We start from the raw sequence: 70,254 nt of genomic DNA, 5'->3' as shown, positions 1-70,254 counted from the left end.
AACATTAATGTCTCTACATCTCGTACAAATAGTGACATGATCAACAGAAGATGTAGAGGGTTTGCAAGCATTTAATTCATCAATCTTAGCATGTAGTATAGCATTCTCATCTCTAAGATTGGAAATAGAATCATTGCAAACATTTAAATCTTTATCCTTAGAAGTTAATTTATCATTCTCAATTTTAAGGCTAGAAAGAGAGGCATTCAATTTATCAATCTTAGCAATCAAACTATCATTTTCATTTCTAAGACTGATAATTGAATCATTACAAGCACTTAAATTTTCAACCTTAGCAATTAAACTAGCATTCTCATTTCTAAGGTTGGAAACAGTGTCATGGCATATGCTAAGCTCATAGTCAATTTTTCACATTTTTCTACTTTCTGAGCATAAGCATTCTTCACCTTAACATGCTTTTTATTTTCCTTAATAAGGAATTCCTCTTGGCTATCCAATAGTTCATCCTTCTCATGAATGGCACCTATCAGTTCATTCAATTTTTCTTTTTGTTGCATGTTAAGGTTGGCAAAAAGGGTAAGCAAATCATCTTCATCATCACTAGAGCTAGCCTCATCACTAGATGTTGTATAGTGGAGGCTCTAGATTTTACCTTCTTCTTTTTGTCGTCATTTGCCATGAAGCACTTGTGGCCGACGTTGGGAAAGAGGAGGCCCTTGTTGACGGCGATGTTGGCGGCGTCCTCATCGGAGGAGGAGTCAGTGGAGCTCTCATCGGAGTCCCATTCCTGACACACATGGGCATCGCCGCCCTTCTTCTTGTAGTATCTCTTCTTTTCCTTCCTCTTTCCCTTCTTGTCGTCGCCCCTGTCACTATCACTAGATAATGGACATTTAGCAATGAAGTGACCGGGCTTACCACATTTGTAGCACACCCTTTTGGAACGTGGTTTGTAATCCTTCGTCTTCCTTTGCTTGAGGATTTGGTGAAAGCTTTTGATGATAAGCGACATTTCCTTGTTGTCAAGCTTGGAAGCGTCGATTGGAATCCTACTAGGTGTAGATTCCCTCTTTTCTTCCTCCGTCGCCTTGAATGCGACGGGTTGCACCTCGGGTGTGGAGGTGCCGCCTTGCTCTAAGTTGATGATTTGTTTGGAGCCTTTGATCATCAACTCAAAGCTCACAAACTTTCCTATCACTTCCTCGGGAGACATTAGCTTATATCTAGGATCACCACGAATTAATTGAACTTGTGTAGGATTACTAAAAACAAGTGATCTTAGAATAACCTTGACCATCTCATGGTCATCCCATTTGGTGCTCCCAAGGTTGCGCACTTGGTTGATCAAGGTCTTGAGCTGGTTGTACATTGCTTGTGGCTCCTCTCCTTGATTGAGGATGAATCGACCGAGCTCCCCCTCGATCGTCTCTCGCTTGGTGATCTTTGTCACCTCATCCCCTTCGTGCGCGGTCTTGAGCACGTCCCAAATTTCTTTGGCACTCTTCAACCCTTGCACCTTATTATACTCCTCTTGACTTAGAGAGGCGAGGAGTATATTAGTGGCTTGGGAGTTGAAGTGCCGGATTTGGGCGACCTCATCCGAGTCATAGCCTTCATCCCCACGGATGGTACATGCGCTCCAAATTCAACAATGTCCCAAATGCTAGCGTGGAGTGAGGTTAGATGATGCCTCATTTTATCACTCCACATACAATAGTCTTCACCATCAAAAACGGGTGGTTTGCCTAATGGGACGGAAAGTAAAGGAGTGTGTTTGGAAATGCGAGGGTAGCGTAGGGGGATCTTACTAAACTTCTTACGCTCATGGCGCTTAGAAGTGATGGACGGCGTGTTGGAGCCGGATGTAGAAGGTGATGAAGAATCGGTCTCGTAGTAAACAACCTTCTTCATTTTCTTTTTCTTCTCGCCGCTCCGATGCGACTTGACGTGAGAAGGTGATCCCTTTTTCTTGTTGCCGGACTCACCCAATGGAGCCTTCCTGTGGCTTGTAGGCTTATCACCGCCGGTCATGATCTCCTTCTTGGCGTGATCTCCCGACATCACTTCGAGCGGTTAGGCTCTAATGAAGTACCGGGCTTTGATACCAATTGAAAGTCGCCTAGAGGGGGGTGAATAGGCGGAATTTGAAAATTATAAACTTTAAGCACAACTACAAGCCGGGGTTAGCGTTAGAATTAAACTCGGGTCCGAAAGAGAGGGCAAAAACAAATCAAAGGCAAATGAGGCGAATGACACGATGGTTTGTTTTACCGAGGTTCGGTTCTTGCAAACCTACTCCCCGTTGAGGTGGTCACAAAGACCGGATCTCTTTCAACCCTTTCCCTCTCTCAAACGGTCACCTAGACCGAGTGAGCTTTCTCCTTAATCAAACGGGCCACTTAGACCCCACAAGGACCACCACACAATTGGTGTCTCTTGCTTTGATTACAAGTCACTTAGGGAACAAGAATGAGGAAGAAAAAAAGCCAACCAAGCAACAAGAGCAACAAGAAAATACAAGCGATCCTCTCACAAGTCCTAGAACACTAGAATTGAGTTTGGGGACTTTGATTGGATCGGAGGCTTTGATTTGTGTCTTGGAGTGTTGCACTTTGCTCTTGTATTGAATGCACTGTTGTGAATGCTTGGATGGTTGGAGTGGTGGTGGTTGTGGGGTATTTATAGCCCCCAACCACGAATTCAACCGTTGGGGAAGGCTGCTGTCGATGGGCGCACCGGACAGTCCGGTGCGCCACCGGACACTGTCCGGTGCACCATTTATGTCACCCAACCGTTAGGGTTCTGACGGTTTTGATTGTTGGAGCTCTGTCTTCATGGGTCACCGGACAGTCCGGTGCCGCACCGGACAGGTACTGTACACTGTTCGGTGTGCCTCTGGCGCCTGCTCTAACTTCTGCCGCGAACTGTAGCTCTGTCAGGACACTATGCAGTCGACCGTTGCGCTTGCTAGTCGTTGCTCCGCTGGCACACCGGACAGTCCGGTGAATTATAGCGGAGCGGCCTCTGAGAAACCCGAAGCTGAGGAGTTTGGAGTGTACGGTCCCTGGTGCACCGGACACTGTCCGGTGCGCCAGACCAAGGCACACTTCGGTTTCATTTGCTCCTTTCTTTTGAACCCTATCTTATATCTTTTATTGGTTTGTGTTGAACCTTTATGCACCTGTAGAATGTATAATCTAGAACAAACTAGTTAGTCCAATTATTTGTGTTGGGCATTCAACCACCAAAATCATTTAGGAAAGAGGTTTGACCCTATTTCCCTTTCAGTGAGCCACGAGCTTTTTTCTAGTCCTAGTTTGAACCAAGTCTCCCTAGTGTTCTAGTGAAGTGGACATCATGTCCCTGGCTCCTTCTAGAGTGTCTTGGGAAAACAAGGCTCTATTAAAGTTGAATATAACTTTGCAAGGACTTTTTGCAAATTTCCACCACTTCTTTAGTAGCTTCTTATCAATGTATTTTTCCTCCAGTTGCAATGATGTGCCTTGCACACATCCTATGTTCTATATTTGGCACTAACTCCCCACAACAACTTTTAGTAATCCCTACAGTTAATACACAAAAATAATATGAACATTCAAGTATGATAAGAAGAACAATTATAGTATGAAATACAATTCAAGTTGTTTTTACCTTTTGTTGGTCAGAGAAGGTAACCCAACCTCCACCTCCATTATTGATATTCAGATCTTTTTGTAGCAAGCCAATAAATCAGTACCAACTATCATATGTTTTAGTAGCTATTGTTATCCAGGCTACTGGGTACATCTGATTATTGGTATCTCTACCCATGGCATACACCAAAATACCATTGTTCCCACCATCGAACCAACAACCATCTAACCACATGACCCTTCTACAACCAGTAATAATGCCCTTCTTACAAGCATCATATCAAACATAAAATCTCTCAAATACGTTATCCTCAAATTCTAAATTCAAGCAAACAACAATTGTGCTTCTAGGGTTACTTCTTAATAGCTCGAGTTGGTAGTCATAAACCCTTGTATACTCTCCTTTCATAGAGTCTAGTGTTGTCTTTAGAACCAAAGACTTAGCTCTCTTGCATTTTGATAGAGATACAACTACTATAATATCTTTCAATGCTGCCTTCTTGACTAGTGACACCTTCAATGTGGGATTATCTCTAATTTCATTGGCATTCCTTGGAGAGGTAACCAATTTTTTATCCCTCTTGGATGGGCAACAATCCTCATCAACAAATGAGACTACCTTAAACCATTCATACCTATTGGTATTGGAATCATAAATCAACCACTTGCACACTGACCAAGAACAAGTTGTTCTTACCCTTTTCTTCCCACCCCTCACAAAAGATAATATGCTTGTAGGTCTTAAGTCCATACTTCACAAGGGCCTTTTGAATTTCCTACTACATCTAAAAGTCTTACCAAGAGCAAATATTGGAACCACACATTTGCTATCATATCTATTCTCCATTGTCTTCCACCTCTCTGATTCTCTGTCATTGTTCTCATCATATGAATAGTCTTCACTGGAATCATAGTGTGGACTACCTCCATTATTGAAGTTGGGTATTTCAAGTTTAGTCACAACTAGAATCATATATTCGATTTGGCTAGAATGAACCTAGCTTTTTGGCTTTGATGTTCCTATTTATGTCATTAGCAAATTTTCTCAATTATAAGGATTCTTCATCCTCTATTGAGTTGTCATCCTCTTCTAGCTAGTACTCTTCATCTAAACTACTATCTTCCTCTCATTTACCATCTAAATCTAATATATGTTTAGATACAAACTCCTCATCACTGGTACCATCATCACATATCGCTTTCTCACCACCACCCCAAACCACTCTTCTTGATCTTCTTCTTGTTTATCTCCAAATGTCATGTTTATCTTTGAATCCTTAGATGGAGACCTGTAGAACTCAATGAATGAATGTTAGTCTTTATCCTCTTTCGAAGGAGTTCTATGACTAGTTAATTCATTGATTTGTAAAGTATTATCCTCCATATACACTTCTGATACACCACCATCGGTTGTGTGGTCACTCATTGTTTGACAAGACACATCATCAGTTCACAAAACAAGGCCATTGGATAACTACATCTTAGGCTTCAACCAGTACAACAGTAGTAGACCAATAACGCTCATGTGGCCCCTTAAGTAACCCTTGATCTCAGTCAAACATGTCTTGTCTAGGTCGACATAGAACATTGCAATTTTCCTCCCTACATACTTCAACTTCCTGCTATTTGTATGAAAAGAGCCACCATAATGGAACCTAATTGCAAGATGATCCAACCTCACATGCCAAATAATAACTCAGTCAGCATTTTTAGGCACAAAAATAGAATATTTTCTACATAAATAGAGGAAACCCTAGCCATCTTCGATTTCTGACTACTTCAATTATAACACTGATTCAAGCACAATAGATTGGGGGGACCCACCTGTTGGGGGCCTTCGACCACCGAAGGTCCTCAAAAACGTAATTTAACAATGTCTTCCAAGTGTGACTTATGGACAGGTACCTTCGGACTCAGGGTAAAAGCATACACGACGGGAGGAGCATGGTCATGACGAAGGTTGCCGCTGCTCCGAAGCTACGCTCAAGAGAGCTTCACCTTAATCGCAGAAAAAGGAACCGACTTAAAGGGAAAAGGGTTGTTTAGTCCTCATAGATTTATCTATAAGTCAATAATAAATGTAAAGGGCATGACTGTAATTTCTCATAGGCTGTGTCCTGTGCCTATAAATAGATGAACAGTATCCCCGTACTGTTCATGTTGAGTGGTACCTGCTTTTACGTCACACTTGTACACTTTTACCTTCTAACAAGTCGAAGGTACTTTCGTAATTCAATATTGTTCCTATTTCTTCATGATCATATAATAAGAATTAATCAACAACACCATATAATAACTTATGTTGTTTCTTATATGCCATATGTTTCTTCTTCTATTTTAACATATACTGCAATGATGAAGGTATGTCCTTCATGACCTTTGTCAAGATCATTATATCCTAATGGAAATAATGTTTCGATGGACGAAGGGTATTAACATTTAACGTTTTGTGTTGCCTTGTTCTTAACTCATAGTACTTGAGAACAAGTCCCCAACATTGGCGCCCACCTCCGGTGAACCCTTTTTCGACCACCTTCGGCAAGCACTGACCTTCGTCATGCCGTCGAAGAAAGCTTCAGCGCCAGGGGCTGTCGCACTACAGCCACTGGACCCAAATCAGGAGACCCTTCCTCTCCGAGAGGCCCGAAGCCAGAAGTGGAAGGCCACTAGTCCAACACTCCAAGAAGAAGAGTTGGATCAAGAAATCAGAAACATGGAGATAATCCATCAGCAAGTACAAAGGAAGAAGGCAAAGATGGCCTGACTGGCTGATCTTCAAAGGCAGATCGACGAAGCTACTGAATAAGTACGCCATCTTGCTCAAGACGAACAAGATCGAAGACCCCAACACAGGGAGCTTCATCAAGAAGGCTTGTTCAACGAGAATGGATGGTATGATGATTTTAATCATGATACCTTTACCTTTGATGATGCTTCTCCCTTGGCAGCAGAACTGCAGGCTATCTCATGGCCCCCATCATACAAGCCACCTCAACTCCCCATGTATGATGGGCATTCAGATCCGAAGCAGTTTTTGATGAGTTATGAAGCAACTATATTTTCATATGGAGGCAATGCAGCCGTCATGGCCAAGTCCTTCGTCATGGCAGTTCGAAATGTGTCTCAAACATGGTATTCTTCTCTTTGGCCAGGGACTATTACTTCATGGCAGAAACTCAAGGATATACTAGTGACAAGTTTCCAAGGCTTTCAGACGAAGCCAGTCACAGCTCAGGCCCTGTTTCAGTGCACGCAAGACCATGAGGAGTATCTCCAGGCATATGTCCGAAGGTTCTTGCGTCTGAGAGCACAAGCACCTACAATGACCAATGAAATTGTCATTGAGGCCATGATTAAGGGGCTTCGTCCAGGACCTACTGCCCAGTACTTTGCTAGAAAGCCTCCACAGACTCTGGAGAAGCTGCTTCAAAAGATGGATGAGTACATCAGGGTTGACAATGACTTCTGCCAAAGAAGGGAGGAAGCTTACAGGTTCTCTGAGATGACCAGAGGCTTCGGAGGAAGAATCCACCCGAGGCATGTCAGGTCAATTCACAACTCCACTCAGAGTGATGACAGAGGAAGTCAGCTGCAGAGGCCGCAGTATACTTCACAATCTTCGGGGCAGCAACAAAACTCTTTTCGGCTGCCAGCTCCAAGAGGCAGAGGCGCCAGGGGCTTTGGAGGAAGATATAGGGACCAGCCTAGGAAGATCTACTACCTATTTTGTGGTGAAGACAAGGGCCATACTACAAGAATGTACCAAATCACCATCCAAAAGCAGAAGGAGATCGCAGAAGCCAAAGCCCGGCAAAGCCAACCGAAGTAGGTCCTGCACACTGCTTCGTGTCACTCACCCTACATACCTGAATATGTGGGTAATCATCCTGCAGCTTCTGTTGCTTCGGCTAGTCAGCCACATGCTTCTTGGCCACAACTTCCACCTCCGCCGCCACTACAACCTGTCTATTCACGAGGTCAGCAGCCAGAAGGGAGCCATTAGACTCATCGGCAGCGAGATCTCAGGGAGGAATCCGAAGCTCGCACAGTCAACAATACTGAATCAAAACACATCTATTAAGAGATATCCTACCTCTGAAGCATTTTTACATTTATTGTCATTTTCTTTTTAATAAGGAACAATCAATGAAAATCTAGTTTTCTTGTCATTTTTAATTTCTTGTAATAGCTTCATTCTTGTCATAGTGAAATATATCTTTCCCACAGACTCATGAAGCTCAAAAACTGCTGAAGCTCAAAAGTCGTTCCTAAGGGAATGCAAAGCTAAAAATCGCATTACAAGTTTTACCGAAGCTACAAAAAGTCGTTCCTAAGGAGCGCAGCGTAAGTTTATCGAAGCTACAAAAAGTCGTTCCCAAGGGAGCGTAGTGTAAGTTTTCTGCTCAAAAGTCGTTCCAAAGGGAATGCAGAGCCAAATACCACCGAAATATAAGGCGAAGCGTGAAAAGTCAACGCGAATACCGCCGAAATAGAAGGTAAAGAAGTTCAAAAGACGTTCCTAAGGGGATGCAGAACTTACACCAAAAAATAAGCGGTGAAGCCGAAAAATAAACGACAAAGAGATTTTGATGGTTCCTAAGGGGACACAGAGATTGTGTTTCAGCGTGGGTATGTGTCTTCGACATTAGCATCATTCTTTGCATCATATCATCGCATCATATCGCATAGCATCACATCATACATCATACCACATCAACGACATCAATCGGAAACAAAGCCGATCTTCGGAGAATGCTTTATAAAAAATGAAAAGATGCCAAGGCACAAAGTAAGCTGATAATTACAGCTCCATCGGTTCTAATGTGGAAGAAGGGATCTATCGTTTACGAAGTATTGATGTCTTTACGAAGTGTGAATGATTCTTACGAGGCATAAAAATTCTTCTTTACGAAGCATGAAAAGAAGGGAAGGTGTTTTTTCGCCGAAGGCTCAAAAACGGTACGTACATAAAGTTTCATGCATCGCAAAGAACTGAATTACAAACAATTCACATATTGCATTCAAATTTATAAACACCAAATATTACACACATAGTTCAGCAAATGTTACATTAAATATCCTAGAAATGTTTTTACAATAGCTACTCTTCTTCCTTCAGAACTTCTTCTGCAGCCTCGTTAAGCAGTTTGGTAACAACTTTGTCGACAATAGCTTCAGCCATATTAATGATTTCTATCGCTTTCTTTGTTTCCGGGTCGGCTAGGGGGCCGAACGGCTCCGGTGGAGGAGGCAGCTCAGCTGCGATAGAAAAAATTAATCAGTTCGAAGCCTCGAGAACAAACAATGAAGCTACAAGCCATTAAACAATACCTATCCGTCTCTCGAGTTCTGCAGCTTTCTTCGCTGCTTCTCGAGAGTCGTGGATATCTTTTTCGCTCTTCTTCATTATTTCATGAGCCATTTCTCGGCCGCCATTGTCCCAAATATCAGTGAAAAAATTGCCGCCCAATAAACTTGCTTCGACCGAGGGGTCCTTCGTGTCATCAACAGAGAAGGCAGCTTCGGCCTGGGCCAAGGTTTTAACTTGTTCGCAACCCGCCTTCTCCAGGACGGCTGCAACTCCTCTCGCGCCAGAGAAGGCGCAGACGTCCCCACGATCACTTAAGATCTCCTCAAAAGCTTCGGCTTCACCACTGATCCACTCGATAACGCCCTCAGGGTCGCCTAGTATAAAGTTGTGTTCGTTTGAGTAGGTGCCCACGTTGGCGAAGCTAGTCTTCATCTTTTTTCACGCACCCCACAGATTTTTCAAAACATCTTTACTTCGATGCGTGAAGCTCTGCAACTGTCTTTTCAAAATAATTTTCCAGTATTCGCTGGCATCTCGATCAGCTTCAGCAACAACACATTTTACTTTGGCCTCAGCTAATTGTCTTCGAAGATCTTCAATTTCACTCTTCTGGGCCTCAACTTGAGCTTTGGAACTGGCTTCGTCTTCTTTTATTTTGTTCACCAATGAAATTAATATTTTATCCTTTTCAAGGCCTTCGTTCCTTAGTTCAATTACCTCTGAGCGAAGGTTGTTCAGAGCTATTGTACACCCTTCATCTTCCATATTTTTCTGTGCCCTAAGGGCATTGCTAAGAATCAAGCCATGCAAGAGGAGCATAGTATTAAGTATAAACAAATAATTCATTTTCAAATACAAAAATTGATTTTCATACCTTTATGCTATTATATGCTAAATTGTCAGCTAATTCATCCTTTGACAATATTGAGAGGCCATCTTCTAACTTCGGGAATCCGAAGCTTCTTCCTATCTCCCGGCTGACAAATATCTCTTTGTTATCCAGGAGACAGTACAAAAAATCTTCTTCTCCACTGCCATTAAACACCAGTGCCCCCTTCGGGTATTTCAGTTTTGGGCATAATGGTGAGCTTCTCGTTTTTCTTCCGAAGAAATCATCTTTCCCGAAGCATGGCAGATGATATAATCAATGATCTCTTCCAAAGCTTCGGGAGCAGGAGTAGCAACCTTTTCAGGCGAAGTTTGCTCTGAGGCTTTTTCTTCTGTTGTTTTCTCTTTAATTTCTAAAGGTTTTTTCTTGGCAAGCTCTGAAGGCCCAACTTCGGTAAGCTTCGGCAATTTTCTTTGAAGGAGTAAAGCTTAAAGCCTTTACTGTTTCTAGAACGTCTAGTACATTTGCCATCCTCCTTCTTTTCGGAGTTACCGCAAGACTTTTTTGTGCCTTCGGCACAGTTACTTCCGCCGAAGGGCTTAAAATTTCTAACATTTTTGTCCCTTCAGTCTTTGGCTCTTCGGCCTTATCTCTACCAGTCTTTGACTCAGCTAGCTCGGCTGAGGGCGCCTTCGGCATGGTAGCCGGTTCTTCAGCCTTCTGCGTAGGAGGGATGGGCTCCTTTGGTTCAGCAGCTGAAGAAGTCTCCCCGCCAAACTCAGGCACCATGGCCGGCTCAATATAATGTGGTCGGTGGGTAAGGGCTTTCAACTTTTTGCTCTTCGGCGCAGGCTCATCTGGAGTGGCCGAAGCAGCAATCTTGGCCGAAGCAGCGATTTTCCTCTTCTTTCCCTGTCCCCGCAGCGGGTAGCTGTAGTCGGGTTAAACAAAACCAATAGCATCAAAAACTCTATTCAATCTCTTTTTTCCTCGGCCCCCGAAGGATGTGGATAATGCATTGTCTTCTGCTTTGGAATATGGCCCAAGCAATTCATCACTTATAGATTCGATACATTTCAGCCAGTCGTCATTTGGTTCATCAAATTTATCTCCATATCTGAAGGTGTATTTTAGTCGAACCAAGTCACCTTCGCTAGATTCGGTGACAGTCTCCGTCGGCATCTCCCAATCCTCTACAAGCGGCCATACTCTAAAAGCTATATGCTCTTGGATTAAATCTCTTGTACCAATGAAAAAACAGACAGTGCCAAAGGCCTTCTGGCATGCTTCGGCGGCTTCATCGATTTCAACCTTCGGCCTTCGAAGGCCGAAGCGGGACCAAATGGGGCGCATAATAACCTCCTTAACATCCTCCCTCGCCACTAAGTCGTTCTTCACATAAAACCATTCTTCCATCCAATTCCCTGGCCACCTCTTCAGAAATGTTGGCACTGGGTAACTTGCGTTGGGACGGGCGATAAACCCGTAACAACCGAAGTTGTTGTGATACTGTTCCTTCTGCATGGCCTTCGTCTCATACATGAGTTCGTGCATGCTGCAGAAGCATTTTGCGCTGGGCTCTATCCCTTGGCTCTTTGTTGCCCAGACGAAGACTCCCATCCTCAATATGGCTTCGGGGGTCAGTTGATGAAGGAAAATTTGGAAGGTTTTCAGCACCTCCACTACAAACCTGCTCAGTGGGAACCGAAGCCCAGCTTTAAAGAAGCTTCGGAAAATCACAACTTCATTCTTCTCAGGCGCAGGAGTGTTATTGTCTTTGCCAGCCCTCACAATAGAAATATCTCGAAAGTACCTCTCTCTCATACTCTCAAGGTGACTTTGCTTGATGCTCGACTTACCGAAAATTACATGGCTTGGCCTCCACGGTCGATCTTCGGAATCTTCACCCCCACTTTCAACATCATAATTGTCACTGTCACCAGTATCTTCGGAAAGGCCCTCCAGTATCTCCTTTGTAATTTTCTCTGTATTCGATTTTGCCATTGATTCTAAAAACCCAGCTATATAAGGATTCACAGCCTTCTTCTGCTCAAAAAGCTTCTCCTCTTCGGTTAGCTTCGTCTCAGCAACAACTTTCTTGTCTTGAGACATCTTACTTTGGAAATGACGAAAACGTGTCCTCCAAGCCGAAGCGTAGAAAGCTTGAGAAACTAAGCAAGCGTTGGTGAGCAAGAGCTATAAAATTGGGCAAATAAGGCAAGTGGCACAAACAGCGTACCAAATGTGGTCAGGGTGAGTTCTTATTTATACGCTCGGCGCGCCCCGAGTTGGAGGATCCCGTCTGTCATTGACTGTTGCTATTCTAGCAAAGGAAAGGTGTTTTCGGACCTTCGGCTTAAGGCCTTCGTCCATGTCGCAGTCTGAATTCGTTATCTTAAACAAATTAATACTGCGAGGGGCTACTGTTGGGGGCCTTCGACCACCGAAGGTCCTCAAAAACGTAATTTAACAACGTCTTCCAAGTGTGACTTATGGACAGGTACCTTCGGACTCAGGGTAAAAGCATACACGATGGGAGGAGCATGGTCATGACGAAGGTTGGCACTGCTCTGAAGCTACGCTCAAGGGAGCTTCGGCTTAATCGCAGAAAAAGGAGCCGACTTAAAGGGGAAAGGGTTGTTTAGTCCTCATAGATTTATCTATAAGTCAATAATAAATGTAAAGGGCATGACTGTAATTTCTCACAGGTTGTGTCCTGTGCCTATAAATAGATTAACAGTATCCCCGTACATGCTGAGTGGTACCTGCTTTTACGTCACGCTTGTACACTTTTACCTTCTAACAAGTCGAAGGTACTTTCGTAATTCAATATTGTTCCTGTTTCTTCATGATCATATAATAAGAATGAATCAACAACACCATATAATCACTTATGTTATTTCTTATATGTCATATGTTTCTTCTTCTATTTTAACATATACTGCAATGATGAAGGTATGTCTTTCATGACCTTCGTCTAAATATCATTATATCCTAAGGGAAATAATGTTTCGATGGACGAAGGGTATTAACATTTAACATTTTGTGTTGCCTTGTTCTTAACTCATAGTACTTGAGAACAAGTCCCCAACACCACCAAATCACACCAAACCCCTCTTTTCCCTAAATTTTCGAATCGCAAAAATAGATTGGGTCAAAAATTATGCATCCATTCGTGGGTACTCACCTCCATGACATGCTACAATCCACTCAACCAACCTTGCTGGCGATCATCTGCTCCCGGTCTGCTTCACCATATGATGGTGAGGAGAGGAAACAACAAGAAAGGAAAGGGGATGAAGAAAAAAGAAGTTGAAAAGAAGAGACACTTTACCCCCTCTATATCATATAAGTGCCACCGTGGGGAGCGGACGAGTGAGCATGGCACCACGCTGGATAGTCAGGCAAAACCGGTCCACATCGTCCGCCACATTAGCAAAATAGGTCTGGTAAACCATTGGGACGTGTTTGGTGTATGGTATTGTGAAGATAAGGGGTTTAAACATCCGGTTTTAAAAAGACAAAGGGCGATGTAGACACGTAGTCAAACAATAGGTTATGTAGACTTTTTTGTGAACCAAGGGAGTATACTGTTGTTTCGATTCTTACTTGACAATTTTTTTAGTTGCTATATATCTATCAACAAGTGGATCCGAATAAAACAGGTTAATAATTAGGTGCCAAGATTATCAAGGTGAAATGGGTCCTGCTGTGGTATCTGTTTGTACAATGCAAACAATAGTCTGCTAGCTTCTTCCAGTTCTCAGGTCAATTAAATTGTTGGCTACTTGACTTTTGACAAATGACGATGTTTTTTCAGCTTTCTTGGCTTTGCCGCAACTTCTACCCTAGCTCGTCTGTCTCTTCTGCAATCCTGCTTCCGTGCATAAACCCAAAACTGCCGTTTCAACGAGATACGACTCTATTCTCCAGTCATCCGTCAGGTCAGCTGAGACGCAGGTACATGTCATCGTGCAAATCCAATCCTCCCCGGCGGCCCGGCCCGATCAATCGAGCCACCAGCGGCCAAGCATTCCCATGTTGTGGCTGGCGCGAGCGTGCAGCGTCAGACATCTCCGGAGCCCGGACGGACGCTTTTCTATCCCAAGCCTATCTATTTATCGGTTCGCCCGCCGCACTACGCTCCCACCGTGTGATAGCTGCTGCTCTTGGCCTGCTACGACCTCACGGCCACCTCTGTCCTGTCCCACTAGACTAGCTGCAGCTAGCGCCTCTTCCCCTCGCCGCCGCCCCCTATCCGAGAGCGACGAGCATGGCGCACTCCCTCGCCGCCTCCTTCTCGCCGGCCGCCGCGCGGCGCCAGGTCCGCTGCTCTTGGACTTCTTGCCTTGACCTGGTAGCTTGGTCTTTGAGAGTCTGTCACTGTTTCTTGAATCTTGACGCGAGGAGGTTCAGTCGCTCTAGATTCGTGGCGTCTGGTTTGTGATTTGTCGGGTTCGTGGATTGGTTCGCTTAGATGGATGGGTGCCGTAGCCATAGTTTCCGGTGATGCTGGGTTGCTTTCGATTCAGTTGCCTGATTGTGAGTAGATTCGAGCTCAGGATTTCTCCGTGGGGGATCTTCTCTCGTAAAAGTTCCCTGCTCTTTTTTTTTGAGCGAGCAAACTTTCCCTTGATCTTTATTGCCAAATTTGCCTATGATTAGTACTTGTTGACCACACAATACTATGAATGGATGATTCACTCTGCATTTCCTTCATTGTTGCAGTAACTTAGAATCGTAGTAGTAACTTTGAGCAAATTGACTTTAAAGCTTAGATTACTTGCATGTATTAACTTCTGGGTAGTGCTGAGAGTTTGTTACCATCTGTCACGGTGTACGATGAACAGATGGTGACAATTTTGCATATTTTAGTGCAACCTGCAAAGATTCCAAAATTGCTGTAACTGAAGAAACCGGCACCGTGGCAGCTCGGTGGTTCGTATGGTTTATTTTAGAATGAACCTCTGTCCTCTGGTAGTGAAATATTGCTGGGTACGCTAGCACAGCAAGTGACAGCACATGACTGCCTCAGATCTTGCTCAAGTTAATTAAGGAGCATTTCTTTACCAGTGCTTCACTTCTGCACATCGATGTTGGTGTGCTAGGCCAATAGAAAAATGCCAGCTTTCTTGTTACAAGTGTATGTTACCATGTCTGTTCTTGTCTGATCTCAAGTGCCCAGTGCCCAGTGCCCTGCATCATGTCATGGGATCTCAAAACGTATAGTTGGGATCCGCACATTTATATCTGGATTTAGACCTGGTTTGAAAAGCTTTATTGCATCTTGATCCTTGTGTATTACTGGACTGATGTCCTAGTTTAGTCAGTTCAAAATCCCTGGACGAGATCAGTTCCTCAAAAGCTCTGGTGCTAGTTCCTTGCCAGGAAGCAAGGCAGTTGATTTTGTAGATGTTTTTTTCTCGTCTATACTTGTCTGTGTATATCTATCAACAACAACAAAGCCTTTTATCCCAAACAAGTTAGGGTAGGCTAGAGTTAAAGAACCCACAAGTTATGGTTTGGGTACATGGATAGTTGTTTTCCATACACTTTTATTCAAAGCTAAATTTTTAGGTATATCTCATTCTTTCAAGTCTCTTCCCATGTCAACTTCGGTCTTGTTCCTCTCCTCATTATTATCGCTTCCACTACACTTTGGTGCCTCTGAATGTCTTCGTTGGACATGTCCAAATTATCTCAACCGATGTTGGACAAGCTTTTCTTCAATTGGTGCTACCCTTAGCCTATCATGTATCATTCTGGATTCGATCCCTTTTTGTATGGCCACAAATCTAACGTAACATAGACATTTTCGCAACACTTATTTGTTGAACATGTTTGTTTATGCTAACATTCTGCATCATACAATATAGTAGGTCTAATTGTTGTCCAATAAAACTTGTGTTTTAGCTTCTGTGGTGCCCTCTTATCATATAAAACGCTAGATGTTTGACGTTATTTTATCCACCCTGTTTTAATTCTATGGCTAACATCTTCATCGATATCCATATCTCTCTGTAGCAGGCACGTGCAAATAATTATAAAAACTTGTCTGTGTACATCTAAATTTTTCTAAGAAAAAACTTGTACGAGCATGTGCGAATAAATATAAAAAACATAATGTTTGAATACCTGAAATAGCAACCAGCTGGCTCTCAGTTTAGATGAACATACTTCATAGACATCACAGACTTAAATCATGCTACTAATATAATATGTGTTGTGTGTTAGCTTCACTATGTTTTCTTGATGTACACATTTTAGTATCTATATCCGATTTCTGAAGGACTTTCTGTTCCAAATCTGTTGTTTGGTTTTAATTTCATTGAACATCCAGTACAAAAGTAGGAGCACCTCTGAATTTTTTTTAGAAAAGGGTATTTGCGCTACATGGACTATGGAAATCTTGTTTCAGTGTCAGTTGCCATTCTCTCGTTACTGTACTCTTTGTTGTTCTGTGCATATGAATAATCCACTTACGGGGACAATTCTTGGTCCATTTCAGGTGACAAATGTGATTTCAAGCCGGAGCTCGGTTTCCTTCCAGAGCCACAGGATGACTTCTGTATCCATCCGTTCAAGACCAAGTTCTCTTCGTTTCAAGATTTGCTGTTCGGTATGCATCATTTTATTCTTTGTTGCCAGCAACAGTTGTTCTGGTTCTAAAAGTGTTTGGTTGATAAAGAAACAACCTAATTGTAGTAGTTGTTCACATTTTTCATGGTTATCTTTATTCACTAACATCATATGTGATACTACAAGTTAAATCACTACACCTTTAAAGCACGAATTTCATCAATGCGCCGCTCTCCCTCCGCGCGCGCCCACCTTGGTCTTCAGGGCTGGAAGCCAGTGCACCACATGTTCACTTGTGTTATAAAAGGATCGATTTTGTTAATTAAACCGTAGCTATGCACTTGACTAGTTATTTGTATAGTTAGCAAAAAAAAATATCGAATTATTTAGTTATTTGTTATAGAAACTAGGAAGTACAGACTACTAGTTGGTGCGAAGAGTGTGACCTGGTTCTTGACCTGTTTCTGAGATTGTCGGCATGCACTTACTCTACTGATGTGAAGTAGTAACATCTTTTTGAAGAGCGACCTGAAAAATCACCATTCTCTGGTTTATTGACTAGGCTAAGAAGGAGACAGTCGACAAGGTCTGTAGTATAGTGAAGGAGCAGCTGGCTCTTCCCGATGGGACTGCTATCACTGGCGAATCAAAATTCGCCGAACTTGGTGCTGATTCACTGGATACGGTAATCCCTCTGTATCAAAATCACCTTTAGCTGAGAACAAAAATGAGCAGCACTTGAACATCGCCAACTTTTCTCCTGCAGGTTGAAATTGTGATGGGCCTCGAGGAGGCGTTCAACATAACCGTCGACGAAACAAGCGCACAGGACATCGCGACGGTGCAGGACGCTGCAGACCTCATCGAGAAACTCATGCTGGAAGCGCCTCCAAAGGTTGTCTAGATCGATCCATCAGTCTTGCGATTGGCGACTTGGCGTTTTATGTTAAATTGTTCATGTTACCCAATTTGTTCTTTATTGATGGTTCAAGATAAGATTTTTGTATGGATGTTGCTGAGGTATAAATTAGATGCTCCAAAGGCTGCATGGAGCAGATGAAGACGATGTATTCCACTTCCCATTTGCATGTTGTACTTCCATAGAGAGATCAATGAACTGTTATGAAGAGTCACTGCAACTGTGGCTTTTGATCTTTGTGAAGTCACATACAGTAATTGTTGTTAGATTTGCAAATACAAGGCTGTCTGTCAGGTGCTAACGCATTGTGGTGTTTCACCACAAGCGTTGATGAATTCCCTTCGTTGTGATTGATTGGCTGATTGCTCGATAACAACTTGACTTTTGGTAAATCAGATCGGATAGGATCACGTTGGATTTATGGGATTCAATTAAATTATAGAAAAATCACAAAAACCCATGTATGACAAGGGAGATAACTATTTGGTCGTGACTTTATCGGATTACGGATCGCGAGTTTATCGGTTCGTGGGCGTGGCCCTATATAAGGCGTCTGCTATCCCTTGCTAGAAAGCATCACATCCTAATCTGAGTAAGGTTTTTTGTCTTTACTCACAACTGCGTCGCCATCTTAGTCCTCTTTATCCTGAGCGTCGACGTGCATCTTCAATCGGAAGAGCAGAGAATTTGTCGCCTTCGAGATCCTACACCGGAAGAGGGCGAATAAGGTTTTTGGTAAGCGTCTTCACGCAACTGCTCGTGACCTCGTCGATCTCGTCAACGACGTCATCCTCGACCCTGCTGCTTCGACGTTGTCTACCTTGTTGCTTCGACGACGTCGACCCTGCTACTTCGACACTGTTGACCATACTACTTTCACTCACGTCATCTACTAGTATGTCTGATCAGTACACATTATTTGATTTAACCTCATACTTTAGTTTATCTGTTATGGTAGAGATGTGATGTATTTATATAATTATGATGTTAAGTAACATGTTAGGTTACTTGTTGTGGAACAGACATCTAAACTATTTATTGTTGGTCATGATTTATATTCGGAATTTAATATGAAAAATGTCTAATTATTCAATAATCTAAAAACCTTATTGTAGACAAAATTCCTGGTTTAACTATGGCTGGTTTTGCCGACGCGTTGAACCCAGAAAAATACCCTGGTATGCACTTCAAAAGGTGACAAGTCAAGGTCACGCTCTGATTACTGATATGAATGTGTTCCATATTAGTAAAGACAAATCTGAGGGCGTACTGACTCCTGAAAAGGATAAAAAATACGACGATGCCAATACTATCTTTACGGGAGCAATTCTTAGCATCCTTGTTGACCGTCGAGTTGATGTGAATATGCAATACACAGATAGGAAGGAGTTGTGGGATGCATTTACTACTAAGTATGGTGCATCAGATGCTGGCAATACCTATATGTCATGGAGAACTTTCATGATTATAAGATGGCTGATAATCGCTCTATTATAGAGCAAGCTCATGAAATACAGTGCATTGCCAAGGAGCTCGACGACCTTAAGATTGTCCTTCCTGGCCAATTTATGGATGGGTGCATTATTGTAAAGTTGTCTTCTAAATGGAGGAACTTTGCTACATCTCTGAAACATAAGAGACATAAGATATCAGTTGAAAATATGATAGCGTCTCTGGATGTTGAGGAGAAAGCTCAGGCCAAGGACACAAATTCTAAAGGAGGCGAGGACCACTCCAGCACCAACATGGTTTATGTAACACCCGGTTTTAAAGGACAAAGCCGGGTGCATCTCATACATGCGCCAAGAAGACAACATATATAATAACAGAGTGTATAGAGATAAATGTCATAAAACATCAGAGTATTTATTACATAGCGGAAGACTTATTACAAAATAAAAGTGTAAACATAAAACGAACTAAGGATCGTCGGCGCCAATGTCAACTGAGAAACGCCACCTAGATCAGATCATACTCCTCGCCTTGTGGCTCCTCCTGAACCACCTGTTCTTCTCCTGTGGGGGGGGTGTGAGACAGCAAGAGTGAGCTCACATACGTTCATAGCTCAACAAGTTGTGGGGAATAATGTGGCATAAACTCACCAAAGGTGGGAGTTCATGTAGTGTAAGGCTAATCAATGGAATAAAGGCTGAGGCTGAGCATTGCTTTTATAAGTTGGTCAAAATTTTATTAGCAATTACTAAGTGTAAGTAAATACCAAACCTTAATAATAATAAAGAACAGTAATAGTAAAATAATCCCAAATGCGATGCAAATGTCAAATTGAATTTAAGTTCCATATTTAATCATGTGAGGGTCCGAGCCGCTCTTGACCGTGAGCACGGCTAGTATACTAGTTTTACACTCTGCAGAGGTTGCGCATCTTTACCCACAAGTCGTGTATCCCATGTCGCCTGGGTTTGCAAGGCCCTTAGACACTACCGAGGTGAATGGCTAGGGATCCACTACGAGGCCTTTACAAAGTTCCACTAGCTTCCGAAAACCCGCTACAGTTTATAGGAAGATCCAGTACAGGGTTCCTGGCTGACAGCCATCGCAGCAAAATCAACCAGGGACCTCCCCGCACTGACCTCTCCCCTACTGCCCTTGCCCCTTTCGGGTAAGGTAGTCTTCCACTAGCTTTCCTAATTAGTCAGCCAAGGGCGTCCCATTAAACCCTTGTGGTAGCACTGTTTTCCCGGGTGGTTCTCCATGTTCCCATTAACATAATGATCTTATCATGAACATAAAATAATGAACAGATAATAGAAAGTGTAGTCATGAGTCATAAATATCTTTATACCCAAATCCACATAAAGCAATAGCATGTACTACCCAAAAATTTAGTAGTAAAACCAGTGGTGAAACAAGGTATAAAGATAGTCAAAATCTAGGGTATCCTATTGGGTCCCATCAAAATTAACCTATGCAGATCATTATGAATAATAAGAACATGAATAGGTAAAAGAAGTGATCAAGGGCACAACTTGCCTTCAATGAGCTCCTGCTCAGCTATCTCTACTTGCTGAACCTCATAATCCACAGTGGCTTGTTCGTCTACTCGCATCAACACAATACATACATAGTATAGCCAAAATCAACATCACACCAAACAGATGAATAAAACATACAGTAAAAATCTACACATTAAAATGAAATTATAGGAACTGGAATCACTAAATTTGGAGTTATATATTTCAAGTTATGAATTTCTGTAGCTTTTATGTATTTAATACAAGATTAAGTATTAGATAAATTTAAATGAGCCTTTCATGCCAAAACAGAGGCTCTAGGTGATAGATAATAAAATTACAAAAATTTAGAAAGTGGAATGGAGTAATTTGGAGTTCATATGCATTTTCTATGGATTATTGAAGTTCTAGCAATTATTTTTCCTATTAAAAATCTATTTATAAATCATTTTCTCGGGTTTTACTATGCTCTGGACTGGGCCTCAATTAATGGGAAGCGCAGGGGTCACGGGGATAAAATTCCTAAGACCCAGTGCACACTACCCCAGGACGACGGGTTCTATTTTAGAAAGACGCAGGGGTTCTTTTGTGAAATGTGGACCGAAGCGGTATCTGCGAATTCGGACCGTTAGATCCGATCTCAACGCACAAAGGACAACCACGCACCAATATTGATCTAAGCCGTTCACGTCCGCATCAACGATCCAGATCGCATTTACGCAAACCGATATGCCACGATCTAATCCTGACCGTCCGTCAAGATCTGACGCGTGCACGTGCTTCTTCCTAACCCGGGACTCGCCACGGCGGGCCGTCATCCCCCACGGCGGCACGCTCACCGGAGAGCCACCTAATCCGTCGATCCGGTGAAGCTAACCTACGGTGATGTGCAAAAAAATGAAATTACAGCTAGCGCGAGTGCGATAGGGGATGGCTCACCAGGGATTTGGCCGCGAAGGTACCCAGTCCACCGCGCGGAGCGGAGTTGCAGCGGCGGTGAGGTACGACGAGGAATTCCAGGGGCTCGGGTCGCTCCCCACATTGGGCACTCCACACACACAATCCACACACGCCGTAGAGCGCCCAAGACCCAATCCCGACCACCGAACGTCGGTGCAGGAACGGGGCAACAATGGCGGGCGGTGGCCTACGCATCGCGGCGACGAAGAGCGTGGTTGAGGAACCCCACGACCACAGTATGGCATAGCGATTCCTCCACGTAGTTTGCTGGCGCCCGGTGTCTGCTCGGACGGCGGGTGGTTGACGGCAGGCGCTAGCAGGGACACGGCAGAGGAGCAGAGAGGGGCGCACCGAGCGGAGGCCACAGGGGAGGGAGCTCGGGCACTGGAGTGTTGAAGGGAGAGCTCACGCGTAGGTGCAACTGGATGGCCCTTAGAGGACGGCGGAAAGGAGTGGGTGGTTCACCTGTTCGGTCGCCAAGGGTGAGCAGAGACACTGGGTGCCGAGCGCCATGGGTGGTCAGAAGGGGAGAAATGGAGAGGAGGGGAACTGGGGAAGGCAGCCGACACGGTAGTTATTCACTGGAGCAGTGGATTTCACAGAATTTGGTGGCAAAAAACTCGGTCGATCCAACAACCAAGGCGGTGGCGGAATGACCGGAGAGATCCACGGAGGAATTCGCTCAACACCGGACCGGACAGGGGAAGGGGATAAACTTGATAGGAGGGGCCCACGCGCCAGTGAAGCAAACACAGGAAGTGCTGGCTGGTCTGCTGAGCGGCCCCATCGACCAGTGGATGAGGGCAGTAGTGGACTGGCGCATGCGGGGTTTGGTGGGCCGAGACAAATGGGTTTTGGCCCAGATGAGGTTTTCCCTTATTTTTATTTTCCCTTTTTCAATTCCTTTTTCATTTCTATTTTTCTTTTCTCTTTCTCTTTCCTTTTCAAATTCAAATTCAAAATTTGAGTTTATATTTGGGGAGTTCATACTTAGGTTAAATTTAAATAACCACATCTAGTTATTTTATATATCTATTTTATCTCATTTGTATAGTATTTCTTCTCTTTTCTCAAATTCTAAATTTCCTTTAGAACTTAAATTCCACTTTTGGGATTTTTTTAATTTATTTCTTGTCACATTTTTTTTTATGTTGTCACAAAATGCACACAACATGAAAACCCAGCATGATGCATGTTTTGGTAGCATATATCTTAACAGTTATTTGTTTTTAAATATGGTGTTCACATGTGATGGTACATAAAGGTCAAACTCACATAAGGAGAAATTGTTCCTCTACTGGCATTATCCTAGCAATTTACAAAGTGGGTGTCACAAATCCTACCCCCCTTAAAAATAATCTCGTCCTCGAGATTTAAGAAGAACTAGAGAAAAGGTGGGGAAAATCTATACGAAGCTCTTCTTCTCTTTCCCAAGTTGCTTCATCTTCACCGTGGTGGCTCCATTGAACTTTGCACATCTTTATCACCTTATTTCTTGTAACTCGAGTCAATGTATCCAAAATCTTGATCGGGTACTCCGTGTAAGTCAAATCACCTTGAACACTAAGATCTTCCATGGGTAACTGTTCCTCAGGGACACGGAGACACTTCTTTAGTTGAGACACATGAAATACATTGTGCACATCCGATAGACTTGCAGGTAACTCGAGTTGGTATGCCATCTCCCCAACTCGCCTAAAGATCAAGAATGGTCCAATATAGCGAGGGGACAATTTGCCCTTAACTTTGAATCTCCTCATTCCACGAAGTGGTGACACCTTGAGGTACACATAATCTCCTTCTTCAAATTCCAGTGGCCTCCTTCTATTATCAGCATAACTCTTTTGCCTGGTTTGAGCCACTCTCAAATTCTCTCGAATTATACGAACTTGTTCTTCTGCTTCTTGAACCAGTTCAGGCCCAAAGAACTGTCTTTCACCAGTTTGATCCCAATACAGTGGTGTCCTGCATCTTCTGCCATATAGAGCCTCAAACGGTGACATCTTCAAACTGGCTTGGTAGCTATTATTATAAGAAAACTCAGCATATGGTAAGCTCTTCTCCCAACTGCCACCATGCTTGAGAGCACAAGCTCTTAACATATCTTCCAATACTTGATTAATCCTTTTAGTCTGTTCATCAGTCTGAGGATGGTAGGCCGAACCAAAATTCAACTTCGAATCCATATTCTCATGAAAACTTATCCAAAAATATGGAAGTAAACTGTGATCCTCTATCCAAAACGATCTTCTTCAGTACACCCTGTAGAGACACAATCTGAGCCATATATAACTTAGCCAATTGAGATCCCTTATAAGTGGTCTTGACCGGAATGAAACGAGCCACTTTGGTCAGGCTATCCATAATAACCCATATCGAATCATATCCTTTCTGGGTGCGAGGCAATCCAGTAATAAAATCCATACCAATCTCTTCCCACTTCCACTCAGGTATCTTCAGTGGATGCAGTAGTCCGGCTGGCCTCTGGTGTTCAGCCTTAACTCTTCGACACACATCGCACATAGCCACATGTGCAGCCACATCTCTCTTTAGTCCATACCACCAATACTTTTGCTTTAAATCCTGATACATCTTAGTGCTCCCAGGGTGGATAGAATAAACTGAATCATGTGCCTCCTTCAATATGGTTTCCCGAAGACTATCGATATCGGGAACACAGATCCGATTCTTGAACCATATCGTGCCTTGCTCATCCTCTGTGAACTCTGGGCCTCTACCCTCTGTTATCAGATCCTTGATCTCCTGGATTTTGGCATCACCAACCTGACCTTTACGAATTTCTTGCTCCAAGGTAGGTTCCAATTCAATAGTAACTCCTTCCGTATGTGTAACAATTCCCAGGTTGAGCCTCTCAAAATCCTTTGCTAATTCATCAGGTAGCTAGACAACGAAAGCGGAGTGAACATGCTCCTTCCGACTCAAGGCATCTGCAACCAAATTTGCCTTGCCTGGGTGATAGTGAATCTCCAAATCATAATCCTTAATAAGCTCCAACCAACGGCGTTGCCAAAGGTTGAGATCCTTCTGAGTGAATATGTACTTCAAACTCTTATGATCCGTGTATACTTGGCACTTAGTTCCCATAATGTAGTGTCTCCAAATCTTAAGTCCATGCACAACGGCAGCCAGTTCCAAGTCATGAGTGGGGTAGTTCAGTTCATGTTTCCGCAACTGACGAGATACATAGGCGATCACATGTCCTTCTTGCATGAGCACACATCCTAAGCCTTGGCCACATGCATCACAATAAATATCAAATCCCTTCTACAGGTCTGGCATAATCAATACTGGTGGTGAGATCAATCTCTCCTTCAATTGATCAAAGCTTTCTTGGCACTTCTCGTCCACTTAAACTCTCTTCCTTTTTCCAAAAGCGATGTCATAGGCTTAGCAATCTTTAAAAATCCTTCAATAAATCTCCGATAATATCCTGCAAGCCCCAAGAAACTCCGAACCTCAGTGACGGTAGTGGGTATGCTCCACGCCACTATCTCCTTGACTTTAGCAGGATCCACTGATATTCATCTATTAGAAATAATATGACCAAGGAATGGCACCTTGTCAATCCAAAACTCGCATTTGCTAAACTTGGCGTAGAGTTGGTTATCTTGTAGCTTCTGTAGCACCATCCTCAGATGTTCCTCGTGATCACTTTCACTCTGAGAATAAATAAGAATATCGTCGATGAATACCACGACGAATCTGTCCAAATACTCCATAAACACCTTGTTCATTAAGTTCATAAAATAGGCTGGTGCGTTAGTCAATCCAAACGACATAACTGTGAACTCATATAATCCATATCTAGTCGAGAAAGTCGTCTTGGGAATATCCGATGGTCTAATCCTCATCTGATGATAACCGGATCGGAGATCAATCTTCGAGAATACTCTTGCACCCCTCATCTGATCAAATAAATCCTCAATACGGGGCAACGGATACTTGTTCTTCACCGTAACATCATTAAGAGATCTATAATCCACACACATCCGTTGCGATCCATCCTTCTTCTGTACAAACAAGACCGGTGCTCCCCAAGGTGAGGAACTCGGACGAATGTACCCAGCCTCTTGTAACTCAGTTAACTGCTTCTTAAGTTCCTTCAACTCCTCTACGGACATCCTATATGGCCGTTTAGAAATAGGGGCGGTTCCAGGTAAGAGGTCAATAACAAACTCAACTTCTCTGTCAGGTGGCATCCCTAGCAACTCCTCTGGAAAGACATCCGGAAAATCTCTAACCACCCGGATGTTGACACCAACAAACTTCTCATCTACTAAGAATGCCGCTAGTCTGGTGGCGGTAGTTACTGCAACTTCAACTTCAAAACTTTGTCCTTTGGAACTGGTGAGTTCTACGGTTCCTTAGCGCAATGTATAAACTGTCTTTGCCTTTCTTAACCATGACATACCAAGGATCACGTCTATAGTGCTCTCTTCTAACACTATAGGGGTAGTCCATCTGGGTTGGAAATATAGGGTAAGAAAGGAAGAATTGTAGACAAGGCGAGTAATTACGAGAAATGTTACTACGGAGGATTTATTAGCTAAGTAGGTTAGTGTGTTATCCACTAAAGCTAATACATTACCTTATGGTGGTACATGCTAAGATGCCCGACTATAATGTTTCAATCAATCAAAGAAGCAAATCAAGCATTAATCATCAGAACAATCAACCAACATTTTTAATAAAGAAAATAATTTTAATTTCGTCTTAGGTTTCCTATCTCAAAAAAAATTCATAGTTGTAGGATTCCAAGGTGTGAAATCCATCTTGTCTTAGAGTAGAGAGGTAAGAATGATCAGAGTAGAATAGCAAAAGGTGAGACAAGACCAAGATGAGGTAAGTATAGAATGAATCAGAGTAAGGTAAGTAAGAGAGGGTTTGTCCATTTCTATCTAGGTCTCGTCCTACAGTCAACATTTCCTCTGATACCACTTCTGTAACACCCGGTTTTAAAGGACAAAGCCGGGTGCATCTCATACATGCGCCAAGAAGACAACATATATAATAACAGAGTGTATAGAGATAAATGTCATAAAACATCAGAGTATTTATTACATAGCGGAAGACTTATTACAAAATAAAAGTGTAAACATAAAACGAACTAAGGATCGTCGGCGCCAATGTCAACTGAGAAACGCCACCTAGATCAGATCATACTCCTCGCCTTGTGGCTCCTCCTGAACCACCTGTTCTTCTCCTGTGGGGGGGTGTGAGACAGCAAGAGTGAGCTCACATACGTTCATAGCTCAACAAGTTGTGGGGAATAATGTGGCATAAACTCACCAAAGGTGGGAGTTCATGTAGTGTAAGGCTAATCAATGGAATAAAGGCTGAGGCTGAGCATTGCTTTTATAAGTTGGTCAAAATTTTATTAGCAATTACTAAGTGTAAGTAAATACCAAACCTTAATAATAATAAAGAACAGTAATAGTAAAATAATCCCAAATGCGATGCAAATGTCAAATTGAATTTAAGTTCCATATTTAATCATGTGAGGGTCCGAGCCGCTCTTGACCGTGAGCACGGCTAGTATACTAGTTTTACACTCTGCAGAGGTTGCGCATCTTTACCCACAAGTCGTGTATCCCATGTCGCCTGGGTTTGCAAGGCCCTTAGACACTACCGAGGTGAATGGCTAGGGATCCACTACGAGGCCTTTACAAAGTTCCACTAGCTTCCGAAAACCCGCTACAGTTTATAGGAAGATCCAGTACAGGGTTCCTGGCTGACAGCCATCGCAGCAAAATCAACCAGGGACCTCCCCGCACTGACCTCTCCCCTACTGCCCTTGCCCCTTTCGGGTAAGGTAGTCTTCCACTAGCTTTCCTAATTAGTCAGCCAAGGGCGTCCCATTAAACCCTTGTGGTAGCACTGTTTTCCCGGGTGGTTCTCTATGTTCCCATTAACATAATGATCTTATCATGAACATAAAATAATGAACAGATAATAGAAAGTGTAGTCATGAGTCATAAATATCTTTATACCCAAATCCACATAAAGCAATAGCATGTACTACCCAAAAATTTAGTAGTAAAACCAGTGGTGAAACAAGGTATAAAGATAGTCAAAATCTAGGGTATCCTATTGGGTCCCATCAAAATTAACCTATGCAGATCATTATGAATAATAAGAACATGAATAGGTAAAAGAAGTGATCAAGGGCACAACTTGCCTTCAATGAGCTCCTGCTCAGCTATCTCTACTTGCTGAACCTCAGAATCCACAGTGGCTTGTTCGTCTACTCGCATCAACACAATACATACATAGTATAGCCAAAATCAACATCACACCAAACAGATGAATAAAACATACAGTAAAAATCTACACATTAAAATGAAATTATAGGAACTGGAATCACTAAATTTGGAGTTATATATTTCAAGTTATGAATTTCTGTAGCTTTTATGTATTTAATACAAGATTAAGTATTAGATAAATTTAAATGAGCCTTTCATGCCAAAACAGAGGCTCTAGGTGATAGATAATAAAATTACAAAAATTTAGAAAGTGGAATGGAGTAATTTGGAGTTCATATGCATTTTCTATGGATTATTGAAGTTCTAGCAATTATTTTTCCTATTAAAAATCTATTTATAAATCATTTTCTCGGGTTTTACTATGCTCTGGACTGGGCCTCAATTAATGGGAAGCGCAGGGGTCACGGGGATAAAATTCCTAAGACCCAGTGCACACTACCCCAGGACGACGGGTTCTATTTTAGAAAGACGCAAGGGTTCTTTTGTGAAATGTGGACCGAAGCGGTATCTGCGAATTCGGACCGTTAGATCCGATCTCAACGCACAAAGGACAACCACGCACCAATATTGATCTAAGCCGTTCACGTCCGCATCAACGATCCAGATCGCATTTACGCAAACCGATATGCCACGATCTAATCCTGACCGTCCGTCAAGATCTGACGCGTGCACGTGCTTCTTCCTAACCCGGGACTCGCCACGGCGGGCCGTCATCCCCCACGGCGGCACGCTCACCGGAGAGCCACCTAATCCGTCGATCCGGTGAAGCTAACCTACGGTGATGTGCAAAAAAATGAAATTACAGCTAGCGCGAGTGCGATAGGGGATGGCTCACCAGGGATTTGGCCGCGAAGGTACCCAGTCCACCGCGCGGAGCGGAGTTGCAGCGGCGGTGAGGTACGACGAGGAATTCCAGGGGCTCGGGTCGCTCCCCACATTGGGCACTCCACACACACAATCCACACACGCCGTAGAGCGCCCAAGACCCAATCCCGACCACCGAACGTCGGTGCAGGAACGGGGCAACAATGGCGGGCGGTGGCCTACGCGTCGCGGCGACGAAGAGCGTGGTTGAGGAACCCCACGACCACAGTATGGCATAGCGATTCCTCCACGTAGTTTGCTGGCGCCCGGTGTCTGCTCGGACGGCGGGTGGTTGACGGCAGGCGCTAGCAGGGACACGGCAGAGGAGCAGAGAGGGGCGCACCGAGCGGAGGCCACAGGGGAGGGAGCTCGGGCACTGGAGTGTTGAAGGGAGAGCTCACGCGTAGGTGCAACTGGATGGCCCTTAGAGGACGGCGGAAAGGAGTGGGTGGTTCACCTGTTCGGTCGCCAAGGGTGAGCAGAGACACTGGGTGCCGAGCGCCATGGGTGGTCAGAAGGGGAGAAATGGAGAGGAGGGGAACTGGGGAAGGCAGCCGACACGGTAGTTATTCACTGGAGCAGTGGATTTCACAGAATTTGGTGGCAAGAAACTCGGTCGATCCAACAACCAAGGCGGTGGCGGAATGACCGGAGAGATCCACGGAGGAATTCGCTCAACACCGGACCGGACAGGGGAAGGGGATAAACTTGATAGGAGGGGCCCACGCGCCAGTGAAGCAAACACAGGAAGTGCTGGCTGGTCTGCTGAGCGGCCCCATCGACCAGTGGATGAGGGCAGTAGTGGACTGGCGCATGCGGGGTTTGGTGGGCCGAGACAAATGGGTTTTGGCCCAGATGAGGTTTTCCCTTATTTTTATTTTCCCTTTTTCAATTCCTTTTTCATTTCTATTTTTCTTTTCTCTTTCTCTTTCCTTTTCAAATTCAAATTCAAAATTTGAGTTTATATTTGGGGAGTTCATACTTAGGTTAAATTTAAATAACCACATCTAGTTATTTTATATATCTATTTTATCTCATTTGTATAGTATTTCTTCTCTTTTCTCAAATTCTAAATTTCCTTTAGAACTTAAATTCCACTTTTGGGATTTTTGTAATTTATTTCTTGTCACATTTTTTTTTATGTTGTCACAAAATGCACACAACATGAAAACCCAGCATGATGCATGTTTTGGTAGCATATATCTTAACAGTTATTTGTTTTTAAATATGGTGTTCACATGTGATGGTACATAAAGGTCAAACTCACATAAGGAGAAATTGTTCCTCTACTGGCATTATCCTAGCAATTTACAAAGTGGGTGTCACAGTTTATAAGAACCACAACAAGGGCAAAGGGAAGACAAAATCTAACAAGCCCAACAAAACTAACAACTTTAAGAAGAAGAAGAACAAGGCTGAAGTGATTTGTTTCGCGTGCGGTGAGATGGGTCATTTTGCTAAGGAGTGCCCTGATCGAGCGGATCGTCGTGGCAAAAAGGGCAATGCCAACACAGTGATCGCTAGCAATGAGGGAGATAAAGGGTATGATAATCTACCTTTTATCTTCTCAGTATTTCAATCATCTAGTTGGTGGCTTGATACTGGTGCTAATGTTCATGTGTGTTCTGACATTAATTTGTTATCTTCTTATCAGGGCACACATGATCCCTCCATCCTAATGAGGAATGGGTCACATGCTTGGCATTGACATGGTGGATCTAAAGTTTACTTCAGGAAAGATCGTGCAGTTGAAGAACGTGCAGCATGTCCCTTCTATGCACAAGAATCTCGTTAGAGGAACCCTTCTATGTAGAGACGGGTTCAAGGTAGTTTTGGAGTCCAATAAAATAATTGTGTCTAAGTCTGGATAATTTATTGGTAAAGGCTATTGAAAGTAGCCTAGAGGGGGGTGAATAGGCTAAACCTGAAAATTATCACCACAAACTTTGAAATAATGTCAAATCAACAATTCGACTGGTGTAGGCCGGTTTAACCGCTATAGAGGCAGGTTGAACCACTCTGAACCAGTCCAACTACAAGAGTATCTCTAGGCTTCGAACAACACGTAAACGCAATGAGAGATTTCTTTAGAATAGGAACATAAGGGATAAACTAAGTGTGGGGTTGAGGCAGAATGGTTACATGAACTCTTGATGGACTTATCGGTGGTTGAGAAACCAATACTGACTATTATGACAATCAGACTGTGATTGGTAAAGTGACAAGTTCTAAGGATAATGGGAAGTCATCAAGACATGTTAAAAGCCGATTGAAGTTTGTCAAAAAGTTGAGAAACTGTGGAGTTATAAGTGTGACTTATATTTCAATAGATAAGAGTCTAGCAGATACCTTTATAAAAGGGCTACCACATAATGTGACAGAAATCACATCGAGAGAGATGGGTATATGACCCGTATAAGTTGGCATGGTGGAAACCCAGTCTATGTGATCGGAGATCCCGTGAATTAGGTCTTGGGAAGAACAAGCCATTGGTGAACTGAGGAGAGTAACTTTTGACCCTCTCTAAGTGAAGATGCAATACTCTCAAATGTTGTAAGACAGTTGTCTTTGAGCCTTAATGTGTTCTGTTGGCTTTTATTAGCAAAGATGTTGTCCTACAGAACATTCTCGAAAGAACAAACCTATATGAGCTCGACTGTCTAACGTCGCAGTCTATGAGATCTAGGTGATCTCTAGTAAACTCATAAAGAGGCCTTGGAGTACGACGTATATGCTCCACACTAGAAGGGGCTACTAGTAGCCAAGTACTAGTTATGGCTTTGAATGAAACCCATTCACACAAAACTTGCAATTCAAGGTATAGTTCATTGTTCAAGTGTAGGTTGATTTAACTTGGAGTTCTAGACAGAAGTTCAACTTAACATACTCTACTGAAACACTAGTATATTAAACAGTAGTGAACGGTGGCAAAACTAGATGGGCATTTGAGATCTGGTGGGGGATTGTTGGATGTATGGGCTTGACCCAATTGAGAAATTCAATTAAATCCTAGAAAAATTACATAAGCTCATATATGGCAAGGGAGATAGCTATCCAATCGTGACCTTATCGGATCATAATCAGATCGGATCACGAGCTTATCGACTCGTGGGCGTGTCCCTATATAAGACGCCTTCCAGCCCTTGCCAAAAAGCATCCCATCCTAACATGAGTTAGGTTTTTGTCTCTGCTCACAATTGCGTCGCCATCGTAGTCCTCTTCATCTCGAGCGCCGATATGCATCTGCGATCGGGAGAGCAGGTCTCTGGAACATGTAGCCTTCGAGATCCTACGCTGGGAGAGGGCGAATAAGGTTTTTGGGAAGCGTCTTCACGCGACCTTCTTGTTGATCTCCTCAACGACGTCATTCCTTCTCGTCGAACTCATCAATGACGTCATCCTTGACCTTGCTGATTCGACATTGTCGACCTTGCTGCTTAGACGTCGTCGACCTTATTACTTCGACGTTGTCGACCCTACTGCTTCGACATTGTTGACTATATTGCTTTCACTCACGTCGTCTACTCGTATGTCTGATCAGTACGTATTATTTGATTTGATCTCATACTTCGGTTTTATCTATTATGGTAGAGGTGTACTGCATTTATGTAATTATGTTTTAAGGTAACCTGTTAGGTTACTGGTTGTAGAATAGACGCCTAGACTATTTATCGTTGGTCATGATTTATATTTATAATTTAATATGGAAAATATATAATTATTCAACATATCATAGAATCAAGAACAAAGTTTTTAATGAGAGAAAACTAGGGCTAATGGAACACACTAACAAAATTTTACCCATATAGGGAACTTCTACTGTTACCTAGAAGATCATCATGGTGTCATTGCAAAAATTCAACTCCCAACAATGAACTAGCATAGGTCACAAACTTCTCAAGGATCAGCACACAAGGAAGCTTGGAAAGGTGACACTCCGGATATGGAACAAATGAAATCCACAATTTTCCCCTGGAGAACACACTCCAAACCTCTGGGAAAAAATATAGACAATATTAAAAAAAAGAAAACGAAAAGAGAGAAAATGACATCTTCTTCTACCTCCTTTGCTGCCCTTTCTTCCATGGCTGCCTCCATTCCCCTTCCCCTCCTTCAAAGGCACAACTTTTCCTTGCTCTCCCGAACAACCCTACTCGATTCTCGACCTCCGCCTCCGTTTGGTCTCCTACCCTCCCTGGTGGACTCTACATGCCGCCAGTGGCGGAGCTAGATTCTCTCTAAGTGTAGGACCACATATAACACTAAAAAATATCAATACCGGCTAAAAAAATCAAATTGTGGAAATGCATAGATAACAACACATATAAACTTCATTTGAACACAATAATTGCAATTTAATGTAAAATTAACTTAAACAATATATAGTTGAGAAAATAATATATCTTTGTCTCAATGATCAATTCGTTTGAGTTGATTTCATCAACAACTGAAAGACTTTTTGAATTTGAATGCTACTAAAACATACTACAAAATATGGGGTTATGAAGCTTCCTAGGTAGCATAAACATCCCTATAAGAAATTTGCACCCATGAAATCTCATTTCAGCCTAATGCTCGATAAGAACCCAAGAACTACCGAGTAGATGCGATGTACATTGACTTTAGACTGCTATGGATACATACACGTACGTATGGCATGGTAAGTTCCACATACATGTTTTAAAATAAAGAAAAAGGACAACAAGGAGAAGTGTGACGAGTGTGTTGTGTGCGGCGCTCACCAGAGGCAGAAACGACAGTCACGACAAGTGCTCGTGGGCGATGGGAAACATGGACCGCCAGGCGCTGAGGCTACCGCCGCCCTACCTGTAGGCCGCAGTGCCGTCCCGGACTCCTGGCTTGTTGCGCCACCTCCCACCGCTCATGTAGCTGCTGCTTCCCGACGCTCAAACCCTATCAGTCGAGCAGAGCTACACTCGCATGCTCAGCCACTCGCACGCTCAATTCCTCTCGTGGTTACTATAGATGCTTTTTGGGCCAATAATAATGCTTGTGCCTCTAACAATTTTTTGGCCCAAGACTAGGGCCCCGGTCCTAGTGGCCATAGGCCTATATCCGCCACTACGTGCCGCCGACGGGGTGGGACAACCGCGTGCAGCCGTGCACGAGCTGAGGCCCGAGGGTGCCTGATTCTAGGATATCTAGCAGCTTACTCATTCTCGTATCCATATTCAAACTTCACTCTACGAATAGTATAATCTACAGTACAAAATAGTATTTTGGGTGATCATATGGGTGAGAAGTTGGACATGGTTCTAGTTGTCGCCTGCAGGGGCAGGGCACGCAGGTTCACTGGTTCAGTACCAATTTGGTCTTTTCTTTGGCGTTCTCCATCCGACCTTATTCTTTCAGCTTTTGACTGTTGGAATCAGTTTCTGGCTACCAAACGTTTTGCTTCTCGATACGCTTCTGTGAAAATCGTTCAAATTAATATGAATGCAGAATTCGTCGAATCATTGCAATAGGAGAAATCCACTGTTTCTTAAACCCTGAACCATGAAGTCCTCATTATCTTCCTCCACACACAAGCCCCACGATATGACAGCTCAATTATTTAGGAATCCAGATTCTCAGAGGGACAATTTAGAAAATAAAACTATCCCAAAAAGGCCCATTGTCACGGCCTCATGATGGTTGCTATAACTCAACCTCCATTTCCATCCCTTATTTAAAACATCACTCTATAAACATCTACAATGTAAAATGGTGTTTTGTACTACCATATGGACGATATGTTATAGCCTTTAGTGGGGTTGAACAACGTAAGATCAAAGGTGAGGTTGATGCTTCTAACTTGAAACGAAATTCGCAGGGGCCATGCTGCGGAATGGTAGTGAAGTGTCATATCAAACCATTACTAGTACAATGATCGAGCATTGCGACGTCACACAAATTCTTCGAAAAAATGTTAGTGCATAATGATTCCATAAACACCTTAATATCTTACAAAGAAACGTGGAAAAAAGAAAATATATGTCTACACACGGCTAGGCCTCAACAGACTCCGTCCATCCTTCGACAAGAGGATCTTCTTCCTGTTCACCTCCGCCTTCCCCCTTCACCAGTTCTGCGGCCTCGTCTTACCTCCCTGTCATTGTTGTTGGCAACTTCTTATTAGCATAGGTCGGCATCAACGACTAGGAGAAGGCGGCGACCCGATGACGATGTTGGCAATGCTGATGTCCACGACGCGATGGGGCAGTGATGATGAGCGACTAGAGGAGTGTCGCCGAGGAGGACTGAGCCGCCCATCGGCCCGTTAGCGAGACGAGTCACGACAGGAACGCGAATGATTTATAGCGGGCCATTAGTTTTGCATCATGGGCGAGATGAGCCTTATCCATAGGAAATGGAGAATAACCATGTGTTTCGTGCGTGACACACAATATGCTTTATAGTAGAGATGTTGTGCAAACATCAAACCATTATGTTGTGTACAACTCTCAGTTCATGTTGTTCATGTGTCCATACTTCAGAGTTCAGATACTTGTGCAAGTCTTGTGTTTTTGGCTGGTCACAGTTGCAACCCCTTTTCTGATCATGTCAATGCATTTATGTGTCACTAGGGATATCTGATATCACGGTTTGGATGGGGAGAGTCTTGTTGTGGAGAGGTGATTAACTGTTTACGCAGCAAAAACTTGTTTAGATTATTGGATAAATCTCTTACTCATTCAATCTACAATATTATTTAAATCATCTTTTATCTTTTTCCTTATCCCTCCCCTGCCGCCCCCAACATCTCTCTCCCCTTATCCTCGCCGCCCCTTTCCCCTCACTCGCGCCGCCATCAATCTCTCCCCTCGCGCCATTGCCACCACCGTTGACCCCTTTCTTCCTCTCTCTCGGATTGTAGCATTAGCATGACCTATATGCTAATAACAATAGGAATAAAAAAATGTAGGACTAGATTTGCACAAAAATAGACTGATTTTTTCATGGGAAAATAAAAATCTCGAAAAATAGGTTTGCCGAACTAGCCCTATGATTAAAATCCTCTAAAACTTCTAATTGTTTTCTTTGTTACAGAGATGAGCGAAGTTTTTGCAAAAAAAACCACAAGCCCCGTACTATTAGAAAAAACTATAAAATTCATGTAAAAATAAGTTATTGAGTCCATCTAGGCTTCTGGCCGTGACACGCCCGACGTCAGGTCGATTTTTAGTTAGTTTTGAAAAGTTACGCATCTTATTTCACTGCCAGCCCTCTGAAAAAAAATTAAAAAATGAGGTCCCAGTTCCACACTTCCACCCACCTCCAGAGCCAAAAGAGCCGGCGGTGGCCGGCAGCCAAAACCCACGTCGGATTTCGCCGCCGCCGCCAGGAGCTAGGGGACAAGGCAACGCCGGCAGGTGCAACATTTATGCGTGTACCGCCCGGCAGCCACGCGTACACTTCTGCCGCAGAGCTAAACGCGCCACTCCGCGGCAAGCTGATCTGCTGCTCCCAAGTCCCACCAGCCACCGCACCGAGTGCCAATGGCGACTGCAGCGACTTCTACGCCGGCGGCGTGGCAGTCTACTCTGGTCTACTCTGGTCTACGCCATGCAGGGACCTGCCCGTGCTTCTCGCCCAGCCCCGCTCGCTCCCCGTCATCGTCACCTACAGGTTTGCATCTTCTTCTCGGGGACACCTTCTTGGCGCATTCTGTGAGCACTTGGTTCTGGCTGGTTTCAGTACAATTGAAAGGGGAATTTGTTTTTTTTTCTTTGTAGTTTTCAGACTGTGTTTCTATTGTACCATCAGTGGAACAATATGTATTTGCTCAGTTAATCTCGTATGAAAAGAAATGTATTTCTTGGTTTTGATTGTGCAGGCCGAATTGGGAGGGAGGCCAGTACGCAGGCGAAGATGAGCCACGGTTTGAGGCGCTTCTACTGGCAATGGAGCTGGGAGCTGAATATGTCGATGTCGAGTTCAAGGTTGGCTCCGTCCTCACTCCTTTTAATTTAATTTCAGACTGTCACAATTCAAAAGGCTAGTTTGCAGGGCAAAGAATTTGTCCTTATTCATTTGATTTTAGGACCATTTCGTGAGGCTTGGCGAATTCATAGCTTTATGTGTGCAGTACTACTGAATTGGATATCTGAGAGTTCAGAGTTGGAGTACATTTCGATGCAGTTTCCTTCTTGTGCTTAATTACATGTTTTTGGGACAAGTGAATCACTTTTCAATTGTCACTATTACCATGCTGCTCTGCAGGTCGCCGACAAATTTATGAAGTATTTGTCTGGGAAGAAACCTCAAAACTGTAAGCTCATCATTTCAGCATACGACTACAAGACCACTCCATCGGTACATGAACTTCTGAATTTAGTAGCTCAGATACGAGCAACGGGGGCTGACATTGTGAAAATTGAAACCACTGCTGCTGACATTGTAGACACATCAAGAATGTTTCAAGTACTTGCACATTGCCATGTGAGTTTTACTATATCCAAGTTTGTGATATTCTTGACTGAGATATGAACTTTTGCCAAATTATCCATAGCACTCACGGCTCTCTGCTAATTCTAAAACAAACTAGTGCACTTCCAATCTCCAGCAAGTCGTTGTATGAGGATAGCAGTATAACTGGTTTATTGGTGACTAAACGCGGATTATCATTGGAGAGCTAGGGGCTAGGCTGCTACACCTACGGATTTCCTCATATCAAATGCTCACATTTCAAGACTGTAGTAATGAAATCTCTGACCTGTTATCACTAAGACCGAAAAGGATCATATTAGGGGAAAACAGTCAGGGAGGCCCCTAGTGCGATACACTTGAATATGCTAAATAACATGAAGTTATGTGCAATATGGACAAATAAAACTATATACATTTAGCGATCGATATGAATGACTAGCTATTGAACTGTTTATGTTCTGAGTGGATATTTCACGCAGGGAATTTTTTTTCAAACCTCCTTGCATGAATGGTATGATGTTAGGATTCCACTAGTGATGCATAAATGATGGTGTAGTGCTTTGCATGCAAAACGATATCATCCTATGTGTTAATTTGAATGCTTTATTCTTCAGTTTGTATGATTCTTGATTCCCTGTTCACAATATCTTTTTATTTGAACAATGAATTAGGAAAAGCAGGTGCCTATCATTGGGCTGGTGAGGAAAGAACATGGTTTTATTTCTCGTATTATTTGCGCAAAATATGGCGGATACCTTACTTTTGCATCTCTTGAAAATGGAAAAGAATCTACCACTGAGCAGCCGACAGTAGCAGACTTGATAAATAAGTACAAAATACGGCAGATAGGCCCAGATACTAAGGTCTTTGGTATTATTGGAAATCCAGTTAGCCACAGTAAAAGCCCAATTGTGCAAAATCAAGCTTTCAGATCAGTGGGTTTCGATGCTGTGTTTTTGCCATTTTTGTCAGATGACTTGGTTCAGTTTCTTTATACCTTCTCAGCACCAGATTATGCCGGCTTCAGGTAAATCATAGTTTGTTGCACTGGTTTTTTTGCTATATCCTTATTTATTCAGTTTTATAGTATGTTCCCTATGTCTGACCCTCCAGTATTTTCTTCGATCCAATTAATTGGGCTGTAGTTGCACAATGCCCCATAAAGAAACTGCACTTAGGTGCTGTGACGATGTCGACCCTATCGCCAGGGTAATTTCATTCCCATTTCTTTTGCTTGCCGATACACAGCTCTCCTGTGTATTCTACGAAAACGCACGCCAAGAGTAACATTTGTAAGAAATATGCCTTCTCCAGGACATCGGAGCTATTAATACAATCATTAGAAGACCTGATGGAAAACTTGTAGGCTACAATACAGATTATTCTGGTGCTATTTCTGCTATTGAGGATGGAATAAGAGGTTGTCACGTGCCACCCTTTGCAATATTGTGTTTTGCTGATCTATATATGGTTCATATAACTGCCTTTTAGCCCCATGTGCAGCATCACAACCAACAGATTCGATCACTTCACCACTGGCTGGAAGACTTTTTGTTGTTATTGGGGCTGGTGGTGCAGGAAAAGCACTAGCATATGGTGCAAAAGAGAAGGGAGCAAGAGTTGTGATTGCAAACCGTACATTTGGTATTTTCTTGATCAGGATGCTTCTACTCAAGAAATTTGACCATATATCTGCTTAGCTTACATGATAGGCATCCACATTTACAGTGTCTAGGACGCAATCTTATAAGCAATTTATTGCACTGAATACTGATATGTTGTGATGTTTTAACCAAATTTTAGTATTTTACAATGCCCGGTCTTTGGGCATTGTCATCTATCTCAAAGCTAAGCATTCAAATTATATGAACTCCTCGATGACAACTTTTCTACTACCTCCGTTCCCGAATATTTGTCGTCTACTAGTTTATTTTTGAACTTAAACGCGGGAAATAAAAAGAAACGGAGGGAGTATTTGATTTCTAAAATGAGGCCACGATCTATGAGTTAGGCCCGCAGACTTTAACCTATTTTTGGTCCAAACTTCAAAGTTAGCGACTATTCCCAGTTTGCAGGCTAGATGCTTATTGGCCTTTGGAATTTCGATTACGTTCTAGTCATGTTTTCTAGCATTTATTTTGCTGTGATACTTTTCTTGGTCTCCTAATATCCTTTAGTAAAGACAAAAAATGTGATTGATAACATTAAGAGGCCAAACTTTCCAGCACGAGCTCAAGAACTCGCCCACATCATTGGCGGGACTGCTTTGACCCTGTCAGAGTTGGAAAGCTACCATCCGGAGAAAGGGATGATTCTTGCAAACGCGACATCTGTGGGGATGCATCCAAACGTCGATGAAACCCCTTTATCTAAGGTCTCAGATTCGCTTGTCTAAATAAATCTTCAACTGTGTACCAGTACATTCTGGCTTTCAGATTTCATGTGACGACCGATCGTGTGGTAATCCTGCAGCACGCGCTAAAATCCTATGCCGTTGTCTTCGACGCGGTCTTCGTGCCGAGAGAGACCAGACTTCTCCGAGAAGCTGCAGTGTGTGGAGCCACAGTCATCGACGGTTTGGAGATGCTAATCAGGCTAGTGATGGTTCAGTTTAAGCTTTTCACGGGGGGCATGACAGGTACTTGTCGTTTCATTTATCATTGTCCAGAAAGATACTGTTGGTTGTTCATCTTATAAAAAAACTTCCCCACCTTATAGCTCCAGAAAGGTTGATGCGTGAGGCTATCCTGACGAAGACACATTGAGGGTTTGTTCAAATAACAAGATCTCTACACTACAGATGTCCCTGCAAAAAAAAAGGTCCCAGTTGTACATGTCCTCCTTCTTGCTTCTTCCTCGGCGTCTGGGAAGCACCGTATCTCATTTTCAACCCAAGCAAGGAGAGGAGGTGCAGGTTCGGGCCTCGTCCTGCTTCTCCTGCTGCCTGCCATGATGCAGTGTCGTTTGTTGTTCAGTAGACGGTATGCTCTAGTTCAACAGAGTAAAGATGTTTTGTTTTCTCAGGTTGCAAAACAACGAATGGTCATGTTCAATAAGGAATGGAATGTGATTTGGATCAACACTAGTTTTCTGTCATATCCATTCCACGGTTTGGAGATAAAATTGGTTGGCAACCCAACCTGTGCAGACGTGCACCAGTTCCATATTCCCCTTCAGATTTGGATTCAGAGAAGCCTTTCCTGACATGAGACGTCTCATTAGACACGAACTTTCTTTTCCCTTAAAATTCATTTCAGCTGGCCCGAACTTGTGCAGTCTTCTCTTCTCCTACACTACAACTGAAATGATTTGTCTCTAAACAAGTGTTATGCTATAACATACAATAAACTGTATATTATTAACTACGTTTTTGAGAAACATAGCTCCCAAACAGGCCCGAACTTGTTTGTCTTGACTTTTCTATCTTTTTTTAGAGATATTTTTAGATATGGATTCAGTGATCAGTTTGCCTCTCAGCCATTGTAAAATTAGATGTTCCGAGCTCAAACATTTTGGTTTGCCTTATTTTGTATCAGCATAACGACATTTGTGTTCCCCTACCGTGCACATCAAAGAAACAGCATGAAAGCTTTTGTATGTGATTTTGTACTAGTAGGAAATAGTATGCAGTTATTCAAAACCAAGCATGGTGTTGAAGTGCGGATTTTGATTTGCGCGTGCCTTGCTTCTCGGATTTGAATTGTGAGATGTACTCTCATCTCATTTATGGCTCGTTCCCCTTCTCCCAAACACGCTCATAGGAGTAGGTCTAAACCAGATTTGATGAAGCCAACTCAGCCTGTTCGTTTGGAATTTTCTTCAGCCGGTAGAACAGCTGTAACAGACACGCGATGCTATGTTCTTGTAGGAAATTGTGATGCAGGCTATCAAGCTTACGCTTTGCAATTGCAAGAATGGATCAAATTCGATTCCATCTTGTGTGTGTATGTGTGTTTTTAATTTCCTCTTGGAGCATAGAGATGGATGGTAATGACGACGGATACTCTTGGAAAATAGAGATGGATGCCAATGACTGATTCTGAACTGGTGTAGAATTTTGCTGCTGGCTGCGGCGGGGAAAAAGATTGGAATAAAACTCTTGGAAAATAGGGATGGATGGTAATGACTGATACTGAATTCGCCAATTAAAATAGCGAAGTTGCTGTGAAATTTTAAAAAAGGAATCAAAATAGAATTCGCCAATTAATAAAATAGGGAAGTTGCTGTGAAATTTAAAAAAAGGAATCAAAAGAGAGGGGCATTCCGAGAATTGAACTCGGGACCTCTCGCACCCTAAGCGAGAATCATACCACTAGACCAAATGCCCTGTGATGCCAAACACTTTGGTTTATATTAAAAATGCATATGACTCTTTTGGCCATTCAGTTCCCGCAGAGCCATCAACGGCTAACTCTGATCCACAGCAAGAAGAATGCACCCCATTGCTGTCCGAAGGATTCACGTCGCCCTTAAGCAGCCAAGCTAGTACTGCAAGTCTGCAACAAACGCCGGAGGCAGTCTGTCTGAACATGCCGACCAACGAATTCAGAGACTTCAAACTTAAATACTCCTCGAGTTCAGTACCTTTAATTTGTACAATGATGTCTAGATCATATACATTATATCTAGACTTCAAACTTAGGCCATCTTCAACAATCGCGGACATATAAGCGTACAAAACACGAAACATTGTTTTACAATGTAGATACACTATTTACAGAATGGTGTTTGAAATTTAAAATAAGATAAGGAGGATGCTAAAAATAGCCTTAGTTCTCACGACGCATATTGATGCACCTAATACAATTGCAAGGTCCAAATAAAAAACAACGAACAGCTATTTTAACGTGATTTTTTTAACTATAGCCTAAAATTCGTTTCTATTAAAAATTAAACTTAGAACCTGAGTAGTGCTACTCAAACCACCTAACTCGGCTAGAGACTCTTTCACTAATGCATTTGTTATAGAAATAGTATTATATAAGAAACAAGGCTCGGATCCCACGCCTAAATATAGTATGTAAAAGTAGCAAATATATAAATACATTGTACAAATATCAAGTATATCCATCTAAATACTATTACAAAAAGTCTAGCATTATTCAATCATCCATTCAACATCACTACCAGTAATTAGATAAAGTAGCAACACTAAGATAATACCACATAACACAATACATGTTTCATGACATGGTCGTCAAATAGTTGTTAAGCCTCCATGATACTATTGATCAAAAGATTGTTAAATAGTCAAAAATAAAAGGTTGTTAAGCCTCCATGATACTATTGATCAAAAGATTGTTAAATAGTCAAAAATAAAAGATGGATGACCGTAACCCAAGTTCATGTTTTTGACCAAGTTTATACTGGTTATTCTATACCCACGGGTTAACGGATATGACAGTGGAATGTTCTAAAACCTATTTACCTGTTAGGTAAAAGTTTTTGTCAAATAAGTAACACATAGATAGAATATTTAGTATATATATTAATAAAATAAATATACATCGAGTATTGGGTCACGGGTACCTATTGCCATCTCTAAACGGAACAAGCTAAATTAGTTGACACTTGACAGTACTAGTAGCATGCAAAATCTACTCTGTCGGGCTGTGCTGCCATGCCACGATCGTGTTTCAAAAAAAAAAAAAAAACGGATGTCGTGCTGAGCCACAGGCTGCGTGCGGCCTGCGGGGCACATGTATATAGCAGACCAGACCAACAATGCCCTCACGGCCCACCCCGATCTCATAATCGTCGTCTTCTTCCACTTCGACGCGGCTAGGGCCGGCGCAACCATCTCCTCTTCTCTTCTGGCGGCTTCTCCGTCCCGTCGATCAACCGCGCCGCCTTCGCCAGTATACCCCGCATTGAGCCGTCATCGTTACCTGCGCCGACCGGCACCTCTGTAGCCTCTTCTCCAGGTGCGTGTCCTATTCATCCTCCTCGGAGCTGCTGCGAGCTGTGGTTCCTCCCACAGATCCAGGATGGACCGACGGTTCCTGTTTTATCTAGGTTTTCGGAGGTGTGGAAGGATCTTTTGTCATGGGGTTGTTTTGGTTGTGTAGGGATTGCACGAGGAGGAGGAGGTTCGGGCTTCGCCATGTCGAAGTCGAACCTAGATGATCTGCTTCTGCAGGCAGCCGGCCGGACGGGGAAGAACCACTCCCGGCCGAGCAACCCGCGGTGGAACTCTGGGGGAAGCGGCTCCGACGGCTTCGACGACGACGACTCGGACGCCGCGCCGACCTACTCGAGGAAGAAGCCTTCGTCGCAGGTTCCGCTCAAGAAGCGGCACCAGCCAGAGCAGGGCGGCCGGCGTGGCAGTGGCGGGTGGAAGGACGAGGACGACGAGGACGAAGACGGGCGTCGCAGTGGCGGGGAGGACTCGGACAGCGCCCCTTCGGTGGGGAGTGACCTATACAAGGATGAGGACGACAAGGAGCGTCTGGAGAACATGTCTGAGCTGCAAAGGGAGATGATCCTGGCTGATCGGGGCACCCGCCTCGATGATTACAAGCTCAAGCAGCGGGCACGAGCGTCCTCGTCCAAGACGGACAAGGTGGGCGCACGGAAGGATAGCAGTCCACCCCCGCCGCCCAGCCGGATGCGGTCTTCAACCCGAGCTGACAAGTCTGGGTCCGCAGCTAAGAGCGCGTTGGACGAGCTGCGGGCAAAGCAGCGGATGCGGCAACAGGCTCCGGAGGCACGCAGGTTCACGGACCTGCTCCCACGTAGTGGCTCACCAACTAGGCGCAGGGCTGGGAGCCCTCCAAGTGATGGGAGCAACGATGGGGATGGCAGGGGGAGGCCTAATGACCATGGGAGGATCGCTGACGATAGCAGGGATGACGAATTTGATGAGTCGCCGAGTAGGCTTGATCCACTCAAGTTTGATGACGTGAAGAGTATTACCCTCAGGAGGTCAAAGCTGGTGAAATGGTTCATGGAGCCGTTCTTTGATGATCTAATTTCTGGGTGTTTTGTGCGGCTAGGTATTGGCCAGACAAAGAATGGGACCCCGAGGTACAGGCTGTGCATAGTGAGGAACGTGGATGCAAGCGATCCAGACCGGAATTACAAACTGGAAAGCTACTCGACATGCAAATATCTCAATGTTGTGTGGGATAGTGAGGCTAATGCTGCGCGGTGGCAGATGACTCAAGTATCGGATTCCCCACCCAACGAAGAAGAGTTCAAGGAATGGCTGCAAGAGGCAGAGAAGCATGGTGCACGTATACCGACCCGGCAGGAAGTGCTGGACAAGAAAGAAGCCATCCAGGAGGCCTATAATTTTGTGTATTCAGCTGCAACTGTACAGCAGATGCTGCGAGAGAAATCAGCTGTGAGACGCCCTATCAATATTGCTGCTGAGAAGGATCGGTTGAGGAGTGAGTTGGAGATGGCCCTGAGCCGTAGGAATGAAGCTGAAGCAGAGAGGATTCGTGTGAAGCTGAAAAATCTGCAAAGCAGGCCACAACCGGTGTCAAAGGATAATAAGGCTGCAAAGTTGGAGGCTATGAACCGGAAGAATCGTGCTGATAACTTCAAGAACGCTTCGGAACTGAAACCTGTAAATACATCTTTGAAGGCTGGAGAGGCTGGTTATGACCCTTTCTCGAGGAGGTGGACAAGATCAAGAAACTATTATGCATCAAAGCCAGGAGGAGATAATGCTGAAGAAACTGCCAACAAGTCCAGTAGTATTGTAGAGCCTAGCAATGGAGATATAAAGAGCAAGGCTCAGACTGGTACATCAGCCACAACTGCAGCTCAAGTGGCAGCAGCTGACGCCGGGAAGCTCACTGATACTAATGCACCAGTGGATCTGGGAACAGAATCGAATGTGATGCATACATTTGAACTTCCTATATCATTGTCTGCTTTGCAAGAATTTGGTGGAGCCAAGGGCCTGTTTGATGGTTACATGGCAAGGAGGCAGAAGATAGAAGCTACAATGGGGTACAAGGTGCCTGACAACGATGGAAGGAGGCATGCTTTAACCTTGAGTGTGAGTGATTACAAAAGGCGGCGGGGTCTCCTCTGAATGGTATCTCTGATTGTGCTGGACGCTCAACGGATTCAACTATATTCCTGGCGTCAGCACCTATGTGCATTTGCTGTGACAATTGTGCAGATCATCTGCATTTTGCCTTATCTTCCTAGGCGTAACATAAGACATGCAGACTACAATTCTTTTGCATAAATGTTACCTGATGTATGACCGATTATGTTGCTGACATCACGTTTACATCTGTGGATTTTGCTTACATCTTATCCTTGCTAGCTGCAAAAAACCGGATTCCATAATTAGATGAATTAAATTCAATGTATCTTTCATTTTTCTGATTCATGTTTTACATGGTCTGATACATGAACATCAGAACATACATAGTGGAGCTTGCTTATTAACGGCCTCATTTGTGGTCCGAAGAAGTCTTTCTTGCTCCAACTATTACTTGGTTGTTTTTTCCTGTTTTTTTCTTTTATTGATCCCTCTTTGAGACTGTTGTGTTCATGCTGAAATTACAGTATTCTGTTGAACACCGCAATTTGAAGGTACTGCAGTTGTGTATTCTGTCTGTCCGATGCTTAGTATAAAAGGTATCTGTAAATATTCAGTGACCAAAATTACTGTTCATAGAGTAATTCTGGGTACCTGTAAAGTGAAATCTTTGTAGGCTTTCTACCATCTCACAAAACGTATGCCATGTCAGTGTGCCGGATGCTCTAGCAATTATTTGCATCATTGGAGCTATAAGAATGCAAAATTGCATAAAATGTGTCAAAATATTCTGGATGATACATACGGCTAAGCAAGAAGCTTCAAGTCTGGACTCCTTAACCCAACCCCGCAAAAAAGAGAGGAGAAAACTTCCATCAAAATTTCTCATTCATGTGGCCGGAAAGTGACCCAACACTGGGTACAATGTACATAAGCAGATCTCATTGTTTTTCACCAAGGTATCTCTTATTCATCTCCAATCAAGACGGTTCTTCCATATTGCTCCATTCTGTCATTATTAGTTTATTACATTGATAATAAACCTTATGGCCAATATATTACGCTAAAGGTTAGCATTTCAACCAGCATTAATCATTCTTGGCCTTGATAAACTTCTTAATGATGCCCATCATCTCGCTTCCTGGGAATCGTCCAAGGCAGCCCCTCGCAGCGGCGATCTCGTTGAACTCACACACACTGTCGCCACTGAAAGCTTTAAGTTGACCAGGCTTGTGCTCCAGTGATTCTATACTGTCGAGCAAATCTTCTCCGGATTTTACCGAAGGGAGGGGAAAATCGTCGAGCTGTGTATTCATAATATTATCCTCCCCAATGGCTCCTGCATAATCTCTCAGTCTGCATATTGCAAACGGGACGGGTTCGAAGCTATGATCACCATATTCAACAGGAGTAGAATGGTCTCCAGTGACGCAAAGAAAGTACTGATAGTGTCCGGCCTTTTCAGCTTCCCAAAGAAGCCTCGCAAGCTGACCAATAGCTCGATCAACAGCTTCTAGACCCCGTACTTTCAACTTGACAGCCTTGTCATGACCAGCATCATCAATGGCCTGCATTGACATTATTACAAGAGCTATCACAATCACATATATAGTCAGTACTAGTAAAAAGAATCTGAATATGCATTTTGCCTTTATGTGCAGGAACCCAAAGTCATATCCATTTTCTTTTCCAGCCTTGTATCCATCCTCTCCAGGCACAAAAACACGAGGTGGTGTATCCATAGGGGCAGAGAGTGCCTTGGCTATGGCTTTAGCTTTAGAAGTTAAGAGAGTACGATAATCTCCAGTTGCTCCAGGTGCTTCAAGGATATCAATCCCCAGTGACAGTCCCAGGCCAGCTATGATCTTGGTAGGAGCAACCATGCAAGGTGCAAGTCCATGTTTGGTTTCAAAGGCAGGCACCTAACAAAGCCACATGAAACTTCATTAAAAGGGAAGCTTTAGAAGTATCAAATTCCAGCAAGGTAAAAAACAGGCCAGATCTTTGGAAGTATGTCAAATCCAGAGAACGCATTTGCCAACACTCTCAAAAGTCGAAACCAATCTTTCATATTGCTACTACAGTATCATTCATATAGGTCTACTATTAAGTTAAATTCCTCACACTAACCTCAATCCGAATACCACAACCTCGCAGCAACACAACATTTGCGATGTTCTTCCCCTCAGCTGCACGCTTTGCGTTGATGGGGTGAGAAACCAGTATGCGCGTAATCTCCATAGAAAGCTCATTGACCACAGCTGCAGTGTTTTTAGCTTCTTCTGAGCCATCCAACGGTTCAGCCTTCAGATGCAAGCGGTTGTCCTTCAAGGGATCAGTTCCAGAAATGTTCCCACTCAGCTTTGGTCCTTTGACAACCACACCACATCTATGCTCGGTAGCATATCTGCAGAGGTGTGTGAATTACAGCAGCAACTAGACATGATACATGCTTAAAAACGATGATGAGGTTTATGTGCCACACCTTACTCTGACTTCATACTCAGGAAACGACCGAAGTTTCATCCCATCCAACGCAGCACAGAGTATAGGGCCTTCCTCTTCAAAGTGCCGATCTGCCCTCCTGCTGATGATAACTCCAGTGTTCTCATCCAGTGTAGCGAAGTTCGACTGCATGCGAATTGAGCATACAATTCAGTGGGGAAGGACATTCATCAGTTGATACACATGCTATTAGAAAACATTAAATTCAGGGTGAAACATGCTTCTTTCCACACTACTGCACTCAAATTCAATGGCCCAAGAGATTGCTAAGTAGAGCTAGATCCCAAGATCCAACAAGAAAAGGTGATCAAATTTAGTTGCTGCATGCACATTCTTGGATGATCCGAACCATTGCTGGCCTCAGATTCTAACGTAACTGTGCTCTAATTTAACAAAGCACAACAAACAGTCAATGATCTGAACAATTACTGCGACAGCTGAAGGAATCAGGTTTAGCAACAGAACATGCACAGCAAGAATACACTATGATCTGAATTACCACTAACTTATACGATGAATCCACACAAACCAAAGCTACTGGAGCTACACTTTTGTGCACCAAGAACAGGGTGCCGACCTTGAAGGCGATGTCGCCAGGCGCCATGGCGAGCCCGGCACCCATGGATTCGAACGCGCCGCGGCCGCGGTAGTACTCCCGTGGGTCGTACCCGAGGAGGGATAGGTGCGCCGTGTCGCTGCCGCATGCAAGCCCCGGCTCCACGGGGTCCATGAGCCCGGTCACCCCGGCCGCCGCCACCGCGTCCAGCCGCGGCGCGCACGCCGCGTCCAGCGGCGTGCGCCCGCCCAGCGACGGAACGCTCACGTCCCCGATCCCGTCCACCAGCACGAACGCCACGCGGCTCCGTCTCGGCCCTCTCCCCTCCGCACCCGCCATCGCCGTCCCTCGCTTCCCTCAGTTTCTGCTCTGCTGCTGCTTGCGAGATGCGTCTGTCACTCTGCCGCGTGCTGATTCATCGGCTGATCGGCGGGTCAGGCCCGGTCGGACCACGCCAATGGGTTCGGGCCGGTTCGAGTCTCGAACGGGCCGGCTCGGTCGCTACAAGGGCGAGCCCGAGGCCCGGCCCCCAAATCTGCAACATTTGGCGCTCTCTCGGCCTCTGGGATAAAGGTATGTACAGTGGAGAGACACCAAAACGGTTCTCTAAGCACAAGAGACAACTAAGAGACTGTTGTTACTTGGTTTACGAGCCAGAGGCGTCTCTTCACGGAGAGACGGCTCTAAGATTTTTTTGCAAATAACCCCCTAAAACACCTTAAGAACCCCCATATTAAACACCACTGTACATGCCCTAATTATATTTTCCATTCTTACGGAATTTGGCCCCCAAATCACTTTTAAGAATGACTTTACATATTTATCATTATAATATAAAAGATGTTATAATTTTACCGCTTTCGTCTACGTGGCTGTCCACGCAGACTTTGGATTCCTTCGCCAGCGTGGAAAGGCACGAGAATTTTCCCTTTCTCTCTCCGAAAAATGGCGCCATGCATGCAGCGGTAGCCGCGAGCCCGACACTATGCAGAAGCCCTAGAAAATGAACCATGCACTAATGTTTCAATCAAATGTACATATCCACATGCATCTCGATCGTATACATATATATTAGTCAAGCCTTGCGTTTTATTCTCATCGATGTAGATGATCATAAAACAACAAAGAAATGGAATTATGATACACATGCTCTAACCGGTTAATTTGCATACTAGTTCGGGAACTTATTTCTCTAAGCAATTCTTATTTTTTCAAGATAAAATAAACCAATTTCTCATGAGAAATAGAATTCACTTGGAAAACTGATGTTCCCAGACTAGCTCTAAATAAAGTAATACTTGGATCATAAACGGCTACAACTTTTTTGGTGTTTTTCTTCTTTCCTAACGTTGTATGAACGTTTCGATCCTCCAATGTTCACAACGGCTAGTTTTCTTTTCACGGAACAAAATCTGCGTATTTTAATGCCCTAAAATAAGATTCATGCCCTTTCTATAATATTGATAAAATTATATCTATCTCAATAACAATTCCAAGCGCTATATTGTTGCCCTTTCTGCGATATTGATGAAATTACATCTCATTAATAATTGCAAGCGTTTATAATTCCTAGCTTATTCGCTGCCACTTGCTGCGGTTTATAGTATTTTGTCTTTATAGATTACGGCTGCCTAGCAGCCGAATGAGAAGGAAGGAGCTTCTCCCAGAGAACTACTTATGCCTATCCAATTAAGATTTAATGTTTGAAGTCGGTCGATAACAGAACCTCCATTGCATAGCTATGCAGCATTAATCAGAAGGCTTCACTCCATGTTCTCTTACTGATGATGCATTCTGCTACGGTGCTTCTCATCAGCCTCTTGCAATCACATCTGAATTAGCAGCAAGCAGGCCTAACCAGTCACAAGGAACCAAAACTGAGAGAGCAAGTACACAAGCATCTGCAATTAAAAATGAAGGTTCACGATTCAGATGCAATTAAAAATGAAGGATCTCTATTGGATCATTATCTTACAAGTAGTTAGTTATATGGAATTTGTTCTGCAGGCAGCAAGAAGACCTAATTAATGGACGTGTACTTTCGATCAAGTCCTCAGTAGAGAAGCCCATTATATTCATAGGTATGTGCCCTATCTGATTTACTTTCTTGAACTTAAACCCCGGCGCACATTTTGCTCGACATAATGATTGATTTCACAGGTAATTTATTGGTTAAGTGGAAGTGTCTCCACTGGTGAACAGTCTCTTCTTAAGGGCTGCCGACAACAGAATAGAACCCTACTACTACGGCTTAAGGGCTGCCGGTGGATGAGGCTTTTCTGGCCTAGCTCTAGGTGGGGCCACCATCGCCTTGGTATATTGACCAACAAATTTTGTAGTTCCGCAGCCCAACCAATTTGTTGGTTTTAACTGGCTTTGTCACTTAGATTGTCCATTTTTGCAAACTAAAAAGGTGACAAAGTCAGTTAAAACCAACAAATCGATTGGACAGCGGAACTACAAAATCTGCCAAGATGACGGTGGCATCGTGTTATTTGCTCAGTGCCGTCTCCAAGAGATGCTCGATCCGGTATCTCATCACAGGCTGGCCAGATCTCGTCTTCTTGAACATCTTCTCCCTCAGTTCCCTCCGCTTTGCCTCGGACTTCTCCCGGTGTTCCCTCTTCGCCTGAACTGCTGCATCCTGCTCTTTCTTAGCCTTCTCATCCTCTGCGCGTTTCTTCTCGTACTCTTCCTTCAAACTATGCGCGGTGCGCTTCTTGCCTTGGTAGCGCGGTTTCGGTACATATTGGGCATTGTCGCCACCATCCTGCATGGGACCACATGAAAATGGTAGAGTTATTACTTGTGATGCTTTGATAGTCAGAAGGCAAATGGATGTTGAAACGCTGAAACACGTCACCCCGAAATGACATCTACCTCCTACCGCTGTAAGGTTAGGTGAAAGCAGAATTACCTCATGGATTGGAATCTGCGGATGGTCGTTTGACTGACTTTGTTGCTTCTTTGTCCTTTTGTATTTGCTGATTAGTTTAGCATTCTTGTAGAACTCCTTTTGCTTCTCTGCAAATTAGAGCAGTACAAGTAATAATTAATGGACATAAGAAGGTTTGCAATCCTCCAGAGCAAAATTGAATTGTGTTCATTCTTTCACAAGGTAAAGAGATCCCAGTACGGATTTTCGGATCCAATTGGAACTGTTAAGTATATGAAACTAGGTCACATACAATGCGATTTCGATCGGAACCTATTTAGTCTAATCTCTCATGCAGCATTCAGTTGTCTAAGGGCTAGTTTGGCAACTCCATTTTACCAAGGAATTCCGATTCTCTCAAGTGATTCTCATTTTCCCACTAATTTCCCTTGGAAAATGGACTAATTTTCCCTTGCCAAACTAGCCCTAAATTATAACAAAAGAAGTACACTAACAAAAGGAAGAATGTGTAACGATGTGTGTCATCATTCTCGAACTCATCTATACCTCAGCATGAATGATACGATTTCAGGTAAATTCAGCCGCATGCCTCGGAAGTGAATGATGACAGGTTTCTAAGTAAATTTAACCGGATGCCCCGCCGACACCAGATGATTAATTGCCAGCTATGAGAATCACTCCCGAAGCTAATGCAACGATCCATGATAGCAAGTTTACCAGTCAGGGGGAAAAAGCAGACACAAGCGCAAAGCACACGGCAGGGGATGCTAGCTAGCTAATCGACGCTCCAAACTGCGTCCAATAAGCTCGGGTTGGTAGTGCTACTCACTGATGACGGCCGGGTTGTAGCCGGTAGTCCGGGACTTGGCGCTGGCGAAAGCAGCGAGGGAGAGGGCCCCGCCGCCGCCGCCGACACCCAGCCGCTGCTCGTTCCGCCGCCGGCACCCGCCGCCCCACCTCCCTTTCCCTTTCCCCTCCCCCTTATGGAACCCTCCGCCGCTTCCGCTCTCGCCGACCGCCGCGCCGCCGCCGCCTCGAGGATGTGGTGGCTGCCGCTTCATTTGCGCGTGCAAGAAACCTTAGGCGCAGTTCTGGAACCCAACTGCCCAAGCTGGCTGAAAAACTTGGCTTTGAGCTATTTAGGCCGAATAATTGGGCCGTCCGCTCTAGGGCCTGTTGCGAAGGGATTGAGGAGTCTCTAAATTCCACTCTTTAAATTATTTTTATAGTCATTTATATAAAAACTTTTTCTATTTCTTTTCAATTTTCAACTGTTTATTTGTACTCTAGAGAGTCATTCGTGTTTTCTATCTTTGCTAGTGAGAAACCAGAATAAAAGATGACTATATTTGGATAATCATTTAAATAAGCTATTGGAAAGCATTTTTTTGCAAAAAATCTTTATTCATATCAATTAGGAAGAATATAGAGAGTCCCTTGGAGTTGCTATTAGAGGATATTAAATCTCTTTCTATTCAAAATTAAATAGAAGGGGATTTAATGCCTTCAATTTCCTCTGATCTCTGTGAACCCGAACAAGACCTTAGGGAATATACAACCTAGATACTATGTTATGGTTCTCCAAGCACTAAATACACCTAAGAAACTCTTTATCTAAACTTTGTATCTTATTCATTAGAACCCTTTAGGGTACATTTCATTTATGTGGGTGGTATGTGTGGAACCGTACCTTAGACTTAGAGAACCGTACTAGAGATTCCTTCGCCAAGATACATCTTTTGTACGATAAAAATGTGAAGAAATATCGAATTTGTATCCATATCTACACCCGAAATTTATAACTATCATTTGAGAAGATATACAGTAAATGTAAGGTTTATCTTTTATGAATATTTACAAGCTCATTGCTAAAAGCAAGAATATAAATTTGTATAACAGATTCAATATATATTTATTTGCAATCAAAGAAAAAACCAAAAAATGATATCTGAATAAGTACTCATTTTTATACCTCTCAAAGCACCTGCCCGACGCACCTACGAGCAGGGAGTGATAGTGAGGGGGTGAGTTCCAAGACGAGTCAGGGTAGAGGGGGAGCCTCTCAAAGCACCTGCCTCACACACCTACGAGTACAGAATGATAGGGAGGGGTGAGTTCCAAGACCGGTTATGGTAGAGGGGGAGCCAGGCTGCTTGTGGTGGTGACGCAGTCCGTGGGGTGTTACGTCAGAGCGAGGTAAGAGCCGGAGCTCGGCCACATCCTAGTATCCCATACCTTTCGATGGAATGGGCTCATAGGGAAATGGTCTTCAACAGATTGCACCTGGTACGATCAACAACTAGTTTAAACACACTTCATGAAATGATCAATACAAATTTGTAGGTTTTAGCCATCACAAATATTTGTTGAATAGGCAATGTTAAATATTCAAAACACACGTACCAAGGTTTCTGTATCTCGATAACAATATAACATTGGAATTCGACGGTATGTTCTCTATGTAGGTTGTTCCGAGTAGGGGTCTTCGCCATCCACGTTGTCAGACCATGGAGTCCATCGCCAGCGAACAATACCTAGTTGCCCAAGTGAAAGTAGCCTAGAGGGGGGGTGAATAGGCTAATCTGAAAATTTTCACAACAAACTTCGAAAGATTGTTAAATACACAGTTCGACTGGTGCAGGCCGGTTCAACAGCTACGTGCGCAAGTTGAACCACTCTGAACCAATCCAACTGTTTTATAAACTTTAGACTAAAATCTACTCGAAAAAGTATTTTGCGAGTTCTTGTGAGAAGTAAGATATAGCTAAGTTAGGATGAAAAGATGAATATGTAAAGGCTATTTCACTTCTAGATAAATTCTACGGAAAAATCTTTATGTCAATCTTGCAAGTAAAAATATCTTAAGTTAAAAACAAGCAAGAACACAAGATACAAGATTTAATCCGAGGTTCGGCCACACCACAAAGGTGTCCTACTCCCCGTTGAGGAGCCCACAAAGGGCCGGGTCAACCCTAATCCTCCAAAAGCCAACCACAAAGGTCAAGGCAATCTCTTCTTATCTTAGCTCAAAGAGCGGGTGATACAAACTTCTTGGGGTCATCCACAAATTTGGAGACTCCCAAGCAACCTCAAAAGATCTTGAAACCTAGGGTTTCAAGAACACCAAGAAAGCACAAGAAGGGTTTGCACAAGCTCAAGTCTTTGTAAAAAGAGATGGGAGAGGAAAGTCAAATCGTGAGTACAAGCACAAACCTCACACCCAAGAGCTCCTCCAACAAGGTTGAATCTTGAGGAAGATTTAAGTGTGAGAGAGATGTGAGAGATGAGTGCTTTGTCTCAAGTTAGGTGAGCAATAAATGTGTGAGTGTCCAGCCGCGTTGAAGAAGAGAGAGAGAGGGTTCTATTTATAGTCACGGCTCAAAAACTAGCCGTTTGACCAGAAACCACGCAGAAAACCAGTTGAGCCGCCCCCTAGGGCGGTTGAACCGCCCCCTGACAGGTCAGCAGACTGTCTGCCAGTCTGACTGCCAGACTGACTGGCAGACTAACCTGCAGGCGGGTCAGACAGGTCAGGACCGGTTGAACCGCCCCCTGACACCCCTGGTGACCTGACTGCCAGTCTGACTGGCAGACTGCAGATCAGAAGTCAGAGGGGTCAGAGACCAGTTGAGCTGCCCCCAGGACCAGTTCAGCTGGTCTAGACCAGAGAGTTTTAGAGAGAAAACCCCAGCTCAGCTGCCCGGGGGCAAGTTCAGCTGGGTATGGTCAAAGAGGTCCACAGCTGAAGTTGAAGTTCAGCTGGAGTTGAAAGTTCAACTCAGCTGAAGTCCAGCTCAGCTGAAAAGCTCAGCTGCAGCTGAAGAAGCTCATCACAACTGAAGTTAAGTTCAGCTGGAAAGCTCAGCTGCAGTTGAAGAAGTTCAGCTGCTTTTCAGCAAGAACACGCTAGGTTTCTCAACCCTAACCATGGTCAACCAAATAATGTTAGAGTGATTTTTGGTTTTCAAAAATAGCTTTTGAATTTGGGGACTTGAGCTATAGCAAACACCTATACCTGTGCGGAAAAGAATAAGGAAGAATTACATCATGCAACTCAAGATTTTACATAAATTTTTATACGTCCGTTGCATGAAGTCCTTGGTGCTTCCTTAAGTTCCTGTTTCTTTCTAATCATACACTGAGAACAAAAACTGTTAGTACCCTTATTTGTTTTGTCATTAAATCACCAAAACCCTCGCTTGGGGTTGATTGCACTTACAATCTCCCCCTTTTTGGTGATTGATGCCAAAACAATTAAGGTCAAAAAGATAAACATTTGCAATAGAAAATTTCTTTTGAATGATTGTATGTAGATGGCTCCCCTAAATGTGTGCACGATTGTGAATCCAATGTTTTGACATAATATGTCATGTGAGCAACACATTTAGAGATAGTGACAAAAACCATACTGAATACAACCATCCGAGGGGTGCAAGAGTGTTATAACAGGAGTTGTGATGCATATGACTATCTCTAAATACACATCATTTTTACTTCATAGCAAGGCAATCATTACAAACTGACGGAACAAAAGATGATGGCCAGAAGACCATCATATCACTTTTAATAATAACCCAACAGTTTTATTTCATACAATGATAAGAGGATACAAGCCACAACAGTGGCCAAAACAAAAATAATCCAAAAGAAATACATAACCGAAAGAACCACAAACAGAATGACTAGAAATTTTGGATTTTCTCCCCCCTTTTTGGCAACAAGTACCAAAAACGAAGAGAGAGACATGGATACATGAATCAATATCCTCCAGGAGGAGGATAGGACGAAGGATATGATGGAGGGTATGATGTGTAGTCAGGAAAGAGGGTCCTCATCACGTCTTCCTCAAATGTAGAGTCCCTAGGTGGCTCATCAGCCGCAGAAAAAAACAGATGCCGAAGATGTACGATGATCAGGAGGAGGTGGAGGGTGGTGATGGTAACTAGAGCCGGATGGCCTTGGGTCACCAGGAATGGGTCCCGGACCCGGGTAGGGAGGCGGAGGGTGAGAGGATGATTGACCCGGATCCCCATGGTAGGGAGGCGGGGCAAACTGCTCGCGATCATCAACGTAGGCTTCTTCTTCTTCTTCGTCGTCTGCTGACATAAATGGCACCCCGTAGGCCTGCTGGTGCCACTCATTGATCTCCGAGGGAGGAGGATGGAGAGGCACGTCAGGCGAGCGAGGGGCAAAGGGCATACCCATAGTGGAAGCTTGACGATGAAGATTGTCGTCAGTCTCCCGCTGACACCTTGCCAGCTCATGTACATCAGCAGAAATGTTTCGGCACATAGAGAAAAATGCCGCAATCCCATGGACCAAGCGAGCACCCATCCCTCGGCCACGACCTCGACCACGACCACGACCACGTGGCATGGGAGATCCGCGGCCAGGAGAGGGACGTGATGCAGCGGCGGGGCGAGAGGAAGATGGATGATGGGGAGGCTGGGGAGGTGGCTCAACAGAGGAGGCAGGGCCTCCAGACCCTGAGGGAGCCCGCTTCGTACGAGCAGCTGAGTTGGAGGAATCAACCCAGTAGGGTACGTAGCGGGAGTGTTTGACTGGTTTTTTGAAGTGAGTCTGGGTGACCACTTCGATCATCTTCATGATAAAGGGTGCAAAGACACCCTCTGAGAGGAGACCAGGAAGCACGGATGATCTCTTCCCAGATCATGTCAAACACATTGATGCGGGCGAGACTGTTGGGAGCAAGGAGGAGAATGAAGACTCGACTCTCCCCAAGGACGTTCATTTGATTCCCGCCCTTCGGGAGAACGGTCATCCTGGACAAAGAATTAAGGTACCTGTAGTACCTATGCATGTTAGCGGTCGTCCAGAACTCCCGATCATTAGAGACATGAATAAATTCAGTCTCTTCCCGCATGGGCAGCCTAATGTTATGCACTCGCATGTTGCTGCCCTGAATATCTGCATCAGAGAAGCCCAGAATATGGGCAAAACAACAATAACTGACTTTGTGCCAGTTACCCTGGATGAAGAAATACATGACTGGGTAATTATACCCATCGGCTTCCTCATCTACTTTCTTGATCTAGAGGGTGGCATAAAACTGAACTACCACCTCGTCGTTCCAGGGGTATTCCATGGACATAATATTTTTTAACCCCTTTCTCTCTAAGTTTTGGAGAGCTGACGTCATGTCAGCATCTCCCATGTTCTCACATCCCTCCCAGTCTATAAACCTATGCCTGACGACTGGGTGTTTCTTGGATAAAATGACAGAATTGTAGAAATCAGCCTGGAAAAGATTCCAGAACCGAGGGTCCTGGACACCAGGATGACGAGGAGTGAGAGAAGGATTGGTGAACCTCAGGCGTTGAAGGGTGTCTACTCCCTTCAGAGAGAAGTCGACAGGAGGTTCATGTGGACCGCGGGTGACGTTCGTCGGATGCATGTGCAGACCGGTGACGTAGAGAGCATCTGGCGCCGGAAGGTCGATGAAGTCGTCGAAAGCCCCATCCTCCTCCTGGCAGGGAGCATACCTAGAGGAAGAAGTGCTACGACAAGGTCGAGTGGCGCCAACCTTTTGGCGCCTCCCGCGAGTCGGCTGCGAGGGCATGGAAGAACCCTCTCCATCCATCCTACCAGAGCCACGTCCTCTCTTAGAGAGGGAGCGATGAGGCGGAGGAGAGGGGATGGGAGATTCCTCCTGAATCTCGTCCGAGTCGCTGCTAAACTCAATCACGGAAGGGTTGCGACGACGCACCATGATTGGAGAGGTTTTGGAACTATGAACCGGTTGAGGTGAGTGAGAGAGGAGGCTCTAAACACTGCGGAGAGACTAAGGCAAGAATGGTTGGAGTGAGGGAAGAGAAGGGGAGCGACATATATATAGGCAGTTGAGCTGGTCCCCAGGACCGGTTCAACCGCACCCTAAGGGCCGGTTCAACCGCTTCTGACCAGTGCGGTCAGAGTGCCAGAAATGGTCAGAGAGAAAACGCCAAAAAATTTAAATTTCTGACGCGACTGCGCAGTAAAAAGCAGATTCTTCAAACAGTAAAAGCTGAAAAAGTACTGCGCAGGTTTCTGAAAAGGTGTTCCAAAAAAAATGACTGACGCGACCTGACATGGCATTAATTAAAGCTGCAGAGATTCCAAGCGCCACAAAAGTCAAAAGGTGTTGCGCAGATGTGACCGGACGACCCAAAAAAAATTGTTGCGCGGCCTGACACTGCTGCGCGGATGTGACCGGACAGCCCAAAAAAAATTGCTGCGCGGCCTGACACTGCTGCGCGACTGAAAAACTGCAGAGATTCCAAAAGGGGGCCACAAAAGTCAAAAAAGTACTGCGCAGAGGTGACCAGTCGGCTGCAAAAGCTGCCGCGCGGCTGAGAAAAGTGCTGACACGTCTGAACCGCCTGCAAAAATCTGCGCGGACAGACCTGCGGCTGACTGGCCAGAGCCAGACCGGTTCAACCGGTCCTCAATACCGGTTCAACCGGTTTTGGCCAGGATGGTCCAGGTTAATTCTGGTTAAAAGCAGCTGAGCTGAAGTTCAGCTGGCCTCCTCCAACTGAACTAGAAAGTTCAGCTGGCCAAGCCAGTTGAGCTTTAAGTGAAAATTTTAAAAAATCTTAGCACTAAAATTCATTCAAATTTTAACATTTCCACCAAGTTTTGAAAGATCATCACAAAGCTTTAAAACTATCAATCAAAAAAAATAGTGAATCAAACAATCTGTGTGTCCGTTTTCAAGTTAAGTTACGAGAATCCAAGATATTTAATTCACTCCTAAGAAAGCAAAATCTAGTCTCATCGAGGGGTTTTGTGAAGATATCGACTATTTGATTTTCTGTGTTTACATGACATAATTCGATATCTCCTTTTTCTTCGTGGTCTCTCAAAAAATGGTGTCTTATATCTATGTGTTTGGTTCTAGAATGTTGCACAGGATTGTTGGCTAGTTTAATGGCGCTCTCATTGTCACACAGTAGTGGGATTCTTTTAAACTCACAGCCAAAATCTCTCAAAGTTTGCTTCATCCATAGCAACTGAGCACAACAAGCACCAGCAGCTATGTATTCGGTCTCGGCAGTGGAAAGTGCAACACAGTTTTGCTTCTTAGAGCTCCAAGACACCAGGGACCGCCCAAGGAATTGGCAAGTCCCCGAGGTGCTTTTTCGATCTACTTTACAACCGGCATAGTCTGAATCAGAGTAGCCAAATAAATCGAAAAAGGAGCCCTTAGGATACCAGAGACCTAGATTTTGGGTGTGAACTAGATATCTCAAAATTCTCTTAACGGCCACTAAGTGGCATTCTTTTGGGTTAGCTTGAAAACGGGCACACATGCACACACTAAGCATGATATCTGGCCTAGATGCACACAAATATAGTAGAGATCCTATCATTGATCTATAAAGCTTTTGATCTACAGATTTACCTTCTTCATTTAAGTCGAGATGACCACTTGAAGCCATTGGTGTCTTGGTGTGCTTTGCCTTTTCCATGCCAAACTTTTTGAGCATGTCTTGTGTGTACTTGGTTTGGCACAGAAAGGTTCCTTCATTGAGTTGTTTAACTTGAAAACCCAGGAAGTACTTGAGCTCACCCATCATGGACATCTCAAACCTATTTGTCATAACCCTACTAAATTCCTCACAAAAAGTTTCATCAGTACTGCCAAATATAATGTCGTCGACATATATTTGACAAACAAATAATTGATTGTCAACTTTGCGAGTGAATAAAGTAGAGTCTACTTTTCCTATTTCAAAACCATTTTTAAGCAAGAAATCTTTAAGACAATCATACCAAGCTCTAGGGGCTTGTTTAAGCCCGTAGAGTGCCTTGTGAAATAGGTAAACATGATTTGGCTTATTTGGATCTTCAAAGCCCGGTGGTTGCTCCACATAGACCCTCTCTTGTAGTGGTCCATTTAGAAATGCGCTCTTGACATCCATTTGATATAGCTTGAAATTATGGTTAGTAGCATAGGCAATTAATATTCTAATTGACTCTAACCTTGCTACCGGCGCATATGTTTCACCAAAATCAAGTCCTTCCACTTGAGTGTAGCCTTGGGCAACCAACCGTGCTTTGTTTCTTGTAACCACGCCATGTTCATCTTGTTTGTTCCTAAATACCCATTTTGTCCCAATCACATTTTGTTTGGGTCTTTGGACTAAGGACCAAACTTCATTCCGGGAGAAGTTGTTCAACTCCTCTTGCATGGCAATTATCCAATCCGAATCACCCAATGCTTCTTCAACCTTAAGTGGCTCAAGAGAGGAAACAAACGAGTAAAATTCACAAAAATTAGCTAAACGAGATCGAGTTGTTACCCCTCTCCTGATGCTACCCAGGATGTTGTCCACCGGATGGTCCCTTTGAATGGTATGATGGACTCTAGGATGAGGCACTGATGGTTGTCTTTGTATTTGCTCCTCCTCATCATTCACTTGATCAAGAGGCACTTCACCATTAAAACTTTCGTGTTCATCTTCTACCACAGTTGGCATCCTTTGGAATTGATGATTTTCTTCAAGACTTGGATGACTTGAGGTTGATGGGTTTGCTTGGGTGGAGGATTTGTCACCCACCACCTTTGCACCTACATCAACAACCTCATTGGTCATCCACAAAGTTCCTTCCTCATTATCCTTTTCTTGAGGTCTCACTTCACCTATTGCAAGTTTCTTTATGGCCTCACAAGGTAGTTCTTCATTTCCTGCAGTGCCATTAGAAACATGCCCTTGCGAGCCATTAGACTCATCAAATGTCACGTCTATCGCTATTTCAACAAGACCGGTGGTATTGTTGAAAACGCGATATCCATGCGCATTTGATGCATAACCAAGCAAGAAACCCTCGTCCACTCTAGGAGCAAACTTTGAGCTCTTGACTTTCTTGTTAAGAATAAAGCACTTACAACCAAATACTATAAAATAATCAACTTTAGGTTTGTTACCAGTGAGAAGCTCATAAGCAGTCTTTTTTGTAGATCTTGTGAAGATAGAGACGGTTGATTGCATGACAGGCGGTGTTGACCGCCTCTGCCCAAAAGTTGTCAGGTGTCTTGTACTCATCCAACATGGTTCTAGCTGCTTCAATTAAAGTTCGGTTCTTTCTTTCCACAACACCATTTTGTTGTGGAGTGTAAGGAACTAAGAACTCATGTTTGATTCCTTCTTCGCCTAAAAATTCTTCGACACCTGTGTTCTTGAATTCCGTCCCATTATCACTTCTCACTTTCTTGATTTTGAGCTCAAACTCATTTTGAGCTCTTCTCATGAATTTCTTCAATATTTCTTGAGTTTCACCTTTATCACTCAAAAAGAAAACCCAGGTGAATCGAGAAAAATCATCAACAATGACTAAACCATACTTACTACCACCAATGCTAATGTAAGCCACAGGTCCGAAGAGGTCCATGTGAAGAAGCTCCAATGGCCTCTTTGTTGTGACCACATTCTTTGATTGATGTGGGACTCCATGTTGCTTTCCTGCTTGGCATGCGCCACAAACCCTATCTTTCTCAAATACAACATTTGCTAGTCCAATGATGTGATTATCCTTTTGAAGTTTGGCCAAATTCCTCATACCGACATGGGCTAGCCGGCGATGCCATAGCCAACCCTTGTCGGACTTTTCCACTAAACAAGTCTCAGGCGTCACTTTACTTGTTGTGAAATCAACAAGATAAAGCTTGCCCTTCAAGCGACCCGTAAAGGCAACTGAGGAGTCCTCCCTTCTAAGGATCTTCACACCCACATCAGAAAATAACAATTATAACCCATTCCACAAAGTTGTGAAACGGACAACAAATTGTAGCTTAAAGAATCTACCAATAAAATATTTGAAAGTGATTGTTGGTCAGAGATAGGAATTTTACCAATACCAATCACCTTACTCTTGCCACTATCTCCAAACACAATTTCTTGTGCTTCTTGAGTTAGTTGCAATGAATGAAACATGTCTTCCTCCCCGGTCATGTGATTTGTACATCCACTGTCAAGCACCCAACTTGACCCACCAGAGGAGTAGACCTGCAAAACAAGTTTAGGCTATGCTTTTAGGTACCCAAATTGAATTGGGTCCTACAGTGTTAGTTATAGCCTTGGGTACCCACACACTTCTTTTCATGACTTTTCTTTTAGTGTAGGCACCCACATATTTGACAACCAATTTCCCTAAATCCCAAGTCAACATATAATCACAAAGATAAGAGTGAGAAATGGGAGCATTAAATTGTTGTCCACTTGAGGATCCCACTACCTTCATCTTACTCTTTGTGGAACTCAAGTTTACCTTTACTTGAGGTGACTTGTCATTTGAGGAGTGAATCCTCCCTAAGGCATCATATAGGGTGGTTCCCTCTATGAACTTGGGGGATCTCCACCCCTTGTGCACTGTTGTAACACCCCTGGTGTTACTATAACTAAAACTTGAGCATAACATCATAAGCATTGGCATTGCATATGTTTGACACACCTAGAGTGCATTCACTAGGTAAAAATTTCAAACAAGTTGTATTGTTTTAGTGTTTTGCAATTAGAACCCTGGATAGGGAACTTAACCCTAAATAGGGATTAAAGGGGTAAGACCTAACCCAAATTGAGAAAACCTAAAGGTTTTAGGGAACTAGTCATAAAATGTCCCCAAAAATAAAGTTGAAACACATTTATACCCCTGGGATACCAAAAACCCTAATTGGAACCCTGGAAAACCCTAAAACTAAAACCTAGGGGCTTATGTGCAAAATTGATGCACATTTGGACTAAAGTGCAAAAACCAAGTTAGTAAAGTATCTTAAGTCATTTGGGTCACAAATATGTGGATTTGCAAGTTAAACCCTAAGTTTTGGGCTTATATGCAAAAAGCCACACTTTTTCTCAAATGATTAAGTCTGATTTTCAGTGATATTGGCTCAACTTTGGAGCTCTATATCTTCCAAATTATTGAGAATTTGCCCTAGGTCACCACATCAACTATGTAGATCTATCTTAGGTGAATAACTTTGCTTAAGAGAGTAAGCATGGTTGTTGTGAAGAATTTGGAGAAAAGTGCACTCAAAGTTGAACTTTCAGGCTGTCTGAAGTATGAAATTCAGACTAACAGTGGTATTGAGTCAACTTTGAACTGGAAATCAACCTTGCTCTAATAAGAATTTGGCTATGGATGCTATAGCAAGATTGTTGTTGGATCATCAGACAACAACTTTGTTATTAGCTGATCCACTGGTTGCCATTGAAAATCGGAAGAAAATTAGCGCCAAACTTGCTCGGTCAGTCCAACTGAATGCCATTCGCCATGGTACAGTAACTGAACGGATATGGTTGCCAGCGCGGCTTGCTCGTCGACGGCGACCTCCCTGCGCGAAGATTCACACCGCCGCCGTGATCCGTGTTCACTGGCGATTGGATAACTACGGCAGAGAAAAGATCTCACGGCGGGGAAGGGATAGGATCGCGAATTGGAGTTTATCGCCGTGGGTATAGTCGCTGCGACGTGGCCGGACTACTAGAGTCGCCATGGAAGCGCCGGTGACCTCGGCTGCGCCACGCCTAAGCTTTTTACTACGAGGTTGTAAGCGTGGCACCCTTAGGAGTATTCTCCTTGCGCCGTTACACCGGTGACTGCCATGGTTACAACCACCATGTTCTTCCCTATCTCCGGCCGCCAACACATCGCGGTCAAATTGAGGGCTACCGACCTTGGGGTCTATAAATTGAGCACGTCCTCAGCTCCGTCAAGCATTCACGCAGCTATTGCACCCACCTGCATCCCAAACCCCCCACCCGAGAACTCTAATTTTGAATTCTCCCCAATTCACTTCCGAACTCCACTCGGTTTAGCCTCACCGCGGCCAGCTTATTCCAGGTCAGTCCCAGCGCTTTGATCGTTTGTTCTAGCGTTCTTAGGTCCTCCTCAAGCTCTTAGACCCCTCGGATTGAATAAGACCGCCAGGAATTGCCGGGAACACGTTCATCTGTCCGCAAGGTCCACGGTCACTGCGGCCAGAGCAAACCTAGTAGCCATTCGTGAAATTGAATGAGGGGAAACCTCGGGTTAGGTCGGAATCTGGAGTCAGTCTTCGGTGAGCACCAATCCTTGCGTGCTCTGCCCAATCCAGCTCGTCGGAGCATGGCTTCCGCGCGGTTCGCCGTCGGGGATCAGTCGATGTGAAGAAATAGAAGTACGAGGGCATTTCTACAAAGTGTCAGCGACTGGGTTCAATAGTGTTTGGACTTCTTCGGGTTATTCAAAAACCATGGGGGCTCTTCCGCAAAACTGCCATACGCGGGCGCGGGCGCCCCCCGTTTCTCTGAGTGGCTGGGCCGTGTGGGCTGAATGCAGCCCAGCACTGTTCAATCTTTTCACTTTTCTTTTTCTGTCCAGCTTTAGAAATACGCAGAAAATTATAGAAAAATCCTAAAATTGTGAAACCAATTTTCCTAGACTTATTACTTTCCATAGAATTTAATAAAAATAGTTTCATGATTTTTAGTTTAAATAAGGAATTTTAGGGCATTTAAAATGGCTTAAAGAAATAGTTCTGGATTTTTAGAAAATAGATAATAAGTCCAAAAATGCCCAAACTTTTTATATGAACTTAAAACAATACTTAGAAGCCATGGGTAGAATTTGGTTTGATTTAGACCATGTTTGATAACTAGAACCCAAACCCCCCTACCCTTTGAACTCCTTTACTGACTCCGGAAACCCTAAGTTCTCGGAGTTCCGTGAAGGAAAGTTGTATTCAAGACTTAGTTAATAAACCTTTATTATCTATGCACTCTCATGAGCATTACATGGCATTCATTCTTATATATATACCTATATGGTTATATTTAGAAAACGAAGAAGAGAGTGAAGTGACTGAAGAGAAGACACCACCACCTTTGGAATCTCAGGCAGGGACTTGGCTCTACTTCGACATCTGCAGGTCCGAGCCTGACTCACCTACGAACGAAGGCAAGCCCCGGTGCATGCAACCCTTTCCTTGTGTTTTTAAATAATTTTCGCACACCTTAAGTCCAGTGAAATGTGCATTAGGTTTATAGGAATTGCTTGAAACCCTTTGATGCATTGCTTTCCTTGATATCCATACCTTTATAGATACTTCTGTGAAGTATCAAAATATGATTTACAAAAATGCTTAGCCTTGCTTAGATCTTGTGGATAGAGGTTGTCCTTAGCTTAGCTCGAGAAAGGATGGCTTCTACCTGCAAGAATATTTTCTTTTGGAGCAATGGTGGGATCTTACTGCAAAGTTCCCTGTGATGCTCTTTTCATCCTAAGGAACAGAAACAATCCTAAGGATGGAAGTACGTAAATCGAAACTTGGGTTAGGAACAGGTGATGTTCTACCCAGGTTGATTAAGGATTAATGCGTGTGTAGGCTTGATGATCGAGGACCCTTTAACTGGTCACATGCCTCGTCATGGGTAAGCCTTGCCTTGGGCAGACTAAGGCCTGAATAACATAACACGAAATGGGCGTGGAGCGGTGGCGAGAGTAGCGTGTACCCTCCGTGGCAAGAGGCTGGACGGTGGTGTATCTGTGCTCTCGGTTTGCGTGAACCTGATCTGGTCTTAAGAACCCCGGTGGCGGGTTGACATATGCAAGGGTTAAGTGCTACATATGTCGTGTGATTGGAGATCCTCAGCTGAGTATAATTGATTCGGATCGCCGTACCTTCGCGGTTATGAAGACTTGGTCACTGCCCTGCAACCTAAGTCAGGATGTGAACATTATGAATAAAAAAGGATGTTGTATTGATGAGATGATGAAATTAGACTAGATGCAAACAGAGTCTATTGATATTTAATCTGGCGTTAAAATATTGAAAGTAAGGACTCACTTTAGTAAGCTATTTCTGCAAAAGTATCTAAGTTGATTCTTGCTAAAGCCTCTCCTTGATTCCTATTTATCCAGCATACCCTTGAGAGTCTTTTCCTTAGTCGGGTAAGACTTGCTGAGTAATTCCATACTCAGGGTTTATCCCTCCGTTGTTTTTAGGTGAGGAAGCGACAAATTTTTGTTGCTTTTGCTCCAAGGTGGTGTCAAGTGAAGAAAAACAAGAGTGAAGATGCGGAGGACGTGGTCCTCCATATAGGACTTTTTGTTTTAAAACTATCGGGAGGAGTTTTTGCCTCCCTTGGTATGTGTAATAATACTACTCAACACTCGTTCATAGCTCTGGTCTGTAATAAGTAACTTGATCTTACTTTCTAAATAAATGTAAGTTTATGTAATTGCTTCTGTATTTCTATATCTCCGATGTTCTGTAATGTCTGCAAGACGGGTGAAACGTTCCTAGTAAGGTAAGAAAGAAGATACCGAACTTGTCAAGTAGTTCAGGGGCACCTACAGGGTTGTCTGAGGTCCGTTGGACAAGGACAACTGTAGGTGGGCCTAATTACTTGGGAGGTTCCGTCACAGCTGGTATCGGAGCGTAGCCCTTCTTTGCAGATATTATGAGGCATCTTCAAAAGGATTTTCTAAAAAGTCTTACCTAGAAACTCTCTTCCTTTCTTACCTAAGTATTCTGAAGAGTCTATCTTAAAGACCAGATAGGAAGAGTGCAATGTATAGAAGGTTGAATCAACTAAGGTTGATTCTGTAATTACACATGCATCATGTCATACAAACTTTAAGTTAAACCCCCTGTGTAGCTAGTTTAGTATATGATTCATCTACCTTGTTCATACATCCTTAGTGAATAGAGTGTATCCGTTGCCCTTCTCTATAGATGAATCAACAAGAAGCTCCTACAGGAGTTGGAGAGTTTCTACGAGATTTTGGTGTTCCAGTGGTCCTGTGGCGACTACTTCAAGAAGTTGGATATACCGAAGCACCCAAGTACCAGTGGTCACACACTGTTCTTAGAGGACAACCATGGTATGAGGTAGTAGTGTGTATTCCAGAACGTGCTAGAAAACCATCTTGGCCATATTGGATGTTCCATGCCGAAGGAATGACTCCTTGGGAGGGTGCTCAGGTAGCTGCCTTAGAGGTGCTAACAACCATTTGTTACCAGAAGAGGGAAGAAATACAAGCCACATCTATGAGGTTGTTCCCTGCAGTTGCCTTAAGTGACCCATTGGTGTATCATCACCAGGCCCGATTAATGGAAAGCATTCCTATTGGGCAGGATTCTGTTGAATCAGCATCTGCTCGAGTTTTGATGGCCGTGCTAGAGTTGCAACTTACTCGAGGGCACAGTCGTCAAAAGTGGCAGCAGTTGTACACTGTGGCGGAACTGCCCGAATTATTCCAACTTAAGTGCCTAAGCCCCGCCTCAGAGGCTAGACCACACTTAATTGGGAATAACCCGTCAATCCCTCGGATCTAGTCCGACACGGCCACTGACAGGATCAAGTACCACAATCTCACTCGAAGGTGAGTCACAGAGCAAATACAATAAAGCATAAAACCATACATGTCAGAGTATTATTACATCATCATCATCGGAGTTTTTGCAAAAGTAACCATCATTGTTCGAAGTGCAGCGGAAATAAACTAACGGTAAATAAATAGAGAGATGGGGAAGCCTGTCCCATCACTCCTCATGCTCCTCCTCAGCCGAGGCAGGGTCCCACTCAACAGTCCAACCCGGTGGCAAGGTGGACGGCCAAGTTATCCCAGCAACCATCTCCTCCAGAGAACCTGTAAAAATTTTTGCCACAAGCAAGGCTGAGTATACTAATACTCAGCTAGACTTACCCGGTGTGAGGAGTCTACTCCTCTACCTCTAGACATGCAGCTGTTTGGCTGTGGGGTTTGGTTGCCAAAAGCACTAGCTGAGTTTCTAAATCAAGATTTTAACTTAGTCAAAGTTAAGTGTGACTCTCTTAAGGCTAAAAATGTACTATCTATTCATACAAAGTAGCAAACATTTTAGCAATCAACATCTTATATCATCTCCGCATCATTCCACTTGTTACTCAATGTAGCAGCATGGATCAAGCAGTCTCATTAGCTGCGAGAAGCAAACGATTCGAATCGAGTTTTTATCCTTGCAAGGTAAACCTAAACACACGACATGCAGGGGCACTCCGTCCCCACACATATCAACCATCCCCATCGATTCCCTGGCAACAGAAAGGGGCTCACCGCCTTGGCGTACAATGCCTCACTGACCCCGACTGGCCGTCGTGCAGTGACCGCACTTGTACCCACCATAACCGGAATGGGAGACCTCGTCTCAGGTCGCGTGAGGAGGGCAATCTGCGGGCAGGTTCACTCAGGTACTAGGCTTACCGATTTACCATATTTCTCGGTATGTGTTTAGTACGTTCAAACGCTTGATTCACGGTACCACACCTTAATCCTTATTCAAATTTCATCTCGTAGACAACCAATCCCCATGGATTGTTGCCCACAACCAACATCAGTACGATATGAAAGTGGGTACAATCAATGTCCGGACCTCGCGCGAGTGCTAGAAAAATCACTCGTCTTCTACCGAGATCCTACTTAATAAAGCAGCTACTCGACCTAGCATACTAGTATTCATCTCAATAGGATTCCTGAGATCATGCAACTAGGGTTTCAAACAATTCCTACACTTAAGTGCACAATCAATCCTACAATCATTAAGTGAAGTAAAATAGCATAAATAACAGGTTATGCATAAAACCGGGGCTTGCCTTCCAAAGCAGTGGCTGGCAGGTCCTCTGGTGGAGGCTCGGGTGCTGGATCTGGGGCTACCTCCTAAGCAGCTCCTTGCTCCGGCACGAGGATGTACTCTCCGTCAGCAAGATTACAGTCTATCGAAATGCAATGAACATGTATGTCATGATTATGCAGGATTTAATAATATTGTGCTAAAGAGAACTAAGTTAAGAAGTAACTTAGGGTTTCTTAGTCATGCGGGGCTTCCAGTGGTATATATATAGATACATAGACTTATTACCCTTTAAGCTTAGGTTTTCTTTTAGGATAACATAGTGGATTGGTATTGCCTTGATACATTTTAGTGGGCAGATTACAAAGGTTTTAGGATAACATTAATTCACATTATTCATTTTCCTTTCCTAAATTTTCATTTAGGGTTTCCAGGGTAGGTTTGAACTACAACAGTGTTTTAAAAATTTCCAAAAATTCTGAAAAAATTACAGTGGGTTGTCACTTGCTATTCTAGCTTGTTTTAAGAATCTGAGGCTTAAAGTACAAAAGCTAGGCTTTAAACAAAAAATGACAAGAGTTATGCAAAATGGGCCACTTTACACTACATCTCTAAGTTAGGGTAGGTTCTGTCCTAAAGGTTATTTTTGTTGGCATCCCATAGTAATAATAGGCTTCTGTGCTAAAAATCATAGACAACTAAGGGGTGGTTATTTAGTTATGATTTTCTCAAGTTTAATGTCCAAAAGGCACTTTCTACTACATAATTATTTGAAAAATGTCAAACAACAGATTTCATATTTTTCCTAAACTCTCCTTAATAAAACATTAGTTATCCCAAGGGTGGGGGTGTTTTTACCTTGGGGTCATTTTTGTAGGGTTTTTCTAAGTTTCACTTGTTTTATCAAAACAAAAGGGATCCTACTTATTTTATACTAAAACAGGGTATGATATATTTTTCCAGTGAACTATATTGAATAAGTATCCTAACAAAAATAGAGGTACTCTCTGGTTCTTTGTTTAAAGTACATTTTCTATTTTTCTTACCCTTAAGCATATTAAGAAATAAGGGGTAAAAACTAACTTAATGGAGTGGACAGAGAGGTTTAGTATTTTTATTTGGTTTAGTAGGTAGATACACACTTCTCAAAATTTTTCTAACCCTGGTCAAGCAATATTCCTATTTTTCCTTCTAATATTGAGTTTTGAGTAGTTTTCTTATTTAATTCAAAACTTCAGAAAGAAATACAGAAACCATGGGTTTTATTATTTTTCTCTGATAGTTCATAATTTCCAGAATCTAGCAAAATTGGTTTGAACATTTTTGGATGATTATTCTTCAAGTTATGCATTTATTTAGCTACCTGTTATATCAAAAGAAAAATAAATTCGAAAATGGAAAAAGAAAACAAGTTTACGCTGAGGCCCCTGGGGTTTATCTCTTTCTTTTCTCACAGAACAGCCCTCGGTCCACTATTGGCTTGGGTCACTGACATTGCGCAAAGCCCCCTGGACTTAACCCAAATCTAACCCGCGCTCCCTGACCGGCTTAAACAGTACCCGCGGCATAGATTACGGCGGTGGGGCTTACCGGCGGCAGTAGAGCTCCGGCGGGGTGGTCAGTGACGTCCGGGAGGTCGCGACGGTCACGTCGGTGTGCGGGTCAGCGTCGGAGGTGGTCGGAGCTACCCTGGCCACGAACACAGGCGGCGGGGGTCGTCGGCGGCTCCTGCTCCGGCCAAACCACGGCGGTATAGTTTAATTAAGTTGCACGGGGAGCTTCACGGGGTGATGTAGAGGCCATGCGCGCAACGAATTGGAAAACGGTGCAGAGGCTTACCCGGTCCACGTGCGCCGGCGGGTTCTTGAACTCCGGTGAGCACGATTGAGCTATTCCGGTGACGCGGGTCCACGGGTCAAGCTTGAGTAAGTCTCACGGCCTCACCAGGAAGCTAT

At 43.6% G+C, this 70,254-nt stretch overlaps 5 protein-coding genes and 1 non-coding gene across 9 annotated transcripts; 3 read left to right on the top strand and 3 right to left on the bottom strand.

Moving 5' to 3' along the window:
• The first annotated feature begins 13,991 nt into the window (after positions 1-13,991).
• Positions 13,992-17,444, top strand: LOC100193006 (uncharacterized). The gene is made up of 4 exons (NM_001138174.1): positions 13,992-14,057; positions 16,242-16,352; positions 16,875-16,997; positions 17,079-17,444. Exons 1-4 carry the CDS (start codon positions 14,007-14,009, stop codon positions 17,214-17,216), a joined length of 423 nt encoding a protein of 140 aa, NP_001131646.1. The 5' UTR covers positions 13,992-14,006; the 3' UTR covers positions 17,217-17,444.
• Positions 17,445-35,542: 18,098 nt separating this feature from the next.
• LOC100272333 (Bifunctional 3-dehydroquinate dehydratase/shikimate dehydrogenase chloroplastic) lies at positions 35,543-40,296 on the top strand. 4 transcript variants are annotated; one of them, XR_004856893.1, is made up of 11 exons: positions 35,543-35,940; positions 36,149-36,254; positions 36,535-36,753; positions 37,413-37,768; positions 37,887-37,950; positions 38,056-38,161; positions 38,245-38,385; positions 38,967-39,115; positions 39,214-39,379; positions 39,460-39,655; positions 39,766-40,296. XR_004856893.1 is itself a non-coding variant. In XM_008674101.2 (10 exons), the coding sequence occupies exons 1-10, from the start codon at positions 35,558-35,560 to the stop codon at positions 39,504-39,506; spliced, it is 1,749 nt and encodes a 582-aa protein (XP_008672323.1). In that variant the 5' UTR covers positions 35,543-35,557; the 3' UTR covers positions 39,507-40,296. The 4 variants fall into 4 exon arrangements, 2 of the variants coding, with proteins under 2 accessions (XP_008672323.1, NP_001140289.1); XR_563439.3 differs by having other exon boundaries at positions 38,233-38,385; XM_008674101.2 differs by having other exon boundaries at positions 38,233-38,385; positions 39,460-40,296.
• A 700-nt stretch (positions 40,297-40,996) lies between these two features.
• TRNAP-AGG (transfer RNA proline (anticodon AGG)) lies at positions 40,997-41,068 on the bottom strand. The gene has a single exon. It is a non-coding gene; the product is annotated as a tRNA-Pro (tRNA).
• Positions 41,069-42,482: 1,414 nt separating this feature from the next.
• Positions 42,483-45,085, top strand: LOC100279254 (Protein RTF1-like protein). The gene is made up of 2 exons (NM_001152275.1): positions 42,483-42,665; positions 42,810-45,085. The coding sequence occupies exon 2, from the start codon at positions 42,845-42,847 to the stop codon at positions 44,786-44,788; it is 1,944 nt and encodes a 647-aa protein (NP_001145747.1). The 5' UTR covers positions 42,483-42,665; positions 42,810-42,844; the 3' UTR covers positions 44,789-45,085.
• A 412-nt stretch (positions 45,086-45,497) lies between these two features.
• LOC103650584 (probable 2,3-bisphosphoglycerate-independent phosphoglycerate mutase) lies at positions 45,498-48,344 on the bottom strand. The gene is made up of 5 exons (XM_008676154.2): positions 47,829-48,344; positions 47,232-47,377; positions 46,877-47,153; positions 46,396-46,668; positions 45,498-46,314 (listed from the first exon to the last, which is right to left on the bottom strand). Exons 1-5 carry the CDS (start codon positions 48,144-48,146, stop codon positions 45,835-45,837), a joined length of 1,494 nt encoding a protein of 497 aa, XP_008674376.1. The 5' UTR covers positions 48,147-48,344; the 3' UTR covers positions 45,498-45,834.
• Positions 48,345-49,714: 1,370 nt separating this feature from the next.
• Positions 49,715-51,871, bottom strand: LOC103157009 (uncharacterized). Its single transcript, XM_008676153.3, has 3 exons — positions 51,533-51,871; positions 50,725-50,831; positions 49,715-50,577 (listed from the first exon to the last, which is right to left on the bottom strand). Exons 1-3 carry the CDS (start codon positions 51,762-51,764, stop codon positions 50,299-50,301), a joined length of 618 nt encoding a protein of 205 aa, XP_008674375.1. The 5' UTR covers positions 51,765-51,871; the 3' UTR covers positions 49,715-50,298.
• Between the last annotated feature and the right edge of the window lie 18,383 nt (positions 51,872-70,254).

Source organism: Zea mays, chromosome 3 (assembly GCF_902167145.1).
Source record: "Zea mays cultivar B73 chromosome 3, Zm-B73-REFERENCE-NAM-5.0, whole genome shotgun sequence".
NCBI classification, from domain to species: domain Eukaryota; kingdom Viridiplantae; phylum Streptophyta; class Magnoliopsida; order Poales; family Poaceae; genus Zea; species Zea mays.
Note: the sequence above shows the minus strand (reverse complement) of the source record. Positions and strands in the feature narration are given on the sequence as shown.

What these genes read in the sequence shown, in the direction of transcription:
- LOC100193006 (NM_001138174.1), top strand. Translation starts at nt 14,007, where the DNA reads ATGGCGCACTCCCTCGCCGCCTCCTTCTCGCCGGCCGCCGCGCGGCGC. An exon ending in CGGCCGCCGCGCGGCGCCAG is followed by an intron (nt 14,058 to 16,241) that starts GTCCGCTGCTCT and finishes GGTCCATTTCAG; the next exon opens with GTGACAAATGTGATTTCAAG. An exon ending in GTGCTGATTCACTGGATACG is followed by an intron (nt 16,998 to 17,078) that starts GTAATCCCTCTG and finishes TTTCTCCTGCAG; the next exon opens with GTTGAAATTGTGATGGGCCT.
- LOC103650584 (XM_008676154.2), bottom strand. Translation starts at nt 48,146, where the DNA reads ATGGCGGGTGCGGAGGGGAGAGGGCCGAGACGGAGCCGCGTGGCGTTC. An exon ending in GTTGTGGTATTCGGATTGAG is followed by an intron (nt 46,669 to 46,876) that starts GTTAGTGTGAGG and finishes TGGCTTTGTTAG; the next exon opens with GTGCCTGCCTTTGAAACCAA. An exon ending in TTGGGTTCCTGCACATAAAG is followed by an intron (nt 46,315 to 46,395) that starts GCAAAATGCATA and finishes ATGTCAATGCAG; the next exon opens with GCCATTGATGATGCTGGTCA.
- LOC100279254 (NM_001152275.1), top strand. Translation starts at nt 42,845, where the DNA reads ATGTCGAAGTCGAACCTAGATGATCTGCTTCTGCAGGCAGCCGGCCGG.
- LOC100272333 (XM_008674101.2), top strand. Translation starts at nt 35,558, where the DNA reads ATGAGGTCCCAGTTCCACACTTCCACCCACCTCCAGAGCCAAAAGAGC. An exon ending in ATGTCGACCCTATCGCCAGG is followed by an intron (nt 37,951 to 38,055) that starts GTAATTTCATTC and finishes TGCCTTCTCCAG; the next exon opens with GACATCGGAGCTATTAATAC. An exon ending in ATGAAACCCCTTTATCTAAG is followed by an intron (nt 39,116 to 39,213) that starts GTCTCAGATTCG and finishes GTAATCCTGCAG; the next exon opens with CACGCGCTAAAATCCTATGC.
- LOC103157009 (XM_008676153.3), bottom strand. Translation starts at nt 51,764, where the DNA reads ATGAAGCGGCAGCCACCACATCCTCGAGGCGGCGGCGGCGCGGCGGTC. An exon ending in CTACAACCCGGCCGTCATCA is followed by an intron (nt 50,832 to 51,532) that starts GTGAGTAGCACT and finishes TCTAATTTGCAG; the next exon opens with AGAAGCAAAAGGAGTTCTAC. An exon ending in CGCAGATTCCAATCCATGAG is followed by an intron (nt 50,578 to 50,724) that starts GTAATTCTGCTT and finishes GGTCCCATGCAG; the next exon opens with GATGGTGGCGACAATGCCCA.